The 70,392-nt window shown below is 39.5% G+C and overlaps 13 protein-coding genes across 13 annotated transcripts; 8 read left to right on the top strand and 5 right to left on the bottom strand.

Annotated features, from left to right (window-relative positions):
• Positions 1–15,505: 15,505 nt before the first annotated feature.
• K441DRAFT_630060 (kinase-like protein) lies at positions 15,506–18,227 on the bottom strand. The gene is made up of 6 exons (XM_067646257.1): positions 18,104–18,227; positions 17,606–18,051; positions 17,246–17,554; positions 17,148–17,194; positions 16,778–17,101; positions 15,506–16,727 (listed from the first exon to the last, which is right to left on the bottom strand). The coding sequence occupies exons 1-6, from the start codon at positions 18,168–18,170 to the stop codon at positions 15,674–15,676; spliced, it is 2,247 nt and encodes a 748-aa protein (XP_067507600.1). The 5' UTR covers positions 18,171–18,227; the 3' UTR covers positions 15,506–15,673.
• Positions 18,228–19,511: 1,284 nt separating this feature from the next.
• Positions 19,512–20,261, bottom strand: K441DRAFT_655048 (uncharacterized protein). Its single transcript, XM_067647776.1, has one exon. The coding sequence runs from the start codon at positions 19,967–19,969 to the stop codon at positions 19,757–19,759; it is 213 nt and encodes a 70-aa protein (XP_067507599.1). The 5' UTR covers positions 19,970–20,261; the 3' UTR covers positions 19,512–19,756.
• Positions 20,099–20,602, bottom strand: K441DRAFT_674741 (NAD(P)-binding protein; the record flags this gene model as incomplete). Its single annotated transcript, XM_067650789.1, has 2 exons — positions 20,099–20,518; positions 20,567–20,602. The coding sequence occupies 2 exons, from the start codon at positions 20,600–20,602 to the stop codon at positions 20,099–20,101; spliced, it is 456 nt and encodes a 151-aa protein (XP_067507598.1).
• Positions 20,603–22,311: 1,709 nt separating this feature from the next.
• Positions 22,312–23,446, bottom strand: K441DRAFT_545606 (a-pheromone receptor PreA; the record flags this gene model as incomplete). The annotated part of the gene is made up of 2 exons (XM_067642816.1): positions 22,312–22,829; positions 22,885–23,446. The coding sequence occupies 2 exons, from the start codon at positions 23,444–23,446 to the stop codon at positions 22,312–22,314; spliced, it is 1,080 nt and encodes a 359-aa protein (XP_067507597.1).
• Positions 23,447–24,526: 1,080 nt separating this feature from the next.
• On the top strand, positions 24,527–25,964 carry K441DRAFT_685097 (uncharacterized protein; the record flags this gene model as incomplete). The annotated part of the gene is made up of 2 exons (XM_067651847.1): positions 24,527–24,927; positions 24,983–25,964. The coding sequence occupies 2 exons, from the start codon at positions 24,527–24,529 to the stop codon at positions 25,962–25,964; spliced, it is 1,383 nt and encodes a 460-aa protein (XP_067507596.1).
• A 419-nt stretch (positions 25,965–26,383) lies between these two features.
• Positions 26,384–27,591, top strand: K441DRAFT_545813 (uncharacterized protein; the record flags this gene model as incomplete). Its single annotated transcript, XM_067642833.1, has 4 exons — positions 26,384–26,509; positions 26,573–26,784; positions 26,835–27,018; positions 27,112–27,591. 4 exons carry the CDS (start codon positions 26,384–26,386, stop codon positions 27,589–27,591), a joined length of 1,002 nt encoding a protein of 333 aa, XP_067507595.1.
• Positions 27,592–27,848: 257 nt separating this feature from the next.
• Positions 27,849–29,250, top strand: K441DRAFT_674737 (uncharacterized protein; the record flags this gene model as incomplete). The annotated part of the gene is made up of 8 exons (XM_067650788.1): positions 27,849–28,108; positions 28,150–28,225; positions 28,368–28,424; positions 28,509–28,581; positions 28,769–28,846; positions 28,914–28,942; positions 28,998–29,091; positions 29,141–29,250. The coding sequence occupies 8 exons, from the start codon at positions 27,849–27,851 to the stop codon at positions 29,248–29,250; spliced, it is 777 nt and encodes a 258-aa protein (XP_067507594.1).
• On the bottom strand, positions 28,986–30,656 carry K441DRAFT_343572 (uncharacterized protein). The gene is made up of 3 exons (XM_067641277.1): positions 30,137–30,656; positions 29,181–30,036; positions 28,986–29,124 (listed from the first exon to the last, which is right to left on the bottom strand). Exons 1-2 carry the CDS (start codon positions 30,456–30,458, stop codon positions 29,468–29,470), a joined length of 891 nt encoding a protein of 296 aa, XP_067507593.1. The 5' UTR covers positions 30,459–30,656; the 3' UTR covers positions 28,986–29,124; positions 29,181–29,467.
• Positions 30,657–31,478: 822 nt separating this feature from the next.
• Positions 31,479–32,764, top strand: K441DRAFT_655040 (carbohydrate esterase family 1 protein). The gene is made up of 2 exons (XM_067647775.1): positions 31,479–31,917; positions 32,024–32,764. The coding sequence occupies exons 1-2, from the start codon at positions 31,582–31,584 to the stop codon at positions 32,648–32,650; spliced, it is 963 nt and encodes a 320-aa protein (XP_067507592.1). The 5' UTR covers positions 31,479–31,581; the 3' UTR covers positions 32,651–32,764.
• A 1,239-nt stretch (positions 32,765–34,003) lies between these two features.
• K441DRAFT_513957 (uncharacterized protein) lies at positions 34,004–35,161 on the top strand (the record flags this gene model as incomplete). The annotated part of the gene is made up of 1 exon (XM_067642103.1): positions 34,004–35,161. A coding segment is annotated over one exon (1,158 nt), but the record flags the coding sequence as incomplete, so codon positions are not given.
• A 12,242-nt stretch (positions 35,162–47,403) lies between these two features.
• Positions 47,404–48,051, top strand: K441DRAFT_343370 (uncharacterized protein). Its single transcript, XM_067641276.1, has 2 exons — positions 47,404–47,808; positions 47,855–48,051. Exons 1-2 carry the CDS (start codon positions 47,440–47,442, stop codon positions 47,990–47,992), a joined length of 507 nt encoding a protein of 168 aa, XP_067507590.1. The 5' UTR covers positions 47,404–47,439; the 3' UTR covers positions 47,993–48,051.
• Positions 48,052–49,564: 1,513 nt separating this feature from the next.
• K441DRAFT_604899 (uncharacterized protein) lies at positions 49,565–50,212 on the top strand (the record flags this gene model as incomplete). The annotated part of the gene is made up of 1 exon (XM_067645357.1): positions 49,565–50,212. The coding sequence occupies one exon, from the start codon at positions 49,565–49,567 to the stop codon at positions 50,210–50,212; it is 648 nt and encodes a 215-aa protein (XP_067507589.1).
• A 47-nt stretch (positions 50,213–50,259) lies between these two features.
• On the top strand, positions 50,260–50,996 carry K441DRAFT_546247 (uncharacterized protein; the record flags this gene model as incomplete). The annotated part of the gene is made up of 3 exons (XM_067642848.1): positions 50,260–50,376; positions 50,444–50,602; positions 50,652–50,996. Coding segments are annotated over 3 exons (621 nt in total), but the record flags the coding sequence as incomplete, so codon positions are not given.
• Between the last annotated feature and the right edge of the window lie 19,396 nt (positions 50,997–70,392).

Raw genomic sequence — 70,392 nt, 5'->3', positions numbered from 1 at the left:
CTAATAGATAAGGTTACTCCTTCTATCTATAAGGTAATCCTATTCTCTTAACTACTACTAATAAGATATAGTTTCGCGTTACTCCACTATCTATTAGCGTTTTAAACTACCAATCTTACTATTTAACTTGTAAATTTAGGCGTTGTCCTTAAATTCCTTTAAGGGTCTAAAGCTCTATTACTAGCTTCCTTTAGTCCTATAGGCCTCTACTTTTCCTAACTATTAGCTATTTAATTCTATTATACTTAGCTTACTCTTTAGCTAATACCTAATTCGCTTTTTATCTTCTATATACTATAGATATATATTCTCTAGGCATTCCCACCATTATTATCCGTCTAAGTATTCTTCCATAAGGAATCTTTTTAGTTAAAGTATTAAGTCTCCTAACTCTTAAACTTCTATTAGATACTAGCCGTATATATACTTAGTATTCCTATATTATTACTTATTTAGCGCCTAATATATTCTTATAGGGTATTTCCGATTCTTTTCCTTTAGATTCTTATATATTTTATATATATTATCTATATATATAATCTATAATAGCGTATAGTATACTAGGTGCTTTAGGTTAACTCTTAACTTATTTTTATCCTTAAGTTTAAACCTCTATTGTATTAATCTAAACGTTATAACTTTATTTGCAGGTACTAAGATATATTATTTACTTCTTTAGTCCTTTAATTGTTTTTCTAACTCCTTTAATATTATAATTAAAGCTCCTTTAATATAAGTTATAGCCTTCTCTATAATTAGGTGGTTTTAGATAACTTGCTTATCTAACTATATATAGAAATCTTCCTACTTATTATTATGTCGTTGCCTATACTACTTTTAGTATAGCTATTAGAGTATATACAGCTTATCCGTAAGGAAGTATCTTCTTATTACTGCGTTATAATAGCCCTTTATATATCGTTCTTTAAACCTAATAGGGATCCCTAAATCCTCTTTATTTTCTAGTTTAGTAAGCTACTTAGCTCTTAGTATGCCTGCCCTAAGCCTATTAGTAATTCTTTATACTAGTACTTAGTTCTTTATATATTCTAATATACTAGATCTCTTATCTAGTTTCTATTCTTATTATACGATAATTCTTTACCTAAATTCTTCTATGGTTTCTTTTAGTTTGCGTCTTATAGATAGATCCTTAAAGTCTTCTTACTTCTTAATCTTGGTATTAACTTTTTAATCCTATTACTAAGCCTTACTCGCAATTTCTTTAATAGTCCTTATTCTGTTACTAAAATCTTAGTTTTATAAGATTTTTAGTCCTAAGCTTACTTCTATTTTAAGCTTTACTCCAGCCTTAGTTTAACTAGGCTTACTTAACGTTCTTATTGTTGGTATTACCAGGGATACCTATTGCAATAGGCCGGAATCGTAGTCAAATAGTCTTTGCTGGTTAATACGATAATAGTTAATTTTTATTAATCGAAGCTGTGCGAGGGAAAGGGGCCTAAGGCCCCTTCGCTTGTTATGGCCTAGTACTATACATAAATATTCCGACATAGGCAGTTCTTTCTTTTATAGCCTAAGACCAGAATATATATAAATTATACTAGATAGTACTGGGCAGTATTAGGTAGATTGCTATAGACTGCCGTACATTGCCGTATATTGCCGTACATTGCCGCAAATTGCCTAGGACTGGGTAGGCTTTCCTTCTCTCTTTACCCATCCTTCCATTTGTACCTTAAGGCAGTTAGTATTTAAGAACTTTTCCAATGCCTTATTAGGGTTGGACTTAGTTATAGCATCTACCGGGTTATCTTGGCCGTTAATCCAGCGGATCTCTAGTAGTTTTCTTCGCTCGTACAATTGGCGAAGGGCTATAATGTTAATTATTAGACGCTTCTCCTTAGTGGTTTTAAGCTTAATAAGGCATTCCCAGAGTAAGTAAGAGTTGGTATAGATAATGGTTGGAATTTAGGAAAGACTAAGTTAATCTATAATTATCTTAAGAGTAGTATTAATAATAATCGCTATATCTACTCCTCCTACTATACCGTAGATCTCTAATGCTAGGACGCTCCTAGTTACTTGCTTACTCTTAATTAAGCTATAATAGATTAAGTTTCCCTTAATCTAAAATTCCTCCTCTATTATCTTAGTCTTATTTATAATAATAATTTTATATCTAATTTAGGAACTAAAATCTTTATTATTTACAAATAATCTATTAATAAAGATAAAGAGCTTTACTATAGATAAGTTAAGGGTAATATAGTTAATGCCTTAATCTATATGCTTTATCTGCTATATAAGTCTCTTATTTAAAGCGGTAATATTAGCTTTAGTTGGATTCTGGTGTTGGGCAGCGACTAAGAGGTTAAATACGGCCTCTAGTTAATAAATAGTTGCAATATAAGCTCTACGAGCCCGTTGCTCTCTATAGTTATTCTAAAAGTTAGGAGACTTAGCATTTATAGGCTTAAGCTTCTTTACCTGTTCCTTTTAACGTAATTAGATAGTATTCTTATATTATATTAATACACATCTATTAAAGATTAATGGGGTTTCCGGTGCTAGGGCTTCCTTAGGCTTTATAAGGAATTTAGCTTTACTAAGCTTATTATCCTTTAAGACCGAGAATTCTTCTAATGCTAAGATAAGTGTATTATTAGTTTATATTCCTATAAGACCGAATACCTCCTTAGTTGTAATAAGGAAGTAGGGGTCGTAGGTAGATATAGTTATAGATAGCTTCTCCTTATAATGCTTGTAGTATATAGCCCACTAATAGGTTCTAGCTTTAGGAATCCCATATAATGGCTTTAGAACAACTATAATGGTATTTAGTGGATACATATAGATAATTTCCTTTAGAAGATTTATAAGAATTAGTTATTAAATAAAGGTCGTTAATTAGATATAGGCTTAGGTGATATTACATAGCCATATCTAGATCTTCTTATCTAGAAGTTAAAATAAAGATGGCGCTAGTGCCATAATAACTCGTTGGCTTACTCTTTAGATAGTTGGGGATTGCGTAAGAATTACTTCCTTTCTATTGTCGTTATACGCTTGGATAACAAGTCTGGATTTTTTTATATAGGGTATTCGTAGCTTTACCCTTAACTTTATAAATGATTCTTAAGTTAAAAATCCTAACACTAGCATGCTTAATAGGATCCTATTAAATAAAATTAAAGACTCCTTGTCTAGTTAAGCCATTAACTTCCTGTTTTATTAAAGCTTTAAATAGTGCTCTAGGAGTAGTAATTTTACCCTCTTTCCGTAGCTTTAACGTAAGTACTATATTAGCTTGCTCCTTACTCGTTATAAAAGCCATTAGGGTTATTTAGGTATTAATCTTCTTAATAGTAGTAAGGAAGGCTTAGTTAAAGTTATCTTTATTAGTAAAATAGTGGTGGGTGCTTTAATAGGTAACAATTTCTTTATTGGATATGTCTTTATTATATAATTCCTTTAGTTATCCTTAACTACGTTATATAATTAGTTCTGGGTTAACTAGTTTAGTTTCCTTATTTAGTTCTTTTTCCTTATTAGATTGGTTAACTTAGTCCTCCTATTCTAGAACATTTAGTATCTCCTCTTTTATATAGTATGGTTTAATAATAGTTAATTAGAAGTTGGTTGGTCTATGCGGTATATTAATTATATATATTTTGCCATTAATTACTAATAGTTTATACAGTCCGTTCCAACTGTCCTTTTTATACCATACACGTACTTCTAAGAGAATTAGTAAACTTAGCGTAGATATAGTATTTAGGCCGTTTCTTATAGCAAGCGCATCTTTAACCTGGCGCTCTACTTAGAGACGATAAACTTCCTTAGTAGCTATACGGATTGCTTTAGCTCTTTTAGTAATAGATGGCGATAGAGTATCCATTTTAGTTATTTATAAATATGCCCTAAAGACTAAAAGAGTAGGAACAATTTTATCTGGTCTAGCTAAATTGTTAATAGCCTTTATAGCTATCTGTAAACTTATTTCTTTATTAACCTATTTATCCGCAAGCTCTTCTTAGATAATTTTATAAGCTTGTTATAATAGAGTATAATATCTCTTAATCTTTCCTATACTATTATAGGCTTCTATAGAAACTTCCTTAATCTTAATTACTATTAACTTAGTATATTATCTAAATTTAGTTAATAAGAAGTTCCTTCCTATATTGTAAACTAAGTAATCCAATAGTCCTTAGTAAGTGTTAATCTAGTATATTTATAGTATATTCTAAGCATTCTTTATAGACATGTCCCTTAAGAACTTAGCAGCTTAGAATAATATTAAAGAATCCACTACTTATAGAACTGGCTTGCCATCTAAGTACATAACATTAATAATAACTTTATAATTAAATTTGTAGTTATCCCTTAAGGTAAACTTAAATCTGCTAGGCGATTTTGTATATATCTAGCAATAGTAACAGTATTTTATAAGGTATTTAATAGCCTTAGAATTTACTTTATGTCCAGCTTATTAAAGAACTTTAGTTAGTTATTAAACTAATAGATAACTAAAGCGTTTATGCAATTAACGTAATTTAGCTTTAGTTAGGTAACTCTAGGCAATACTATATTTTAGTTAGTAGAGCAATATCTATAGATGGCCCCATTTTCGTATAACTAGGACGATCTTATTACCTTAAATTAGAATATTTTAAAGATTATCTAGCTTAATACCTATTTTATCTATATCTTAGATATAAAATAAGAACGGTGTATTTGCTGGGATAACGTAAAAGGTAATAATGCCTAGCGGGGTAGGAACTTAGATAGTGCCTTAGGATAATACAGTGCCTTTACTAAATCTAATCTTGTAAGCTCTAGCTGTAGTAGTATTAAGTTAGACACTAGTGTTAAGCTTTTATAATGCCTAGAATTAAGGTTAGCTAGCAGTTAATATACCTACAGCTCCGCTGTCTGGCATAATGCCCTAGAAGACCTCTAACGAATATTAGTCCTTAAACGTAAATACTAAGGTCTCTAGCAACTGTAATAGTGGTACCTTAAAGATATCTTCGCTAGTAACCGCGTGCTAGGTAGACTGGTTGTTTAAGATAGCTACGGTTTAGGTACCGTTAACTTCTCTAAACTCCGTAAAATACATATTATATTCCTTCTTAATCTCTATACTTATTATTATATAGTCTACTTCTCCTGCATTATTATTTAGAAGATCTTTTACTCCTTCCTATATAGTAAGGAAGCTATAATACTAGGCTAATATAACTTCCTACTCTCCTATATATTGGGCATATTATTAATACTTAGTATATACTTATTATCTATCTTCTACTATATACTTGCTTAACTAGCATCTAGGTTTATTATAAATGTAGTATTGCTTATAACGGGGTGGGTAATAGTTATGATATCCGCCACAGTAGTTTTCTCTACTTTGGTATCCTCTGCGTGGGTATAATCTACGCTAGGAGCCTCTTTAGGGTCCTCTATACGTACGGTTAGTCCAATTCTAGTCATACTGCTTGGTATTGCTTTAATTATCTTGCTTCTAAGGAATAGTCTACGTATAGTATTGTCGTGTCTCTTAGGTACGTACTACTATACCTACTACTAATTATAACTAAGCATATACGCCCTTAAATGGAGTGGCCGGGTTATATAATATAAGACTATATTTATTAATACCTTTATAGGCACTAATAACTTAATCCCAAAGACTATATTCTCTTTAGTATTCTTCTAATAATCTACGTTAGATCTTTTAAAGTTTGTTAAAGAGCATTTACAGACACTTAAGTTATAATTTTTCTAAGTTAGTGTTAATGATTCGCTAATATATAGTCTCTCTCCATTCCAATATATACAGTTAACGGTTTTCCTTAGTCTTAAAATATATCTTTACTATTCGTACCATTGTAATAAAGTCATATAATCTTCCCGTGATTTTATTATAGTAAAAATCGCTTACCCGATCCTTAAGCATAATTAGAAATGCTATATAATATTGTTCCTTTAGCACTTTAACTATAATATAGCGATTATAGAATACTTATAACTTGGCATTAAGAATATTATATGCTTCTCCTCTATACTTCTTAGTATTATTAGTGTAAAACTTTATTAAGTCTATAAGTAGTTTAGTTAAAGTAGTCTAGGGTTATTATTGGCTCTATATATTCCATTTAGGGTAGTACTAGTAAGGTGGTTAAGCTTATTTATTACATAGTAGTGCTAGGAGATTTCGTAATATTTAATCATTTGGTGGTATAAGTGGGGTTAGTGGTATAGATATAGCAGGTAATATCTATGTCACAATTGCGGGTAGTTGTAGTGGTGGTGGCAATCTAGATAAGTTCGTTAATGTAGGTAGGTTCTCTAACGGAGGTAGGTTCTATAGCATAGGTATATTTAGCTGTAATAGCGGTAGAGGAGGGTAGGTATGTTAATCTTGTAGGGTATCTCATTAATGCTGCTCTTCTGCTGCTGCTAGTGTAGGAGAAGTAGCTTAAGGTATCGCTGGGGTAGTCTGGGGTATTAATGCTGCCACTAATTTTAGTGCTTGCGATTTATAATTTGTAGGATTCCACTATAAATAAAATTCGCCGCCTTCTTTAAGTTGCTAATTGATTTCTTCTTTAGTCTATTTATAATACTCTTCTTCCTTAATAGCAATTTATAAGTTTATAGGAAGGGTTCTCCTATCTCTGCCTATATAGCATCTATACAATTATAAATAATCTTATAGTATTTAGACTAAATTCTTATGACTAAGATTAAAGATATCCTTTGTCCATTCTTTAAAATCTTCTTAAAAGTATTTCCATAGGATTTGGTCCTTAAACTTCTCGTCTTAGTAGTACTAGATATAGTATATAATATATCTATTCACTGTTTCTATATTAAGGTCGTTTTCGTTTATAAGATTAAATAAGTTTCCCCATTTCTCCTTATTGTAGGTATATTTATCTTATAATAATATATTAATTTAGGAATTAACTAGTTTAAAAGGGGTTAACGTAGTTAAAAGTTAGGTTTGTAGAGGTCGGGTTTATAGGTAGATTAAAGGTAAAATTAAGGTTATTATAATAACGTTCTTAACAGAGACTTAGAGTGTTAGTAGAGGGAGAGGTTCTTAGCTTACCGATTCTACTTAAGTCCTTATAAACGTTATTGTTTTGCGTAATAGACGCGACTTAGAGGGTTAGATAGAGGGAGAGGTTCTTATATTAGCAAAATATTGTCCCTTGTAAATAACCTTAGCTACTAGAAGTTGGCGTCGTTGGTGGGCTATTAAGGGCATTAACTAACTTAATAAACTAGCCTATGTTAAGTTCATTTGACACGCAGCCTACGCGCAGCCTACGTATAGCCTACGTAACCTACGCAACCTACGCAACCTACGCAACCTATATAACTTATAATTTTAGATAATAAAGGCTACTTTAAAGCTGTTTATAAAGCTATTAAGATAAATTGTATACACTTCTTTATATAATCTATTATGTCTATATTTACTACCTATCTGCATTATCTACCTATCTATATTACCTACCTGTTTATATCTGCCTATAGTGTCTAATTTAATTTAGGGGAGAGGTCGGCCCGATTAAAGGCTCTAATTGATTTGAATCGTTCTTTATAGCCGTTCGCTAGCTATATATTTAAACAGTAGTTATTTAGGGTGCCTCCCTAGGAGGCCTTAATTTGATTTAATTCGGTAATAGGCTCTAGATTAATTTAATTGATCAATTAAATCGTTCGTGGTGTTCGCTAGCTAGTTATTTAAACGGTCGTCGTCTAGTTCTAGTAACGGTCGTCTACTAGTTTTGGCGACGGTTATCTAGTTTTAGCGACGGTTATCTAGTTCTAGCAACGGTTATCTAGTTCTGGCGACGGTTATCTAGTTTTAGCAACGGTCGTCTAGTTCTAGCAACGGTTATCTAGTTTTGGCAACGGTTGTCTGGTTCTGGCGACAGTTATCTAGTTCTAGCGACGGTTATCTAGTTCTAGCGACGTTCGTCTAGTTCTAGTAACGGTTATAGTTCTAGTAACGGTTATCTAGTTCTGGCGACGGTCGTCTAGTTTTAGTAATAGTTATAGTTCTAGCGATGGTTATCTAGTTCTAGCGATGGTTGTCTAGTTCTAGCGACGGTCGTCTAGTTTTGGCAACGGTTTTCTTCTATTTGCCTACCTACCTGCCTACCTACTTATCTGCCTATCTACTTATTTATCTACCTACCTACCTATTTACCTATTTGCCTACCTGCTTGCGTTAATATCTAGTTTAATTTAAGGGAGGAGTTGGCCTAATTAAAGGCTCTTATTAATTTAAATCGTTCTTTATAGCCGTTCGCTAGCTATATATTTAAATAGTAGTTATCTAAAGTGCCTCCCTAAGAAGTTTTAATTTAATTTAGTAATGGGCCAATATTAAAGCTCTAGTTTAATTCGATTAATTAATTAATTAAATCGTTTATAGTGTTTGCTAGCTAGTTATTTAAACAGTTGTTATCTAGTTTTAGCGACGGTCATCTGGTCCTGGCGACGGTTGTCTAGTTCTAGCAACGGTTATCTAGTTCTAGCGACGGTCGTCTGGTTTTAGCGACGGTTGTCTAGTTCTAGCGACGGTTGTCTAGTTTTGGCGACGGTCCTCTGCTAGCTGCCGTTCTAATACCTCCTAAGGTAGGAAGGATATAAGGAAGGGTAAAAAATAAGGTGGCTGTAAAGGGGGTAACTTAGTAGAGGTATATGCGGGGACCCGATATAGAGCTTTGTATAGAGCCTCCGTATATAGAGCTTCGCGTAGAGCCTCGTGCAGAGCCTCTATACGTAGAGCTTTATGTAAAGCTTTGTGTAGAGCTTTGTGCAGAGCCTTTGTCGCAAAGCTTTATATAGAGCTTCGTGCAGAGCCTTATACAGAGCCTCTGTCGTAGAGCTTTGTATAGAGCTTTATATAGAGCCTCTTAAGTATATAACTTAAAAATAATATATTATATTACCTTAATTATATATTAAGGAATATATAAGTTAGTTAACTACGTGTTATTTAACTTTTAAATATATTAAGTTGGTTAATTATAGGTTAATTATAGGTTAATTGCGTGTTATTTAACTTTTAAATATGTTAAGTTGGTTAACTGCGTATTATTTAACTTTTGAATGTGTTAAGTTAGTTAACTGCATATTAATTACGCGAAACGCGCTTAATAAAGTCGACTTAAAACCTAGCCTGCGAATATTTTCCCGATGTAGCTCGCTAATTCTATATAAGTCCTTAGAAATCTTGCGTAGCTTCTTTAATACTTGCTAAAGGTATATACTAGCTTCCTCTAGGAGCCTTTAAAGTTACTTTGCCGGTTTCCTCTAGCGCGTTTCTATAAAGGGGTAGGGATATAATCCTAATATTTATAGTTTAGCCTCTTCTAGATAAATTCCTTGCTGTTTTATAGTTAATAATTAACAACCACTAATTAGTGTTAGTATTACTAGGGATACCTATTATAATAGGCCGGAATTATAGTTAAATAGTCTTTGCTAGTTAATACGATAATAGTTGATTTTTATTAATCGAAGCTATGCGAGGGAAAGGGGCCTAAGGCCCCTTCGCTTCGCTTCGCTTCGCTTGTCGTGGCCTAGTGCCACACGTAAATATTCCGATACTTATCTTATCTTAAGAATCTTAAATCTTACTTATCTTATTTTAAAAATCTTACATCTTTAGGAAACTTCGTCCTAAGCTTATTTATATATTACTAAACTAAGCTATTACTCTACTCTATCGGTTATTATCCATTATAGGTCCTTAAGCTTACTTTATCTTATCTTAAAAATCTTAGTCGTCTCGTATCTTATCTTAAGAGTCTTAAGCTTTTAGCCTTTTGCCTTTATTAAGTGCCAAAATAGTTTACTATCCTACTTCTCTTACGTCTTATAAAGCGATAAATATCGTATCTAGTAGGGTCTTAATCCCTACTAATATTCCCTATTCTATAGTGGAATTATCCTTTACCTCTTATATAATATTTCTAAGGTCTATATATTTCTAATAAACCGCCTTTATTGCCTTATTATTATAAAATGTTTCGCCTATATTAAATTTATTGTCCTTAATATCCAATTTATAAACTAGTCTATTAATTCCTTTATATTAAAGGTACAGAGGCTAACTAAGGTAAGAGGAACCTAAGCCGTAGCATGGTTAACGCTATAGGGGGTAGATACCCTAGGGCTCTAAAAAGGCCTAATAAAGGCAGAAAATACAATAGCAACGCTCTTAAGAATAGGAATAATAGGACTAAAAGACTGGCTCTACTAGGTAGGTATCCTAGTAGGTAGCCTAAGATGTAAATGTAGCTGGCTAAGACAGACACTAAAACACGTAATACTATTATGTCCCTTACGCACTAACTAAGAAGTAATACTCTTAGTAGCTGGCACAGAGAACTATAAGACACTGCTCTTAATATAAAAAGGCCTTAAGGCGGTTACTTAGTGGCTTATTAGCTAAAATATACTAAATTAGTTCTAGGTTATAAAGGAAATAATAATAGAGGGCGGGGGGGCGAGCAACGGGCGCCCCCTAATGACTCTATAGTAGTAGAGTAAAGTATACAATACTAGCGCGTCCGTAGGCTAGTTACGGCAGCAGTGGTTTCTAAGGAGGTTAAAAAGTAAGGTAGTAGAAGCACTATAGGTAACTTATAGGCGCCTCGCAGGCGCCTTATAGGCGAGTCCCAAGACGCAGGGAGATAGATTATGGGGTTTTCTCAAGTTAAGTCTTTCTTAAGTTGAGTTTTCTCCCTATATATAAATAAGGAGTAGTCCGCGTGGGCCTAATAGGGATCTAAATCGGACGTTAAGCAATGAATTATTATTAATTCCTTTATATTTTACTAAATATAGCTCTTATAGCTAATAGCTTACGCCATACTTAGTGTCTATATAAATTTAGTATACGTTATTATAATAAAATATAAAACTTTTAATTAAATATTCTTTTATTCCTTATAGTATATTATCGTCCCTTTATATATATATATTATTTACCAGTTTTATCCCTTTTACTATATAGTAACTCTAACCACTTTTATAGTCTTTAGCGTAATAACCTTATTTTCCGCAATTTATATAAGCTTCTTCTTTAAACCATTTTTCTTATTATAGAGTCCGCCTAAATATCTTCTACTACTAAAATCCCTAGTTTAGCCTTTACTCCTTAGTCCTGTAATTACTAGATCCTTAACCTTTAGGTTTTTATAGTTATTTTTTAAACTATTTCTTCTCTTTAGTACTACTTAGGTTTATTAGCTCTACGCCATACTATAGTTTTTAATTCAGCTTTAGTTATTGCGTACTTTACGTCTTATATAACTATAGAACTCTATCCTAACCTCTTTTAGCCTATTCCCTTTAGTAGATCTAATTATTAATCTTAATCGCTTAATCTATTAGTTCCTATAGGGTATCCACATCTTTTATTAGGATAATTACGTCCTAGACTTTAGCCTTAAGTCCTTATTTATACTATGCTATAAGCGCCTTATTATTCTACTTAACTTATATAGCTAGCGTCTAGAACTATATAGTGTACTTAATTGCTAAGGTCCGTTACGTAATGTCTTAGAGTTTTCTTTCCGCTATAGTTACCGCCTCTAGGTCTCTAAATATTTATATAAGTCGCTCCGTAAACCCTTTTTAGCTTAAGAATATAAATCGCACCTTCTAATTAGTAGTTATTATTCCATTTGCCTGTATTTTTATAAGGTAAGGCTTAAACCACTTAAGTACTCTTCCTAATAGGAATAGTCCCGTATAGGCTATTCGATCTATAGGTGTTAGTAGCTTTACCCCTTTTTACGTAACTTTAAAGTATATTTACGTAAGGAATTCTTTAAGTTTTAATCTTTCTCCTAAGTACCTTTTAATTAATAGTAACTTAATCTTCACTGCTCTAATCCTATTAACCCTTTCTTCCAACGCTATATTATTAGTTATTAACTAGTTAACTATTTCTTATAGTTACCTAACCGTTATAGGTTGTTATAAGTTAGTATCTGCTATACTAGTATTACCTCCTAACCTTAAAGTAGTTGCCGCCGTCAATAGCGTTATAGTGGCTGCTTTTAGTGGTATATTATTTAACTTTTTGTATTTTATACTATAACTAGGTAGTAATTATATAACGGAACTTTATAGCAAGTCCTATAATAGGCTTATTAATAGGCTAGGTGTATAGGTAATATAAATTAAAGTTAACAACGTAATAATAATTAGTGGAGTGGTTACCTAATAGATTAACTTTAATTATATTCTAAGAATTACTATAAGGAAGGAACTATCTAGGTAAGGATTAAAGGTCCTTAAATATATAACCGTACTTCTATAAAATCCTTCTTATATATAATATATATATACTCTATTTACTCTATTATAAATTATATAGATCCTATAGATTCTATAAATTATATCACGTAACCTTAGTTACTATTCCTCGTTATATAGCTCTATTAGCTCTATCCTAGACCATACTTATATTAACTAACTAGCTTCTTCTAACTCTTCCCTAAGTAGTTATAATATTGTACTTAAAGCGTTCGTAATATTTATTGCCAAGTTCCTATAGACCTTATTCTGTAAGTTTTTACTTTTTAAAACGCACCTTTTTATAAACCTTCTTAAGATAAATTAACTAAGTAGACGCCGTAAGACAAGACTTAAGGGCCTATTACTAAGCATTGGCAGCCTCTCGTTTAGCATTATAGGAATAGCGTAACTTCGCTAAAGTAATAGACAGTTTATTATCTAGCCGCGTAGCAGTAAATTAAATATAAAACCCTAAGATAAATTAATTAGGGAACTAGACGACTATTAAGAGTAATAGGTCGCGTATATTTAGTATTAGAGATAAAGCAAACGTTATAGGATAAACAAATATTTACTTTAGTGTACTTTAAGTAAAAAGACGGTTATTATAAAGATAGGTTCGCTAACATAATATAGACTAACCCCTTTTTTAAACAGTAAGAACACGGAGACGGTATAATTTTACTAAGAGATAATATCGCAGCGATAGTGCGAATGCGACGAGCAGTTAAAGAAGAAGAAATTACTTTAGGTATAATAAGCAATAATATTAACCAAATTAATTAAACGGATATTACACCTCTAGTAGACAACTTAGAGATATTAGAAATCTTTAAAAATAAAAATAAAAAGGAGGGAGATAGTATTATAGACGCTTTAAGTACAATATTATAACTACTTAAAGAAGAGTTAGAAAAAGCTAGTTAGTTAATATAAATATAGTCTAAAATAGAGCCAATAGAGCTATATAATAAGAAATAGTAACTAAAGTTATATAACGTAATCTATATAATCTATAAGATCTATATAATCTATAATAGAGTAAATAGAGTATACGTATATTATATATAAGAAGAATTTTATAAAAGTACGGTTGTATATTTAAGGACCCTTAGTCTCTACTTAGATAGTTCCTTCCTTATAGTAATTCTTAGAATATAATTAGAGTTAATTTATTAGGCAACTACTCTACTAGTTATTATTACGTTATTAACTTTAATTTATATTACCTATATACCTAGCCTATTAATAAGCCTATTGTAGTCCCTGCTATAAGGTTCCGTTATATATATAAGGAGGTTTAATACTACGGCCTAGGTCTTTATAAAGCCCTCTTTAAGGAAGGCCGTATTAAGGTCAACTAGGCCTTTTTGTTACCTTTAGTATACTATAGCTAATCTAATACATAGCCCTAGTTAGCTAGGACCTATATTTTAAAGCCCTTAGGCGTAGGCTTTATAGGTATATTTATAATCTTAGGTGCCCTACCTATAAACCTTTAGATAGTTTTATTAACCGCTAAGTAAGGCCTAGGCCTTTAGAATTTATAGTAAAGTACTTAAAGATACTTAAAGAGCTTATCTACGCGGTTAAATATATAGTTAAAGCTATCCTAAGGTATAGGACTATAACAAACATAGCGCTTAATTTGCTTAAATCGGTCCTTTAATATATAGTCGGTTACCTTATACACAGTACCCTTTTTAATAGGGCCCCAATAGTCCTTTACTACTAGCTCTATTATAATTCCTATATAAATTACAACCCTAAAGTACGTATATAGTTCTAGCTTACTTATTAGTTTCTACTTCCTAGGCCTCCCTTTTAGAGCCTTCTCTTTAGGTATAAGATGCGTCGCTATATACTTATTTATCCACTCCACCATCTTATTTATTATTTCTTTAGTAAAGAATAGCTTAAAGATAGCTAGAGGGTTGTGCTAGTTAAGATTAGAGGGTATAAAGGGCTCTCCGGGGTCTATATAGTCGTCTATTTCCATAAAAGTAAAGGGCAGTAACGCCCATAGCTCTAGTAGTAGCTTTTTCAATTTTTTGGTACAAGGATCCTTCCACTTCACATAGTCGATGTTATTAGATATTCGCGGCATTTTATAGCATCAAAAAGTAGTAATTTCACTGCTAAATTCGTCTGTTTATATGCTCTGTTAATGCCTCGCGTACAGCTTAGCATAGAACTAGTGCACGGGCGTGCCAAGGTAGTCTCAGCGTTGCGCCACAACAAGTTAAGGGATAATCACTCTAATTATGGTCCCTTCTAACCTTAAATACACGATTATATACTAGGTTATATAATTAGCAAAAGCAAGAAGTAGGAAATAGTAACCTGTTATACCTATAATTAGTAGTAAAGTTTCTAACAGGGTCTAAACGTAATAGTTATATATATCCCTAAATTAGACATTAGAACCCTATAAGAAATAGAGCTACTTAATATTTTTAAGCCATATACCGTAATATAGAATAGGGTTTGTTAACCTAACTAGTGATATTGAGATTAAATTTGTATGTTACGCCTACAGATCACCACTTATTGAGATTACGGAGGCCTAGGCGCCTCCGGCCGCACCGCTCGCCGTATTCGCATTAGCCCTACTTTTACAGGCGTTAACCCAGCCTTAAATATAACTAAAGTAGACGTGGTATTTAATCTACTAGATTTGTCTTTCATTCCACGGAGCTGTTACAGTTTCATTCTTTAGTTGCTTAAATCTACTCTTGAAATATAGGCTAAGACCTCATTAATTCTATTACCAACCTCGCTAAGTCTGCAGCTGTATTTACCACCAATGTAAACGATAACTATCTATTCCTATATATGGATCCTGTGAAACTCTACAAAGAAATAAGGGTAGAAGGACTATGTACTAATAGTAGTGGGAGCATGGCAGAGAGCTAAAGGATAGATACCGACCGCCCGAAGAGTGATAACCCCGATTAGGAATGGTCTAATTGTTTTGAGACGGCCGGTGGGAGCCGGACTAATAGATGCAACTAACATCTTGAGCTCAATTGTTGCTGCTTCATTAATAAGTAGTTTATAGATTATAGATTTACTCGACCTGATTTTTCGGATAGCGTGCCTGAACTGGCTGGGAACATGACGCTTGTGGGAGTGAATCCTACGGGTTTGGAATGGAAAGACTGTTTCATAGCCTATGAGTAATAGGCCAAAAAAGGTTGGCAAGTAATCTTAGCTTTTATTGTGAGCGGTAGGGTAGCTATGTTCTTTTACGATACTTGGTTTAATTGTACAAGGCAGGTGTCAGGTATGTTAGCAAAATCAACTAAAACTAACAAACGGACAACTATGGTCGTATTCAGTGAAACTTTCTCCGCTTGAAAACTTCTTATGCATACTGCTTTGCAATTACGAACCTTCCAGCGCCGTCTTGTGAGGCCTGGTCATGTACTCCAAATTCAGTCATGTCCTCACGGAACGTAGAAAGACGGCGCTTAGTGCTGCGAACCGGCGTCTCTGGAACAAGAATGGACGCGGAATCATTGGCTACTGTGTCTAAGCTGGGTCCGCATGGCTGCACCACTATTGAGTTAGCATCAACCTTGGGGAATCTATTTTCTAATAGCTTCCGAGGAGTACTGGCATTCGAACGAGATGAACTATGTGCGCCTGGATGGAACAGGGTCAAGTCGGTAATAAGATTGGATATTGCGAGCTGCTCTGGAGATATATCGCCGATTGCACCTCCAATTGGCCTTGGTAGATGGTGGATTGTGCCTGAAGGGCCATGATCACTCAAAGATAGCGCATTAGCTGATGTTTGATGATCCGGAATCTCTAACTCTTCCTGAATTGTAGGAAGTGGGGTATTAGCTCGTTTAGTAGGGGAAACAGTCAGAGCACTCAATATATCTAGAGCAGGAACAGGGCGACGGGGTGGCGCAAAATATCGTGAAACTGCCGAGTTACGAAGAAGACTCCGCGGTAAGCCGTCGCCAGCTAAAGTAGAAGTAATTTCTGGAGTGATTGGTTCCACAACTCTGAAAATTTTCCGACGGGGTCGCCAGTCCTTTGTTGCGCGGTCGTAAAGCGCCTCGAACTCAGCTGCATGGCATTTATTGGTGAACCATGGATGGGCGAGTGCCTGTGTAGCAGACATTCGACGACTCTCATCAAGGACAAGAAGGTTTCTTATAAAGTCCTTAGGCCGGTGTCCAACCGTGAGCCATACGGGATGAAAATCCAGAACACTGAGATCGCATGTCGCGGAAAGGCCTAGGATAACGTCTTGCGGATTGCATTCGTAGTCTACATGTGTGCGGTCGGTGAATATTACATCGCCAGTCAGTAAAGCAGTTGCAATTGAGCCTATGGACCACATATCAACACTTTTGGAGTACCCGTAATCTTTCGGGATTGTCTTATTCCGCTTGTGGACCTCCCTAATTACCTCGACATTAGTTGTGTTAATTACAGAACAAAATATACTCACGGTGCGGCGTATTCCAAAGTGCCAACCATTGAAAACATGCGTCTCTTCGATGCTACTATCTGGTCATCTACTTCGCTAGACTGTGGGATATATCTGGCGTTGCCAAAGTCTGTGAGCACGATTCGGGCCCCGTCATCGAGCGAGGCCATCAGGATATTATCCGGCTTAAGATCACGATGGACAATATCCTGACCATGGAGATACTCGACAGCTTTGAGAACTTGCCTCATGATCACTGCTGCTTTGGCGTCACAGAGGTGACCACCTTTGTATTCGATGTATGAGAAAAGGTCCCCGCCTGTGATGAGCTCTTGGAAGATATATCTTTCTTGAGTCAGAGGGCATCAAAAAGCAGAAATGAAAACCTTACACTGTATTAGAGCTCCAAAATACCTTCTCAATTGCGATTATGTTCGGCTATACGAGGTTAGAATCAAAACAAACGAGACTCTTGAGCCCTAATCTCACATGGCTTAAATTCTTTGCGATTTCAAACTCGCGAAAGCACTTTTTAACCTTTTTGGGCCATCTATCGTGATACCTGAGAGGATGGTCATGGATTCTGGAGCCTTTTTCAAGCTTGCTATAAAAATCGTAGTGTTTTTGTGCGGTGGGTGGCTGCAATCCTTGAGCTTCCAGGTTTGCATATATGTGAGCGAGATCAACTATTTTGCAAGCCAGCTGGCGTTGAGTCTTTCGATGGATCGCTACAAGCACCTTGCCGTAGCCTCCAGAACCAAGAACCCGGTTTCCGATTTCATATCGTGACCTGAAGTACTGTAAATGATCAGTTACGTTACCGGAGGCGCAAACGGCACTTTGACAAACCTGCGCCTCTTGTTCTTGTGTATCGCTCAGTTCCTCCTGCTGTGGTTGGATAATTGAGTGATATATTAACGTGACGCAGTTGGAAATGCGTAGCTGATCTCCATCGTTAAGCAGATATGCACCATTCTTTTGATCTATACGCATACAGTATGAAGATGAAGCCGAGACTCCTGCTTGGTTGGCATGTGGTCTCTTGAGGTACGTCCCATTAGTTGACAGATCTGTAACATAGACGAGAGGTGGTATAGCGGAATCCGCCTGCTCTTCATATAGGATGCAATGAATTCGTAGATGCCTATTCGAAATGATTGGATCCGACCAGCGAAAACGACTGTAAATGTCAATACAGATACGAGGATTTATCAAACTCGCAGTATACCAGTACTCTGGGCTTCTGCCAAGGTAGAACTCTTCATTTCCGTGAATCTTGATATGATGGACATTCCCTATAGCTAGTTAACATCCCAATTGTTGAATTGACTAGGAGACCTTACTCACCTTTCTCACCAGTGCCTGCGCCTTGCACCTCCAGATACGCTACTACCTCACCCTGATTTCGATGCATTATCCATCAGCGGGCATTTGCCCATTCAGATTTTGAAGAAAATACATTCAGCATGGCTGACTGAAAGGACGTTTCTGGCGTTATTTCTCGATCATGATATGATGCTTCTTGGCGTCTAACTTAGGATTAGTTCAATTTTCTAAGCGAGCCTCCGCACAAGTTCTTTGATCTCGACGCTGCAAACTCAACCTTTCATCAACATACGACACTCATCTCGAAAACGATGTAAGTTACTCACAACCGTTTCCCAACTCATGGAATAGGTTCAATAGCATGCTACACTAAGTAATAACTCCAATGCAATTTGAACCATCAATAATAGAAGTTGTTGGCGATAGAGAACTTTCACTTTTCTATATCTGACACTGACACAACCCTGAACCAGTTCATCTAGTTATCGAAGATGAGAGCCAAGTGGAGAAAGAAGCGAGTTCGGCGCCTCAAGCGTAAAAGGAGAAAGACGAGAGCCCGCAGGTATGTTGCTTTCCAGACCTGACTACCCATCGGGTTTTTGATTTTTAACTTAACCAACGTCCTCACAGCAAGTAATCGCCTCAATTCTCGATCACAGCGACCCCTCCGCCACCCTTCATCATCACAAAAATCAACATCTTTTCACATCGGCGTGCAATCTTGCCTGCGAACTTACGATCTCTCTACCTTTTTATGTCTACGTCACGGCATGACTGTCGAGCTTTGTCTGGTGGAGACGGGTCGAGCTGCTCAAAGGTCATTATGCAGAAATGAATTTGCAATGAAACAGGGAGGATACTGGGGAGCTGGTCAATCTCATATCGAGGACATAGGGAGTTACTTGGAATTTTCTGGGCTAGCTCTAACACCGGCTTGCTCTTGGCTTGCCTTTGAGTTACGCCTTCGTTACCAATCTGAGGATGAACTGCATTTCAATTATAAAGCCTGTTATCCGCAATGCCTTTCCTGATATTGTGATGAAATAAACTTAGAAGCTTGATGTTGAACTCCTGCAGGTGATTATCTGTTGCTACCCTGGTACTAACATTCCTTTAGCAGGAATATCGCCCATCACTCGATTCTATTGTGTTGCATCCTCGAGACAACTTGGTCTCTCATAGCCATATGTAGGCCGGGTGTTCAATTTCAAGGTACTAGAGAACCACATCTCCATTCATCAACAAAAGAATATCATCCGGAGCATCCTCATAGGCTCTTCTAACTTGTGTAAAACTGTTGCTTCATTCTAATGGCTTTATTTGTACTTTGGATCTCAATAATATAATCTGATTTATGTGAACAAAGTTTCCAGTATTTTCAGAGTATCATGTGCAACTTCATACGTACAACTCTTGAAAGACGGCCCCCACCCACTCTCCTCACGCCTTCGCACCGACAGTACTTAAAGCACCCCTCAAGACTTCTCCCAAGTCATCCTTCGTAACGCCTAACAGTTCATTATCCGACTCTACTCTCATCACAACAGTCCTTCCGACCCCACCCTCAAAAAGCTGCACCGTCAGGACTCTTAAAAACGCCTCAATAAAGTCACCCTTTGCTAGTTTTTCCTTCGCCTGTGCTAACAGGTCCTTCGTCTCAACACATTTAACCTCTCACGCCTGGCCTATAATTTCCTCGAACGCGGCTAACAGGTCGCGCTGTGTGATTAACAGGGATTGGATTTTTAGGAAGCGGTTCGCTGTCTTGGACGGGTGCAGTAGGATACTGGCGACGGCTTGTCCGACTTTTGCAATCAAGGTCACGGAGACGGGCTCGGTGCCCGCATCGTAGATGGTGGCGACGCGAGTTGGGACCATGAAGCCCATCGTTGGGAAGGTGACGAGGGACTATAGATGTGGCCAGCCACATTCTCTCATCGCTGTCAATACCAAAAACACGCCACAATGATTGTGAAGTTAAAAGAGAAGGAATGCAAAGCGCAGAGCTGTACTCACTCAGTCGAAAAACGGCCCACATGTCACTGCAGACCAGCTGAACTGCGGATTCTTCTCTGCCTTGGCCTTCGCATGCTCTAGGACCCTCGTTTTCGGCTCCAGCATCTGCTTGAGTTCCGGCAGGCAAGGCTGATCTGGATGGTTCTCGAACTCGGAAAGAATGAAGCGCTTCACGCCGACGGCTTCGGCGGCATCGATCAGTGTGAGTTGGTCTAGATAGCCTTCAAAGCCCACCGCGCACACTACGGCATCTTGGCCCGCGAAGGCATCTTTAAGTGCGGGAAGGTCGCTGTAGGACGCTTTCAGGGCTTTGATGCTAGCGTCAAAGGTGGAGGTGCTAGTTGGGCGTGTAAGAATTGTTGTGGTAAGGTCGGCGGCTTGGAGCGCATGGAGGATGCGAGGGCCAAGGTTACCGCTGGCCTATGCAAATGAGAGAGATCGGGATGGAGGGGAGGGGAAAGGACATACGCCGATGAGGGTTACTTTTTGGATGGATGAGGACATTTTGAATGCGGGTGGGTGTATGAGAGTACTAGGGGAACTAGGAAAAATTTACGAGTTGATATAGGGCAAAGATAATAGAACTGAGCAGCTGAATAGTAAAAATACTTTTATGACCGGCTTTAAGGTTTTGAGAAGTTGTAGAACTTGGATTTATAGGAGTTAAGCCTCTCATTACATGCAATTCCTGGTCAACCTCTGCCTTGATAATGTGAGAAAGTTAGCTCGATAATGTCCCCGACAGGAGACACAACTCATAACATGAAGCGAGAATATAAAGTAATTCGGAACTCGGTCTGCTACTGTAACGCGGATCACGAAGCCAACTCGAAGTATCTCGCATACGAAACGATGATATGGGTAACATCTCGGCATCGGTGACAGTAAAGCACCGATTGCGAGATACGACGGTAGGTTTAGAGAGTGATATGAGCAGAACTACCAAAGAAATAAAGTAGCCGGTTGCTTTGCGATGAGGGGAAATCCGAGACCAATCATACTCCTATGACGTATGGATTCCTTCAACATAGCATGCTGCATGTTCTACGGAGGTCCCTAACAAAAGTTCTTGCACCTTCCTAATTAGGAAGTTTTAAAACTGACGTATACGCGAGCATAGGTGCGTATTTTATAGCCCACGTAGCGCATACTAGAGTCTACCTGGCGTATATTAAGGCACGCAAACTTTAAAGATTAATTCACTAGCCTAATACTGTATATAATAATAATAATTTACCAAATTTTTAATTTATACTTAGTAAGATAATGCATAAAAATATAAAAGTAGTAATGAGTATTATTATTCCTAAAACTTCCTAATTGGGAAGGTGCAAGAACTTTTGTTAGGGACCTCCGTAAGTCGTGTCGTTTTGTCTTAGGATTCGGGAAGTTTTAGGCCGATTTCTGCGGTGTCACGTGCATGATTTCTTAGTATCACTCAACTTCAAGAGTAATTATAGCATATTTGATTTACATAGATTATGCTACAAGCAATGAGATATTATTCACAGCTTCAAGACCCAGAGTGACTATGCATATAGCCCACAAAGGTTTTACCCAAGAGGAAGTTATGACCTTAACAAATTCATAGCGAATCAGGTCATACTCTTACGCAGATATGATAATTCTGCAGAGCTTATGACATGACAGCAATACATGAAATAAAAAGATCGATGAGCCAATGATAAGCCCAGCTTCAGGTAGTGGCATAAGGTGCTTCTAAAGAAAAATGGGACCGGAAGCATTTTGAGATATCGTTATCGAACTATGCTCAGATGCTGAGGGCCTCTGCAACGCTCTCGATCGTCTTCTAAATTGCAATCTTACTATCTCGGCTCATCTCGTGCCTAACTCTTACCCTATTCTCATCCTTGCTTTGCTCTGCTTGTGCTCTAGGTGAGGGTTCAGCAGCCCACACGTTGCTGGAGATCATAGGTGTGTTGTTCGTGATGATCGAGCCGATACGAGGCCTAGACTGGGTTGTGGAAGTGGATAGTGAGTCACGATAACCGAACTCAGTTACAACTGGTTTGGAATTGTTGGTCGAGAAAAGCGGAAGCAGTGTTCCGCGAGACTTCGGGCCGAAGAGGCGGTTGAAGAGAGAGCGAGTATTGGTGACTGTTGGGTTGGAAGAGGGTAGGAGTTGATCCGTGGTGGGGATCGGAACACTGCATAATTAGCTGTATCCCAGAGGCAGGTGAGCTGGATAACACTCACAGTGAAGCAGACCTCGTCGTTGTTGGTGATGAAATCGATCCATGCGAGCCTTTTTGGCTGAAAACTCTCTTGGCCTTGTTAGACAAAGACCATCCACTTCCCTTACGCGACCTTTCCGAGTCGTGGCTCTGGTATAATGATGGGAACACCTTCCCCATATTCAGTTTTATAAGCCAATTTCTGTACAATGAGCCTGCATCCGCGCCAGTGCCGAAAGCGAAGAACACCAAGAACCCATCGCCTATCCTGATCCAACGGTCAAAGACAACAACCCCAAAGCTTGGGAGAGTAATTATCTCATTCCAGTTCGGGCCGTGCACGTTGCCCCAAGAATAGGGAGCGGAGACTAACTGGACATTTTTGAACAGGATGTAGAACTGTACCGGCAGAATGATGAGGATCATAATGAAAGACATGGAGAAGAGGCGAAGGAAGCGGGATTTGGTGGTTTTGTGGCATCTGACTATATGGGTAAACTCGGTACGATAGCGATATAATCGGAAGGTAAGTAGGCCTGGAATTGTCAGAATGATTTGATAGGAGTCAGAATTAAAATCAGGGAATATTACCAGAGTAGTATGAACCAACCAGAGAAACTATTGGAGACCACATCATGACCAAAACGACGCTCGGCCAGCTATTGTCAAAAGCGGCATTGCATCCTGATATACCCCAGAGGAAGTAACGGATCGGTTGAACGATGTAGTAGATCAGCATGAGGAGGATTGGGAAGCCAAAGCACCAGAGTATCTCTAACACGGCTTCTCTTATTCTTTGAGCTCTTGACGGAGCCATGACGATATTCTTCGTATCCATGACCCTCGCGAGTTTGCGCATGATGCAAGCCAAAGCACCAGGAAGTGCTACTGTACTGCCGACAAAGAGTCTGACCTCGATATCGCAGAGAACCTGACCTTTCCACCACTCGGGCACGTTGTCGCGTGGCCAGAGGATTGGATTGATGAAATTGGTGAGGTTGAGGAGAATGACCCAGAGTACTAAACTTGTCGCGGCTACATTGCGTTGGAGGAGATGCCAGGTAAAGGGGGGGATTCCAAGGATAACAGTGATGCCTCCGAGAACAGAGAGAATGACAGCTTCTGGGTACAGTGGATATGAGACGGGTTCCATAGTAGTGGCGATAGAAGGCAAGCTTAGTACAACTTGCAGAGTCTGTACAGAGGTTCAGAGAAGTGTAAGAGATTGATAGGCTACAACGAATATCTTCTGGAGTGGATAATCCGTCCGTTGTCCTGCTTGCTAGATGGCAAATGGCTTGAACGGTGCTTGATAGTGAAAGAAATGGCTTCTTGGAATAAGAAGAGTTGAAGATGAACAAAACAGACTGAAGGAAATTTGGGTAGAGGGATTTGGTTGGTTTTGAGCAACGAATGTGGTTGGCTCCTATTCAGTGTTACTCTGAATAGCCTCGATAGTTTCAATTAGATCTCCGCCTGCGAAAAGCGCTATTGAACTTGAAACCACAAGTTTTCACGAACGAGGCCAGGCTAGCAGAAGAGACGAATTAAAATTGCATATATGTTCTAGGTATTAGTAAGTTGAAGAACCATAGAAGTGGATTGATGCCTTTGTACAAGACAATAGTCTGAAACCTGGGAAAAGCGGACTTGACGTTTTTGGGTTTGAATAAGAAAAATCCCAAAACAGGCCATTTTACAATAGATGAAATTGATAGGGGCACTAGACATGTACTCAGGATGACGAAGAACCTAATGAGTCCTTTATATCAGCCTGAAGCCTAGTGTTCAATTATTATAATTACGGAGACTTTGGTGAGTATTGAGGCGCGTAACGCCATTTCTCTTTGCCCCCGTCGCACACGAACCGGAGGATAGGCTCAAACTACAGGATAGTGAGGTTAGTATTATGCTGGTATGCTGCATGGATGAATAGGACGGAGGGGATCAAGGAGTACTAGGGTTGAGAGCTTTGTCCCTATATTTTGGGAAGTACCGCCAATGACGTAAGCTGAAGCGGCAGAGGGACTTAATGGTTGGATAACAGCACCAATAGTTCACACAGCTGTACACCACCTACAGCTGATGAGCTGATACGACCGCGATCATTTCCCACAGCCCCCTCCTATGGGGACCCTCCTCTCTCTATCGATATATGTGAGCGCGTAACCGCTAGCCGGAGCGATCCCGAAGCCGGCATTACCAAGGGCATCGTCACTTCCTCATTGCAGCCATGGCCGACTATGCGGCTGCTGAAAGCCGCACGACGAGCGCGCAGATACACCCTTTACTCCGACAAAGGCTGATCAACCGCGCTTCAACCTTCTCTGAAGGAGCGCATCCTACTCCTCCACTCCCACAAAGACGAAGCTCTGTCTTTTCCGAATTTTCCATTGATGAGACGCGTCACTCGATACGGTCATCTACGGATAATCTCTTAAGACCTGGAGGAAATGATATGGAAAAACTATTATCATCAGAGGCACCATCGCACTGGCATTCTGCGCCGCTGGTTTTCGCAATACTTCCAGCCATTGGAGGGCTGCTATTCCAGAATGGAAGCGCAGTTGTGACGGATATATTGCTTTTGGGCTTGGGGTCAATGTTTCTGAACTGGTGTGTCAGATCGCCCTGGTATGACTACATGCACTTTTCTTGTGGAAGGCTGCGCTGACTGACGGCAAATAAGGGACTGGTACCATTCTGCACAACGAGTACAAGTAATCAAACCTGAATCCGGGCCCTACAACAGCACAATAACTGAGGAAGAAAGTGAGGAGGATGAAGAAGTAGTAGGCAAAGCCAATCCCTCTTCAGAAGCCATACCAACAGAAAATCCTCTGCAGGCCAATGGAAGCGCCGAGAAACCTCGAAATGCCGCGCAAGAAGCTGCGGCGAGTGAACTTGGGCGGGATGAGATATTCGCCTTGATCGCTTGCTTCGTTGGTCCTATTCTTGGTGCATATCTTCTCCATGCCATTCGATCGCAGCTCACGCGACCTTCGGAAGGGTTGGTGTCGAACTACAACCTCACCATCTTCGTTATGGCTGCCGAGCTTCGTCCATTCTCACATCTTATCAAGATGAAGCATGCCAGGATGCTCCACCTGCAACGTATCGTCAGGCCTGATCTCAACTCTTCCGAGAAGTTGGCCAAAACGGACGCGCAAGAACTCTCGAAGCGGCTGGCAGAAGTTGAAGCAGGGCTCGCAGATGGCACGGCAAACAGCGGAATAAAGGACAACAAGGTTCTCGAGATCAGTACGAGTGTGCGGGAAAGCCTTCAGCCCCAACTCGACGCCTTAAACCGTGCTGTTCGACGGTACGAGAAACGATCAGCAGCCCAATCAATACAAACAGAGGCACGTTTTGCCGATCTTGAAGTGAGGCTAAAAGACGCTCTGTCACTGGCAGCAGCAGCTGCTCGAAGTAGTCAAAAGTCAGGCGTTATAGCAGTAGCACTTAATTGGATCAGTTCCGTGCTCATGTTCTGCGTCCAGGCGCTCTGGTCTGTGTGCATATATCCGTTCCAGTTAGGCGCATCGATACTTGTAGTAGTCAAGTCATGGTTCATTTCTCCGAAGCGATCGCCTAGGAAGCGGGACAAAGCAAAAAGCGATGAGCACGGATCGATATCAGGCTCTCGAATGCAATCAAAAAGCGGTCGGTGAACTTATAAAGACTAGCTTCTTACTCCTGGATATTTCTCTTGGGAATCTAGATCGCGGTGAAATGGCTGGATATCGGAACCAGGACCTGGAGGATAAATCTCCTTGACTTTCCAAACACCTCTACTCAGCTATATTTCCTAGGTAATATCACTAACTGATACCCTCTACTCACTCGTGGCTTTTCATTGAGGTTGAATCTTGGATAGATACTTTCCCTTGATGCGGAATCAAGTCCGTTCGTTCCGCGTTCCTCGACCACTGGTATCATGTCGCTTCGTTTTACCCCGCGACTCCACTATTGTTACGGTCTTTGCATCACCAACCTGCATTACTCTTGGGCTTTCCGTTCTACTACTCTGAAACATATACTATTAATTCATTAGAGTATTACCATCCCGTAAGCTGCTACATTTGTCATTATGCCAATGCATTCCGACCTCTACATTGACGTATCTAAATTCGATGCATCAAAAGTCTCCGAAAAGACTGCGAAGCTCAATAATACCCTTATCAAGATTCTGGAGGGTGGGCCTAGATGGTACGAGGTATCCCAGCGCTCAATTAGACTACCTTTGTTTGCGAATTCTCGTTAACTATTTAATGTCTAGGTTGGAGCAGAGAAATACCGAAAGCTGCGCTGGAATGGAGAAACACCTCTTCCCAAACCAGTTGTAATCGAATCCGGAGAAAATTTTACTATACCATCTCGTGAACCTGGAAGAGATATTCCGTGTCGAATGTTCAAGCCTGCAAAGGGTGAGGTAAAGGGTCTCTACATGCACATCCATGGAGGCGGTTGGGTCTTGCAGTCAGAAGCCCAGTAAGCTGACCGAGGAGGACATATCGAAGCACGATACTAACATGTAATAGTCAGGATCCGTTGTTAAAGTACATGGCAGATAATACCGGTCTGGCTGTTTTGTCGATTGGATACAGACTTGCTCCAGAAGACCCGTTCCCGGCTGGCCCGGAAGATTGTTATGACGCCGCGGAATATCTTATTAAGAACGGAAAGGAGAGGTTCGGCGGTGAACTAATGTTCATGGGCGGCGAGGTGAGACTACTTCCTTTCTCTACGCTCTTCACGGGCTCTCCCTAGAGTAGCTGTAATTCATGCATAATAATACTGACGAGAAGCTCTATCCAGTCCGCCGGAGGCCACCTCTCCGCCCTCACAGTAATCTACCTTCTCCCTCGCCACCCCAATTTCTCCTTCCGCGGCCTCCTCCTACACTTCGGAGCTTACGACCTCTCTGGCTTCCTCCCCATGGTAGAACACCATGATCGCGGCCTCGTTATCGATTTCGGTATCATGCAGCGCTACATCGACGTTTTTGTTCCCAACACGACTCCTACGCAGCGACGTGACCCTACCATCTCGCCCTTTTTCGCCGACATTAGAGGCCTCAAGTTGCCTCCAGCGCTCTTCACATGTGGCACCGAGGACCCGCTCCTAGACGACACGGTCATGATGGGCGCAAAGTGGATGATGTGGGGGAACGAGGCTGTGGTACGCATCTACAATGGCGCGCCGCATGGCTATATTATGTTTCCGCCTGGGGCGTGCGATGCAGTTCAGGAGGGATTAGATGCGTCGACGGAGTTTGTCCTGGAGAAGCTCAAGTGAGGCAGGGGATTCAGATAGTTTTGCACCCTGATTCTACACGCTCTATGCGGATTTCAACGGGAATAAATTCATTGGCTATGACTCCTCCTAATGCATTCTTCAAAACTTACCTAATGTGTAATAGTGCGGCACCCCCCGCAGCACCTCCCCAAGCTTACTCTGTACTGCAAGCGAGGCATGGCCTATATATCCCCAAAGACGACCTCAAAAATGGTCGCAATTACTCCTCTTTTGCTTTCAACTACCGCTGAAATACAATGACCTCCCTCGCAGCCTACAGTGTCATCTTTCCGCCTCCGCCACCTAAGCAGCTTCCCGCATCCCCACAATCGCGCGCTGATATCCAGCACGTAGAAGAGCACGGGTACGTGGTTCTGGAGAATTGCTTCTCGCCTCGAGAAGCAGAGGCGGCGAAGGCAGAGATCGAGAGGCTGAGCACGAAGGATGGGAGGACTGTAATGGGGCGGAATGTGTTTGAGGGTGTAAATACGACCAGGATTTATTCGTTGCTGAAAAAGTAAGTTTTGAGATATGGGTCTTGGCCTGGCTGACCGGAAGGCTAGGACAAGGAAAGTCTAATCAGCCTGTGCTAATGGAGAGGGTTTTGGCATTGAATGATTGGTTTCTGGATCCAGTACGTGGAAGGAAAGGAGAGGAAAGGGGGAACAAGTTGATTGGCTAATTTATTGGGGTATAATATCACGCTTTTTCATTCTATTCAGATTAGCCCAGGAGAGAGTGCATAAGTGAGTGAAGTTTACTTCTATCATAAATAGCTCAAGGTTCTGGTGAGGGGGAGGAGGAAAGAGAATAGTATGGATAATTGCTGTCATGTAGGTGGAGAAACTTTATCGTTAGCAACTGTGTTAAAGATAGCTCTGAAACAGTCACACTGATTGACTGGAATTTGTTTTTAGGAGCTGCATCACGATGACGGGTATTGCAATGTACCAAGGCCACGACCTCCATTGAGTACGGCAATCATAATTGGTATGTACTTTTACACTATCTCGATAAAGTTTGATACCTTCCCCTGTCCAGTTCCTCGGCTCGGCTTACCCACTCGACGACTTCACCGCGCAAAACGGCCCCACAAATATAGCACTAGGCTTACACTAATGGCCCACCGGCCGCCTCCCTGACTGCCCTGAAGCTGTACTCACTGCATGTCCTGCAGAGAGCGTGATTTATTTCCTCGGAGCAGCGTGGCATTGTGGGGGAAAGAATGAGGGCAATCCCGAGGAATATCTTAACGGTACAGCATTGCCAACCTTACGGAGGTATCACGATTCTATTCTTCAGTTGATACGTATAAGAGACAGGAAGGAACTGCCCAAAGAGAATTGAGATAGTAAGGTGATAAAAGGCAGCTGATTAAAACATAGATCTGCCTAATTGAAAACTAGATGCTTGTCGTGGAACCACGAAAGTTAGATGAGATTTCGGAGAGCATTGTGAAAACGATGGGCTACAATACGCATCGACCGTTCATCGGCTATGGTAAGTTTTTCAAACTGAGAGCGCTGTGCTAGGCTGATGGAAGTATTAGTGGACAGTATGAACCCGCGGAAGGGGGTTGCCAGACTAACGCATTCAGCTCAGAATCCTGTAGATCAGGACCCGCCGACGTTTGCAACGAAGTGGGGGAGTAAACTGTAAAAGAGAGGGTAGTAATAGAAACATAGGCGTAGGCTAAGATGAAGCCATGATATGACATCCAGCTCAGCCAACTGTGCAATAAATGAAGAGGTTTAGGCATCTAGCGCGGTTTTCCTTAGAGTGCATCGTATAGAACTAGTGACTGAAAATGCAAGGGAATATCTCTTGAATAAAATTAACAATTTTATGATCGTATACTTTATATCCGTACTTCATGTCAATGTAACTCCTCTTCCCATGAAAACCTTCTGGGATAGTGATGCTCGTCTTGTTTCACTCTGCTAGGTTCATCAGGTAGAGCCTCCATCTCATATATGGGCACATGCTCCATCTCCAGTGGTGTGCTAGGTATATGCGCACGCTTCTCATCATCCCTGGAGGTTTCCAATTCAGCCGATATTTCATGTATTCCCTCATGCTCTAGCTCTATGGGACTAGATATTCGCAGCCGCGATACTGGCTTCTTACTACGCCTGCGTTTCAAGAAGACAACAATTGCGAGTACGATTGTTACCAGTCCCCCAATTCCGATGCCTACGCCCACGCCAATAGCAACTCCATTCGGCTGGTTATGGGTTGAGGATCCTGAATTGCTAGTCATAGCGGCTGCTATTGATGTAGTCGTTGAGACGGGGGAATACGGAATCGTTGTCATGATGTCCGCAACGCCAAGTGTGAATATATTGGTTGAATTGCTGCAGCAATCATAGCCGCGCCCGCAACAATATTGGCCTGGGCTGCCCGAACAGCTCTGGAGTCCTTGGCCGGAGTCGATACTGTCGAGCGCTGTTGATTTTGGTCAGCTAAATGTTGCAGTCCATGACGCATCCTAATGTTAAAATTTCGCGAATCAGGTGTTTTGAGAAAATAGAATTGCGGCACCTACGACCAAGACAAAAGTTTGGACACGCTGATGACTTCCACGTTGAATCAGTACAACTGCTTCGGTAGAATTTATAGTGGTAAGTTTTTCGGTTATTTGGCCCGGGAGCGCAGAGACGGTTGCCCAAACAGACAAAACCAGGTCCACAGCATGTGGATACATTAGCGGTAGGGTTGCAGGGAGACCCTTTAGATTCGAGACCACCAGGAAAGTAGCATGTTGTATTAGACGCGATAGAGATATCGGCAAATAAGTAGAGTGCTAGAAACAAGTATAGAAAGTGGGTCTCGGAGAAATGTTGTCGAAAATTACGGATACCGAGCATTTTATCGTCAGAACGTTGGTCAACGTGTTGCTCCGCTGTCCTTCCTAAGACATTCGAGACGCTTGTTCTCAAAGACTGTTGTAAAACACACACGCGCCCTTCATCGAAATGCTGATGAGCGACGCTTCGGTACCGGTCCGGATCCACGCGTTTCGGCTGGAAGGAAAAAGCTGATAATGCAGTGTAGTGGAAGCGCAAAATTCTGTGATAGGAAATCCAGGTCCGATAAATTAGCGACGGGTCCCTCTGCGGTATCCGAGTGAATTAACACGGCTGATCCTGGGATTGCATGGTTAACTTATTATACCAGAGAACAAGGTCGCCTCCGGGAGACTCGAGGAGTTGCTAGGCGGCCATAATATATAAATGCGGCGGCGATCACCTGGGCTGTCAAGGCTTAGCTGGCTAGCGAGCACCATGTCTTCCATTCAGTTTCTGATGTTGCGCTTGCCCCTGTAGACGCCATTAAGGTTGCATAAGCTTGATCATCCCGGCGTCGCCGTCTGTGACGGCATGATGCCGTGATTGATTTCGCGGTCCACCCTAAAGGGACCCATGTGCTAACGTCAGCAATGTGTTCGTTCTCTCTCCTGAGTGCTGTATGGTGCTATTGGCCATTGAGCAAAAGGTCATCGAGGATTTTGTGGGAGGGCTTAACTTACAGTGGTGCTGCGGCTGGGTTGAGCAATGAGCCACGCTTTGTCATCCATATGACTAGTCGGCCTCCAGCGAGTCACAGCCGAAGATGGAAGCAATACAGGTTCAGCTCTCTTGTGCTGATGTGAGAGACATTATGACTACGCATCTCTTCAATTCCGGTGGTTAGCGGAGCCACTTCCGTACGGCCTTTTTGTAGGGGAAAGTTGGCAAAACACGCTAACCACCGGATGCGCTATGATGCTGTATTTTCGCGACAATCGCCAAGTACAAAGAACCGCCATAGTCTCCACTTTTTTATCAGATCGACGTATTAAACTGCGGCGCAGTTCCTTCTAATTCGCTCGTCGATCGATGGGTATGTTGAGCATGCACATCACGCATCAGCATTTAAGAACATTCCTCTTCCTCTATTTGTCAACTTCTAACGCACCATTTTGCTTGCTGAAGATTCTTTTTCTTCAGAATGTGGTCCATACCTTTCATTATTTGTTTGCTTCTGGCTACCACAGGGCAAGCTATCCAATCTCCAATACTAAAGCCAGGTGATGGTTGCGGCAAATCATTGCCCGCGAAAGTTACCCCAGGGGGTGCATCTGCAAACATATCCATCTCCAGTGGTGGCCTGGACCGCAGTTATCTCATTCACGTCCCGCGGAATTATGACATCAACACCCCTGTACCCCTCATCCTTTCTTACCACGGACGCACAAAGAACGCTTCTGAGCAAGAACTACTCTCTCAGTTCTCTAATTCGTCGTATAATCCTAATGCAATCGCCGTGTATCCCCAAGGTGTAGCCGTAAGCAATCTCTTTACTCCATTTCAAGTTAGACCCAAGTTGTGCCTTTTCCGCATGCAACCAACATTTACACTTGATATACGCCCATATCTAACCCAACTCGTAGAACTCAAGAGGTATCCGCCAGTGGTACGGTGACCCCGACGCACCCACCACTATCAATGACATATCCTTCACCTCTGACCTAATCTCCCATCTACTTTCACGCTACTGCCTCGATCCTACTCGAGTCTACGCTGCAGGCAAATCCAATGGTGGCGGCCTTGTCGGCCTGCTTGCCTGCGACCCCACCACTTCCAGCCAAATCGCCGCTTTTGCTCCAGTCTCTGGGGCCTTCTACCTCAACAAAACTACTGGCAAACTCCCACCCTGTAACACTTCTCGCCTACCAATTCCAATTATCGAATTCCACGGATGGAAGGACCACACAATCTACTATCTCGGCGGCCCAGGCAACTCATCCCGTGGAAATACAACCTCGGTTCTCGCATGGGTCGATGGCTGGGCGACCCGCGATAATTTCAGCGTGTCTCAGAATGTAAGCAGTTCTGTGTGCCCGTCTCCCTTTAAGAAGGTAACGAAGTACAACTGGAATGACACGGTTGAGCATTATAATATAAGTAACTTGTTTCATGATTGGCCGAGCACGTATCCGAATGATGATACACACTTGACCACATGTTTTGATGCGACAAGTGTTATCATGGACTTTTTTAGCCGGTGGACTTTGTAGACGGTTTGAAGAAAGGTCAGGAAAGATTATAGTTAACACACACGTATAGAATGTACATGAACTTCCTTAGACTTTTGCAGGCCGTTCAAATAAAATGATATATGCATTGTGGGTTACAACTTTAATCATAAGGAGCATCATGGGTATCCACACGCTTGCGCCCTAAGATCAAGTGGTCCGTGCAGAACACCGAATCAAAACAACGCGTATAGCCTTATTTAATTAATCTGATTGGGTAGTTCTTATCGATAACAGTAGGACGCAAACCAGCGTGTTAAGGGATAGATACGGAGCAGGGCGGGCCTCGGTAAGTAGTTTAGCGCTGTTGCTGCCTCACGAGCACCCCTTTGCACCTCCACCTCCATGTTCTTGCAACAAGTCCTTTTGAGTTCCTGCATCCTAAGAGGTCAACTTCCATCAACTCATCACTACACAGAAAGAACAGCCAACCTTTCAGATCGTTCTGATAAGGCTGCCATGAATAGTAGCCCAACCTTCCTCGCGCTACTGTACGGCAAGGGGGTTCTTCACAGCACTTCAAGACCTGAAGCGCGTACCGTGACAAAGCAGATGAGCAGTCCCTCAGCCTTGCCATACACTGTTGGGATATAACCGCTGTGCCCGAGCCACATTCGAGAAACTGCTTCTTTTACTGGAGGGTTGCAGCTTTGAGGCGCAAAGTGTCTCACCCCCAATGTGACAAGCGGATTTCCCCGTTTGGCGAACCCTCTCATCCCAGCTGTGCAATCCCACCATTCAATGATATCAACTACCGCCAGAATGTAGACACGGCTACGCGGTTGCCATGTATTATAGTAGAGGTTCTCTAGTAGGTTTATTTTGATGAGTATCTCTGCAATCTTATAATACTGTTGACAGCGTTTTCTCGAAGCAGTTGGAAAAGGAGGTATCTCAAACCAACAGCTGATGAACCATATAACGTATATGTCTGGGCACAATACGTCCACTTGCGGCACCTCCTCCTGATATAGGAGCTTCCAGATCTCCAGTTCCAGGCTCATTGGCGCTCCCCGAAGTGTTACAGCCCAGAAGCGCCTAGGTATCAGCTTGTCACATCTTCTAGCACCCCTTCCCGCAACCAAATACCTCAAAACCCTCTTACCTCCAAACTCAAAAAATTTCACATCTAGCATTGACTCCGCATTCCTATTCTTCGAGGCATTTTTCTCTTATTTTTTATTTATTATTTCCCAGCTTGTAGAGTTTATCCGCTTCCGGTTTCCAATGTGGACCGCAAACCGCATTTCGCACAATTCCCCCATACGGTCATCCTCCGTACACTCAGTACACTCCGTGCATTCTATGGCACGCTCCATCTCCATCAGCTCTCAACGCGGTTCCACAGGCTACGATTCCGACCGAAGCAGCGACACAACAGGCGAAGAAGAGTTCGTGATGCAGAATGCCACCGTACCTCCCCTCTGGCAACGGCAGGACCGTTTGTCGCAAAAGCTTGGTAACGCGGTCGCGCACGTAGCTGAAATCCGACCACCACCAGTGCATCATACTCACGCCCACGACCGGGACGATGTCAGCGAAACACACTCACGCAGCTCAACGCTCAATAATGAGCAGGAGTTCGACTGCCCGGAGAAGACACCAACGTCGCTACAGCCTAGGAAGAGTCTTGAAGAAGAGATGGAAGAGTCGGAGCCAGAGCAACAAGAGCCGCCGCGGGTGATTGGACCACTGGAGCAGCAGCTATCCGCCCTGATGTCAAAGCTAGTCTTCATGGAGCGCGAAAACCCCACCATCTCCGTCACACCAGAAGACTACCAAGCACTGCAAGCCAAGGTCAAGGCGCTGGAAGCCGAAAAGGCGACCTGGGCCGAGCGGCACGAAGCGCTGTTCGCGCTGCGCGATGAGGACGTCGCGAACAACATCAAGATCCGCGGCCTGCTGGCCGAGGAGCGTAGGGAGCATGCGTCGATGCGGAAGCTGCGCGACGACGACATCGGCAACGTCATCACACTGCGTGGCAAGCTCGCCGACGCCACGCGGAAGCTGGAGCGGCTGGAGCGGTCCGGCTTGTTGACGCCCACTTCGGGCGGCCGCCCGAAGAGTACCGCGCTCGAGCGACGGGATACCACGGATCTGTTCCAGGCGGCGAAGAATGCGGCGTTGGAGCAGAGGGTGCTGGAGCTGGAGAAGGCGAATCAGGATCTCATGAGCCAGCTTGTGGCGCTCAAGCAGGATGATGTCTCGCGCGTGGCGGCGCACGAGGCGTGGCGAGGCACGGTGAGCGACTTGGAGACCCGGCTGAAGCAGAAAGAGGAGGAGCTTTCTCGCTCGCGGCCTTCAGGTGTTGGTAGCAGCCTAAGCGTGGATTGGAATAGAATCGAAACGATGCATGAGGAGCATACGAGGTTCCGGGAGAAGATGGCGCAGAGGATGCAGCAGCTCAGGTCGGAGAAAGAGATATTGCAGAAGGAGCTGCATAGGAAAGAGGACGAGAACGCGGAGTTAGAGGCAAAGCTGGAGAAGTTGCAACATAGACTCGCTTCCGTGGTTGCTTAATTGGCGTTTGGGTTTATTCGGATAGATAGCTTAGAAATGTATTAGTGCCACTTATCTTTTTCAATGACATATCCCGCGCTGCGAACATGCCTCTCAGTTGAACTCTGTCACGAAATCCGTAAGCTACACGCTCATTAGACCCACATCTTCTCATCACATTATCAGCAAAATATCTCGGAGCTATTCTAAGTAGCATTTGAACCATGTGACGTTGGAGTTTAGTTTGGTAAAAATTTAAATAAAGGAAAGAATTTGTATTAACACCCAAGGAACCACATCGCTAATCATCGTAAAGCCTTTCGATATCTCATGCCCCATGTGTGGATATCCCTTCCGCTGGTGCATCCCGTCCTACCGTTATCGATAAGAGCTAGCCAATAGAATCATAGGATCAAGGTTCAGTGACCATACGCGTATTTTTTGATTCTGGTGTTCGCGCACGGTCCAACTCCCGTAGGACTTCACTGTTGCAAGGGATATGGCATTGCGTTAAAAAGGAGTGGGACGTTAAAATATCGTACTTAGTTATGAGGATCTAACTACATGCGGCCGTCAAACCTCATATTGAACTCGTCAATATTGAGGTTGACGATTCTCGGAGGTGACTTCTTAATCAGGAGTAGTCTGTGGCTATGCACGCCAAAATAGCGTCAATATTGAGACGTATTCTTCTGCGAAAGGTCCCTAATGAATGATTGTCACGGAAACAAACCAAAAAAATAACAAATGGAGTCTGTTTATGTAAGCAGGAAACGCGTGTGGAGGACTCTTCCAGATTCTTCCTCACAGTTTTGCAAGAAGGACAGGCCCAAGATGACAACACGAATTGTAGAAGATAACGTGAGTATAAAGACCAGAAGTTATGGCTCTATCAAGTCGCTAACCCTAGGAAACTCGACAATGCTCGAGAGGCTCACATGCAAGGGATTCAAAGATGAGATTGGTACAGTGAAAGACCTCGGCTTATGGAAATGGAGATGTAGCGAGACACTAAGAGCCGTGTTACGTCATCTATCCGCGAGAGCTTAAACGTCAGGGGAAGGTCGCATAGCCTAGGCAATTCGAAAAGTAAAGTCTAGGGTAGTTCAGGATACCAATCTTCGCCTCTCTCCCAAACGGGGGAAAGGCCATATGTTTCAGGAAATCCTATATTAATGGACTCAAAATTTCGGCTATTACCGATGTCTGAGGGACGGAGGGCATCCGGGGAGGTTGCGGCTTGCTCGGGCCGTGACACGTGATGTTGAACTAACGAGGAACTATCCACGATCGATGTCTCAAGTTCATCAGCATAATTAGCGGTAGACACCGTTACATACAGGTATACGCTCAGCATTAAGGGGAGGGAGAAGCCTCTATAATCTTAACGGTCGATTATCTATATTATACACCCCCCCCCTAACACGCAGTATTCAAGTTAAGAGAGGGAAGATAGAGACGACAGAGGGGGAAGGAGGCTTATCGCGTCAATCGCGTTAGGAACGCGTTAAGACAGCTAAGGCCTTTAAATACAATAGTTACGAGAGCAATATAGAAGATACGGTTCACGTAGCAGCAGTAGCCCCTAGGGCACCACGATCAAAGCGTATAGGGAAAAAACTACGTCTTAAGGATTAGATAGGGTTAACAAGAAACCGCGTAATAGCTAAAAAGAGAGCAGAGTAATCGGTAATAATAGCTACCACAGCAAACTAAGTAATAATTAAGAAGATAAATATAACAAGCATGCAGATTAAGGTGCTAACTAACCTAGTTACGTTATTACTAGGGGTAATAGAGGAATAGAAAGAGGTATAAGCGAACTAAATTAAAGCCCTTACCGAAATATTTATAGAGTAAATTAACGCGCTTAGAGCAGAGGTTATGGAAAAGATGGAGGTAATCTAGACCTAATTATCTAACATTTAAACACTACTGAGCGCGGATCTATTGTACGCGGAGGTTACCTGTACGCCGCTAAATAGTTAACTAAGCAACCTAACGTCCTTCCCGTTAAGGAACACTATGCTATTAACTATTACTAATACGCTATACTGTATAGTTAATATATCTAGAGTTAAAGAAGAAAATAAGAATAAAGCATAACTGGGGGTAATTAGGTAAGTAATTAAAAGTAATATATATATAACAGAAGGCCACAAGAGCTAGTGCTGCGCAGCAGTAATTAAAAACCCTAGGAACCCTATACGCATTAGGATAACTTATAGGAATAAAGTTAAGCTCTAATATATAAAAGAAGCGGCCTAAAAAACCTTAGTATTTAGTGTTTGGGTACTATAAAACCAGCTCTACCTAGTAAAAATTAACAACGCTAACTAAACAGCAGTTCTTAACTAGAAAGGAAAGATTTAAGATAAAGTAGTAGAGGTGCTAGGAAAAGAGAATAATGTATATATAGCCTAAATAGGATAGCTCAGTAAAAAAGACACAGGAAAGGAATATAGATTAATAGTTGTATACGTTACTAAAAGTAGTAAGGCAGTATAGTTGCTGTAGGATTAATACTTTTATATTATAGGGGAATCAGCCTATATTAGAACCTATAAACCTAAAAGCGGTCTAATATAATGCTACTAGTGTTAGACACTAGGATATAAAGCATTCGTATATATAAGACCACAAGTATATGCTAGATGCGCTTAAGAAGGACATTATTATAANAACTNCTAAGGATAGATTNNAAAGTGTATACCTTNCNGAGGACCANATAAATNNTTTAGTAAAAATTGTTAAGTGCTTTATCCTACCCGCTATATATAAGACACTTTAGGTACTTTAACTAAATATCTAAAAGCAAAGTATAGTATAGTAGAGCCTAATAAATAATGAACAACTAAAAGACTTTAGAGTGTTAGTAATATTAGAGCTATATATATAGAAAACGGATAATATAGTTATAATAGTCCCTATAGGACACCCAAATTAAACTAAGGTAATACCTACGGCTTAGTATAAAGAGAGGTGGGCGGTATGGAGTATACTATGGATTTAAAAAGATATCAAGGCTATATAGGTGCTAGTATAATCGGCAGACCTTACCGCGGTGGTACTGCGCCTTCCTAATAGATTAGTACTGGTAGTATTAGTATACGTTAAGGGAAAGAATACAGAAGCACTATAAGATATAACTAGTAAACTATGCTAACTAATCTAAGAAATATAGAATAAGATAGGTATATAAACCGATATAATACTCGCAGGAGACTTTAATTAGCACAATTAGCTATAGGGAGGAAATGACGTCTTACTAGTGAGATAGGGAGAAGCCGACCTAATTATTGATTTTATAGGAGATTACTTCCTATATAGCCTGCTGCCTAGGGGTATAAAAATATAGTAAAATAGCAACTATAAGATAACAATTAACCTAATCCTAGTATTAGATAAGCTAGTATTTATAATAGTAAAGTGCATTATATATAAGATAGAACACAGATCTAATTATAGGGTAATTGAGACGACATTTAATATTACGGTCCCTAAACGCGCTATAAAATAGAGAATGCTTTTTAAGAACGTATTATAGAATGAAATTAGGAATAGGATTGCTACCGCCCTCTGTATTATTCTAGTAGGCGGTAAAATACAGCAGTAAATAGACTGGCTTATAGAGGTAGTACTAGAGGCAGTTTACGTATTAACTCCGAAATCTAGACCGTTACTATATATAAAAAGGTAGTGGATAATAGATCTTATAAAGCTCCGCCGAGTATACACTTACTAAAGGAACTAAATAAAAAACTAATACTAAGCGGGCCAGATAGTACTAGAACTAAAGTAATAAGTAAAGGAGGCCTTAAAGGAATACTATAATGTAATACGGAAATAGAAAAGAACATATTAGAATAACTTCCTGGCCAATAATATAAATATTTAATAAGTAGTAAAATACCTTAACCTAAGCGGTAACTTAGCGTTTAATAAGATACCACTGTTAGTAAGGATAGATAGATTTACTATAAAAGGCAAAGATAAGCAAGCAGTAGAGCTATTAACTACGTTCTTTCCTTTGCTACTAGTAAAAATAGAGAATAAAGGTCTGTGGCCTTAACAAACGCTAATACTAATACCGCGTCTTATAATAGAAGAGGTGGAACGGAAGATATTTATAGTAAAGCCTTAGAAAGCGCTAGGGGACGACGGCCTACTAACAATAGTGTGGAGGTAGATATAGCTGGTAATAAAAAATAGGGTCCTGCTCCTCTTTTAGACCTTACTAGATAAGGGCGACCTTCTTAACCAATAGAGAAATGCTAAGATTATACCGCTTAAGAAGCTAAATAAAGGAGACTATATAAAGGCAAGGGCATAGAGGCCTATCTCTCTACTATCTACGTTAGGTAAGGTGCTAGAGTCTATAGTTACTAAGAGAATATTGCACGCGGTAGAGACCTTTAAACTACTACCTATAAATTACTTTAGGGTAAAGAAGGGGCGCTCCACTAAATAGGCGCTACTACTACTATAAGAATATATCTATAACGCATAAAGGTCTAAGAAGGTACTTAGCCTTATTAGCTTTAATATAAAGGGTATATATAACGGAGTATATAAAGAGAGGCTACTATAGAGGCTTATAGTAAGAGGTATACCACTAGTACTAGTACGGTAGATCAATGCATTCTGCTCTAATTGTATAGCAACTATCTTGGTTAACGGCTATACCTCTAACTAGCAATAGTTACTACAAATAGGACTACTATAAGGATTGCCGCTCTCGCTAATACTATTCCTCTTTTTTAACGCTAATCTAGTCTAGCACTAGCTTAATATAAATAGAGGCTTAATAGCGTTTGTGGATAACTATAATATATAAATTATAGGACCATTAGTAGCAGCAAACTGTAAAGGCATTTAGGCTATTATTAATAGAGTAATAAACTGGGAGAAATAAAGCGGCGTAACGTTTAAAAGTAAAAAGACTATACTAGTATACTTTATAAGAAACGCGGACCGGACTAATACTACCCCATTTATAATTAAAGGAAAAATAGTTATACTAAGGCATATAGCTAAGATCCTAAGGGTAGTTATAGATGCGGAGCTTCGGTATAAGCAATATATCGCAAAAGCAGCCACTAAGGGCCTTATCGCAGCTATAGCACTAAAGAGACTCTGGATGGTATCCCCTTTGACTATAAGATAACTATTTAGGGTAATGGTAGCGCTGGCGGTAGACTACGCCTTAAATATTTAAATATACGCCTATAGGGGTTCCGCTATAGCCGTAATAAATAGGGTATAAAAAATTAGAGCGTAGGCAATTATAGGAACTTTCTGTATAGTAGCTATGGTTATTAGGGAGGCCGAAGTAAGTATACGGTTAGTACGCAAGCGGTATTTAGAGAGGGCTATTAAGTTATAGGTTAACCTTAACACGCTATATAAAACAAACCCGCTCTTAAGGCTCCGCATAAAGATACTTTAGAGGTTTACGTCCCTACTGTAGAAGATAGCCTATATATATTGATATACACCAATAGATAAAATAGAGGTTATTTAGCCCTACATAATACTACTATAGGAGGACCGACTGCCTATAAGTATTAACCTAGATAAAGATAGGGTAACTAAAGCCGCTAACTTTACCTAAGGTATATAGATNGCAACAAGCTNGTCNNGAAGNAGAGGNATAGTNGGGATNGGAGGTGTTNTCTATAATACCCTTAGCAATACGCCAAATAGGGAAGCTGTTATATACTTAATTATACTAGGACTAAGAGCAGAATAGAACCTATATATAGCTAAACTGGCGGCAATATTAATAGCGATAAGGTACTTACTATTAGATCTATAGGAGAGACAGATTACTATATTTACTAATAATTAGGTAGCACTACTAGTAATTAGCTAACCTAAGTAACAATCTAGCCAAATAAGTATTGCACAGATCTATAACACAGCCCGTATATTAAGGTAAAGAAGTAACCGTTTTCTTATTGTATAGGTCCCTTAAGGGGAGTTTAAACTAGGTAAGAAGGCAAAAGTAATAGTATAGTAAGCCACTATATAAGGACGCCTACCGCGAGGATAACAACACTAGGCTAAGGCTATAATAATAAATACCGCAAGAATAAAATAGTAGGGTAGGAAAACACTACCAGAAGAAGTAGGAAGGTATTTAAGAAAAATGGATATAGTACTACTAGGTAAATATACCCGTAGGCTATATAACTCCCTTAAGCAAAAAGAGGTAAATATATTAGCCTAGTTACGGATAGGAATAATATAACTTAATAGGTATCTACACCGCATTAGAGTAGTAGAATTAGATTAATATAATTATAAATAGGTAAGAGAAATAGTTAAATACTTTCTCTTTAGGTATATAAAATAGATATTATATTAAGAGCAAATGCTGTAGTAAACAGATATAAGAAGAGGCAGCTTATCCTTTTATCTTAGGGGGAAGGCGTTAACTAACTCTAGATAGTAGACACTAAATATAGACGCGGTCTAAGTAACAGTAAAATACGCAATAGCTACCAGACGACTTAAGGCAGAATTAAATTAATAACCTATCCACCATAGTTAGAAACTCCCCCCCCTCCTCTACGCTTTAACTAACCCACACTACGCACCCTCGTGCCACCAGCAGATCTCGCTTTAATTGCCAAAGATAGGACACTAAACACTTAAAGGAACAGCCCCCCCAAAACCACCTGCTACTAACCACTTATAAGATCTCGTAGAATAAGGCATAAGTAATACTAGGGAATACTAAATAAGGTATATATACGGGCTTATACAAAAATATAGCGAGACTAAAGGAAGCGTAATTATATAATATAGTACTAGTGCCCTTTAGGCTTAGTGCCTCCGGGCGGAATAAACTTCATCATCATCATCTCAAGTTCATCAGCTACGAGGGGGTCGTATAGCTGAGATAATTGGCTTGGGGTAATGTAAGTGGTGGCTACGTCGTTGCTGATATGACTTCTTGGCCCTATTGACAGATTGTCTTGTTGGGAGGAGTGATCTAGCGGTTGTGTATCGACAGTAGCGTGTGATCGCCTCGAACTAACAAAGGGTTAATATCAAACCAGGTAAATTGGTGGGAACTTTGAGATATGTACCGCTCGATAACTTTGTCAACTTCATCAGGTTCACGTGGGTGCTGGGTCGTGACGTGAGTTTTGAAGTTGTCGCGTCGAGGCCAAGACTTATCGCGCTTTTTACATCCTTTCACAGTGCAAACGTAGCTTTCCCCACTGAATTCGCCATGAACAGAACGTTTGTGTCGCTTTAGATCGTGTGAGTTGCTAAAACCATTGGTCCGTTTACAGCCACTGTAGTTACAGATGTGCTGACTACTCTGCTTTCTAGGTTTTGTTAGTCATCTACAAACAATGGTCTGGTAGAAGAATTGTGAAAACACACCTCGGATTGGAGGAAGACTGAAGGACTTCTTTGGGCCGAGACACACGGCATTGCAGGTCTGGCGTGAAAGACGAACCAGAAATAGTCCTTGAACGGTTTGCTGAAGCAGAGCTGAGCAGGCCACTTTCTATCGGGAGTCCGTGCATACCGGGAAAGTTTTCGATAGAACCGGACAGGAATGGATTTACTTCTTCGGTCGTGAACCCATTATTTGAGAGCCATTGGCGGGCGTCGGTATGGGGAATATCAGTTGTGCGAGTCTGGACATTCGGAGTTCTCTGTTCATGAGCTCCCAACATTAAAGAGTCCGGTAGTGACACTTCAACATTGATGAGATCATTAGGTGCCGACTCCAACGATCCGTGGCTTCCAGCTGCATTGTTTGACTTCTCCTCTTCTAGACCGGAAAAGATGGTAGGAGCCAACTCATGTAAGTGATGTATATAATGTGAGTACAGCAGAGCGAATTCTGATGTCTTATTGCAAATTGGGCAGTTCAACAGTCCATCTTGTACCTGAGATCCATGACTAATAAAAAAATGATGAGCCAAGGCTTGAAAGCCCTCGACGATAGTGTCTTGCTCATAGCACCCTGGAAAGACACAGGGATATGGCTCCCAGAATTGAGTGAAGCGGATCCGTGAGATGTATGCAGTGGTCTCGATGATATTTTTATTCATTGCTTCTTAACGATATATTCATTCATAAGGAGTGATAATAATTAAATATTTTAATAGCCCTTATGAATGAATATTCATAAGATTATAAATATATATAGAGACTTAAAGCTCTCATGGGGTAGTAGGGTGTAGTAAAAGGATACTAAGGTGTAAACACAGGACCAGTTTTACACTGTACGTTCTAATATATACGCAAGAGTCAAATTTTTTAGACTCGCCCACAGATGCTTCCTTTCTATAATATTATTTAACACCCCCCCCCTAATACCAACCACAATTTAGTACCATGCCTCCTTCTCTCTCACAATCCATTGTTATTAACTCTGATAGCAATTCTAACGCCCAATTAGAACTATCTGAGCTTAAAAGCGAGCTCTTTAAAGACCTAAATCCCAACAAAGAATGCGACGCGTCACTCTCTTCCAAGTCCTCCCCCCAATTCTCCCCCCAATCCTTTAAACAGGCCCATAAAAAACGGAAAGTTCGGGCTATAAATACATAGGCTCTCACGCGTAAGCCTGTTGGTAGTAAGCCGCTTATAAATAGTAAAGGAAGGCGATACTGGTACTATAGGCAATATATATTTTGGCGTAATGTAGTCACCATAAATATACGCACTTATCTATTTAACGCCCACGGCGTAGTTATTAAAGAGGAAGACTCAGTTATTAAGCGGGCCACACAGCAGAGTCTTTAGGGCCTGTTCCACAAGCAAGGAGAGCTTTATACGCAGCAGCTTAAAAGGCAGAAGAACACTATACTACAAGAGAGCGTAAATCCAGCCCTAGTACGCGATGCCCTTGCACAGCTAATTATGGTTCAAAATCTACCATATAAGGCAGTAACTTGGCTAGAGCTTTAAGCGCTACTTCTTACAGTAAACTACACCTATAAAGAGGCTCTAATAGACTCCGATACTACGGTACCTAGAATAATTAAGGAGTCCTACGTCCTTAATAAGGAAGTTCTTAAGCAGAAGCTGCAGTCCTCTCTTACATCAATACACCTCTTACTTAACGCCTGGACTTCGCCAAATTAAAAGACTTTTATTGCAATCTATAGTCACTTTATTAACGATATAGGCGTACTTTAGAAGGCTCTACTTACTCTACCTTTCCTTCCTAGTAAACACGGCGGTGACGAGCAGGTAGAAGTCCTCTGGCAAGTCCTTAAGGACTACCAAATACTTAACAAGGTTAGATACTATATAGGCGATAATCACGGCAGTAATAATAAACTTCTTCAAGAGCTATCTAAGAGGCTTCAGAAAGCAGGGATAGAAGCTTAATATAATCCACAGCAACACTATATTCGCTGCTATAGGCACGTACTTAATATAGCCGCACAAGCTTTCTTCTTCTTAGAGGATAAGGAAGCCGTCAATGCTGCCTTTAAGGAGGCTCGCAAGAAGCTTAAGGTAGAGTTAGATCTTAAGGACGATCGGATTAAGGAGCTCCTTACTAAAAGGTTTAAAAAAGGGAAGGCTAGCCAGTTTACTTATTGCCAGATTAGTCCTCTAGGAAAGTTATATAACGTCGTTATACATATTCAAAGCTCTAACGCCCACTATAATTACTTTATCGCAACCGCTCTTTAAGCTATTCCTATAGATAATAACATATAGTAGAACTCGTGGTATTATATAATCTTAGTGGCTCTTAAATTAAAAGACGTAATTGCAAAATATTAAGAGCAGTATATTAAGGAATTTAATAAGAAGGACATCCTTAACGCCGCCGATTGGAGAGCTCTTAAAAATATTAGAGACTTTCTATAGCCCTTCTAGAGAGTTATAAAAGAGACGGAAGGTAACAAGGCTACCCTTAATAAGGTACTTTATACAATGGATTTTATAGTAGAGCACTTCAAATCAGCTCTATATAAGTACGCAGCCAACCTAAAGCTCTGCGACTGTATTCGAACCAGCTGGTACGCCTTTAATAAATACTACCTTAAGACCGACGAAGTCACCGTGTACGGCGCAGCCTTACTATTGGCTCCTCACCGTAGGAAGGCCTACATCGATCGCAACTAGAAAGCTTCTTGGAGGAAGCCCGTAGTTAATGCGGCCCGGAGGCTTTGGGTAAATAAGTATAAGGATAAGTATGCAAGTCAAGCAGAAGAGGAAGATATTGCTCGCGATTAGGAGCCTAACNAGTACNATATATGGAACAGGAAGCAGTNAATCCTTAACGCGATTNAGGATNAATTTAAACACTTTATTAACGCCTCCCCTACNAATCTTCCTGCTGGTACTACTGCCCTTAATTAGTGGCTTAATCCAAGCAATCACGTAGACTACCCATCGCTCTACCGTATGGCAATAGATATCTTATCTATACTACCTATGTCAGCTAAACCAGAGCGAATATTTTCCGGAGCTTAAAGGACAATTACTTAGCAACGGATAAAGCTTGGGCNAGCGAATATTAAGCGATCNGAGTGCTTAAAGTNNTNGGTAAGAGGAGGAGTTNTANAAGGCTGGAGGAGGCAGCTACTNGTGAATATAAGGGGGNGAGGGAAGGGGTAGAGGACTCTATNGAGACGTCGCCTAGATCAATTTAGGTACAACACCATGCCAAGACTGTTGATATTGCCTATATCTACAATATCGCGATTATTCATTCATATCGCGATATTCTAATTGGCTTATGAATTAAATACGATATTAGGCCTATTTATTCATTCATTCATCATCGAGACCACTGGATGTATGAACCCGTTACAAAAGTGGAGTTTGTTGCTGTGTTAACCCTGTCCGTTGGGACAGAACTTCCGAGGCCAGAGTCGTGGGATTTCGATGCATCAGCTCGTGAGATAGAAGCGCTGTCTGGCTGGGATTCAGAATAAAGGATCTCCCGCTCCGGCGCATCGCTTGCTGCCTGGCGACGCTTCAATTGGTCCTCGTAGAACTTCCCCAAGCGGCCTACTACCTTCTTATTCGCCTGAGGAAATTTGGTCTGGACCTTTTCAAAAAATAAGTCAAAAGGGGAACAGCTCGTGGATAAGGTTACAACCGGCACTCGATTCTCGTGAGATGGTTTAATGCCGGAACTGGACATCAGGATTCCAGTGAGACGATCAAGACCATCGAGAATTGTTTTTCTGTCATGTAAGCCATCCTCGGCAGTAAATCCAGCGCTGCATTTTTCGCAATCGCTTCCTTCAATAATATATTGTGCTTCGTCATGCAACGCACTTGCGCCTATTGGTTGTAGTATTCCGTGTCGAGCATTGGGTAAATGAATTACATGATGGATGAGATCTGGCAACAATGGATCAGTTGGTTTCTACCCTCAGTTTCGAGAATCCTCACTCACCTCGAGACAAGATGTTCCCTATTTCTATCAAAGTCCGGAGCGTGACCTTCTTGACATCAAAATTCTGTAGTAGACTACTGTCTACTCCAACCGTGCGTACATTAACGGTTTCGCCCCACAGGCAAAATGTAGCGAAGAGCTTTCGAACAGGCACACCCAGAGAGTTGCTCAAGGCCGAATTCTGCTCGATCTTTTGTAGCAAGGTCTGGTATAGGCCAGCACACAGATCAAAGTATCGTGTAAAGATCCCACCATCATCCGGTCCCCCCTCGATCGGTACAGTTTCCCGCCAGCCACGGATGGCTTCTTCGCTATCATGAGTAACACGTAGTGTGTTCTCCAACATGGGATTCGAGGTGCCACAATCTCGGCTCATGGTCGGCAGCGTGAGCTAATAATCGTACCATTTGAGAGAGTTTACACCTGTTAGAGTAGCCTTCGCTCAATTGGCGATAGATGTTAGCGCCACAGGGCGGGGATATACCAAAAGCAAACAGGTAGAAGTAGTTTTGAATCGTGAGCGATGATATCTATCCTGATTATAGTTTCGAGTTGGTTTTGCAAATTTGGATAAAGCATATCGTGACGGACCTTCGGGTTGGACATGATGATCGAGTTCGCACGACAGCACGCCCCGCCCTGCTAATGGAGGCATTTAAGGCGTGAAAGGGCTATTGCCTTCAAAACCAGGGTTTTGGAGTAATGTATTGGTGGGTATGAAAAGTGAAGTATGCGTTGGCAATTTTGAACAAGGCGTTTTCAGGCGCGGGGTCTGCCCGCACTGCAGCCTTGTTGATAGCTCTTTAAAGTCCTGCACATAGTCAAGAGATAAGAACATTTTTAATATTCCAAATTCTTCTAACATACACCTATGATGAATAGACCTAGAAGGTCTGAGGTCGCGATCGCGACAAGTATCAAGATGATACTGAAAACCTTGGTGGAGATTACCGAAAATCTCCATACCCTGCGGCACCTCTCGAGGGAAATCCACTGGATTGGTTTAGAGTTGGATGTTCAAAGTCTCGCATTTAAGGAAACTTGTCGATTCTTGATGCAGTTGGATGGAGATGAAGGAACCATATTGATGGATTTGGGCAGCAGCCTTTGGTCTGAGGGAAATCTCAACAGCCGGAGCATTCAGTTCTTAGGGCGCAAGAGCAATGAATGCGGCCAACTTTTGATCAACATGCAGGAAGATCTTGTAAAAGTTAAGCGGTCGTCCGCTCATGTGTCAAAGGTTAGTTACTAATTTGGCCACTGGGATGTTACCTAACTGTGTTCAGGGCGAACAGTTGAATGAGATTCCTGGGGATCGACGACATATCGTGGATATCGATTTCAGCAAAAGCATTTGTGAAAAGAGTGTGTCGAGTTTGATGCACCACAACAACCAGCTCTCCGCTTTGCAAGCAGCACTTTAACAGGAGCAACCTGAAGATCTAAATTGCCCTAAACCGACTGAGACAAACATCATTTTGCTAGCAAGGTTTGACACGATTCGCCGTGCAGCCATTAAAGTACACGCAGATCTGTACGAAAGATTTTCCCCAGTCCATCAAAAGTCGCATGTTGCAAAGATCGCTTTAGATGCTGAAGTGAGAGGAGAGTTTGCCCGCCTGAGTTTCATCATGTTATCCAAAGTGACCCATGAAACTTCCGGAGTCGATAAGTTGCCAACATGGGCCTATTTTCAAGCTATTGTACCAGGCAATGATATTTCTAGGTTATCGCCATCTGTTAATTCGTTGTGCGGCTCTATTACCACCAGCCATGCCTCACATCCTGGCAAAGGCCTCTATAAACCTCGAGGGCAGCGTCCAATCCGATCAAATATATCCAAACCTATCGCCCAGTTCAAAAACCTCAAAGCACATAGGAGAGAGAAGTTCGAACTATTATCGGTACCACGGCTTATGAGCATTCCACACATGACTTTCCCTAAGGAGAAGTTGTGTTCGACGGAGGCTACAAGCATGACATGCTTAGAAAAGAGTATAAATTCAAAGGCACAGGTGAACTATTCATGGAAGATGGAGCTCGACCGCTCTTCAGTGGACATGGGAGCTGGGCCTGAGGCGATCGACTACATCACCAAAGTGGCAGTCTACAAGAGCCAGGGTTGTTTTGGATAAATCTTATCGCGATAAGACGGAATGGATATCCTTATCGCGATAAGGATATCCATTGCATTTTATCGCGATAAGTCTTGGCATACCCCAAATAATCTTTCAGTCGCCTTCTTCTTTATTATTATATAAAAATAACTAATTTAAACCTAGTAAATAAAGTTATATTATCCTTTTCTTTTAAATATTAGTAGGTGGCTCTATATATAGCTCTACATCTGGCTTTACGCATGGAAGCTTTGTATACAGAGGCTCCGCACGAAGCTCTGCACAAAGCTCTGTGGAAGCTCTGCACAAAGCTCTGCGGAAAGCTCTGCACAAAGCTCTGCGCAAAGCTCTGCAGAAGCTCTGCGCGAAGCTCTGCGCGAAGCTCTGCACGAAGCTTTGCGCGAAGCTCTGCACGAAGCTCTGCGACGGAGGCTCTGCACGAAGCCCTGTATACAAAAGCTCTGCACGATGGCTCTGCGTACGACGGTTCTGCATACGACGGCTCTACTACGGAGGCTCTATATAAAAGCTTTGTGCAGAGCTTTGTGCAGAGCCTCCGCAGAGCTTCGTGTAGAGCTTCATGCAAAGCTTTATACAGAGCCTCGTGCAAAGCCTTGTGTAAAGCCTTGTGCAAAGCTTCATGCAAAGCCTCTATACGCAAAGCTTTATGAATATCTGCCAAATTCTACCAAATTCTGCTAAGTCCACCGAATTCTGCCAAATTCTGCTTGGTTGGGGTAGAAAAGCCCCGCATAGGGCACTTTTATCCTTATCGATTGTGATATTTTATGCATTTTCTATTGGATAAAGGATATTTTATGCTCGCTTATTCGCATTATCCAAAACAACCCTGACAAGAGCTGTGATCGTTCCACAAAGATGAGGAGTGTATCCCTTGAAGATGTATTACGAAGTTCTTCACAAAATGTAAGTGTTGAGTTCCAGCTTGGAGTTGCTCGTCGACTAGCGATTGCCGTACTTCAGTATCATTCAACGCCCTGGCTGGATAGCGAATGGGGAATTCAGGATGTGTGCTTCTTCAACGCACCGGATTTGTCTTCGGATGACGCGCTTGAGACTCTCCACCTCGAAGTAAAATCAAGACTGTGTGATGCGGAAAAAAGTCAATTTGTTGAGAATGCAGTGGAAGAGAATGATGGGAATGACCAGATATCCATCAGCAACATGACCATATTCAGACTTGGTGTAGCTCTCCTTGAGCTCGCATACTTGACGCCGTTCCGGTGGCTTAGAGAACGAGAGGATATGAGTGACTTGATCGCTGCTCAACGGCTGTCCAGCAGAATGCCTCCTCTTGGACCGACGTATCAACAAATTGTCCAAAGGTGTCTCAAATGGGCACGAAGAAACGATGGGTTACTCCAGGCGAGACTTCAATGGGCTATTTACAGTGATGTGGTTTCCCCACTAGAACACATGTTAAGATGCCTGAAGATCGAGAATAAAGCGCTAGATACTGGAGTCCGTGTTCTTGTGGAGGGAGATGAAACAGTAGATGCAGAGTGAGTTTGCTACGTATCCCGTATATTGCTGTGAAATCTTATCTGGACAGCATTGTTTTTGTTCATGGCCTTAAAGGAGGTTCCATTAAAAATTGGACCCAAGGTGGAATTTGCTGGCCAAGAGATTTGCTCTCGGATAGGATTGACCATTGCGCTAGGATCATGACGGTACGTTGCAATCCCTTACTTTAAGTGAAACTTAGCTCCAGATCTGATGTTTCGATGAATGAAATAGTGGGGTTATGACTCTACCTCATACTCAGCTTCGGACGGCCTGTCATTACTGGCCGAAACACTTCTCAAAGATCTGGAAACCACAAGGCGAACGGGAATTGAAAGAGAAAGGCCACTTCTATTTGTATGCCACAGTTTAGGTGGGCTAGTAGTTAAGCAGGTGATTAGCCTCAAAGAGTACAAATTGATGGAACGGCTAACCTTTGAAGGCCTTAATACGGTCAAAAGAGTACAGTGGGCAGGGTTCAACCTTGGGAAGGATTTATTCTTGCACTGTTGAAGTTATATTCTTCGGCACTCCTCACCGTGGCAGCTTTACCGCTACCATTTCTCAGGTGGTGACTAATATTGCAAATATTTTCTTCAAGCAGTCCCAAGATAATTTGTGGATTCATCAAGATCAGAATGCGCTCGAACGTCAGAGCAAGTCATTTGCTGCAATCTCCACAACTATGACTCTCCTATCCATCTTTGAGGAGCAACCGACAAACCATGAAGGGATCGTGAGTACATTGTTCACAGTGCCAGCCCACGTGCTGCTGACGCTACTATAGCTCGTTCCGGAGTGCTCTGCTCACTTGGAAGGCCTGAATGCAACGATATTTGGTATTCCAGGTGCGTTTTCTATAGTTATTTTGCAATAACAGTGTCTGACTTTACAGAAAATCATGTATACCTATGTAAATTCACAGCTGCGGACTCAATATACTTCGAGAGTATAGTGCACTCTATTTTCAAGTCAATCAGCAGAGCCGTTGAGTTGAAAAGGAAGAAACGGGACGGTTTGTTCCATGCCCCAGACTTGGTCAGTTCTTGCTGATACCCATAGCAATTCTAGGCTCTCTGCGATCAGGAGACTCGAGACTTGGTCGTGAAAATATTCGTTGGGATCGGGACAGCTCCTGCTCATGGATTTTGAAAGACGTCCGGTTCTTGGATTGGCTTCAGCAAGACACGGGGATTCTCCGGATTTCTGGAAAGTCCGGTTTTGGAAAACCAACCTTGATGAACCACATCGTTGAGCATTTGCGAATGAGTAGAGCACTAGAATATTGTCCAATGGTGGGCACGTCCATTTTTCTTGATAAAGGGGGTTCGCGGGGATCGATCATCGGCCTTCTCAAGATGATAATATTGAGAGTATTCGGGGATTTTCCGGACATAATCCCAATCGCTCTCCCAGAGCAATGGGATTCTCTTCACATAAACGTTCCTTGCCATGAGTTCGAATGGCCGGAAGCCATTCTTTGGAATATTTTGCTAGGCATCCTGGATCAGACTGCCGTATCTGTCTATATTTGCTGCTTTATTGATGGTCTTGATGAGTACGACCGTTATGCCCAGGACGTACTTTGTTTGATTCACAGGCTCGCGAATCATAAGGATTTTGGTGTTCGTATGAAGATCTGTGTTTCAAGTTCGCCGCTTTCGATATTTGAATCTCATTTCAAAGGGGTAAGAACTATTAGGCTATACCAGCATACTTGGCCCGATTGTGACAGTGTGTCCAGCAATCAGCTACACTGACAGCGCGCTGCTGATATGCGAATCAAACTTTGGCTTGGCGCTCAGGAAGCGACCCGATTGGACGCGAAGTGGTCAAAGTTCGCTGAACACTCGCTAAGAGCTGACTGTTGGCCACATTGGCCCGATATAACTACCGGTTTACATCGAAGGCAGAATCTTTTCCCATTCGAACGCCAGTTCAGAGGTTTACTTTAATCGCAAAAATCAGCATCTTCTCAAAACCGCTAATAAGGACTTTCTCTAGTTTATGCCAAACTCGGACCATGGATTTGGAAAGAATGTGTTCCACCAGGCTCCTAAAGGAAAGCTCGGCTACCCCCCGAACTCGGCTCCTTACTTAATTCAAGGCTTTCTCTAGTTTACCAAACCCGATCCATGGGTTACATAGGCGGGTTTTGCGGATTTTCTTACATCCTAAGGGGAAGCTCGGACCTTAAGAACTGGCTACCTACTCCCTGAACTTGGTTACCCCCCGAACTTGGCTACTGCCCGGACTTGGGCTTGGCTCCTTAACCCAATCGGCCATCACCACTTTGGAAAGCTATCTACACCCAATGAAATCAAATTGATCATTTACCCCTACGTGCTGTTTATTTGACATAACGTTTTAGCCACCCGGTCGAGCCAGCCACCCGGGCGAGCCAGCTCTTGAGCAGAGCTCTCGTATGCATGGACTCTCACACAGATTTTTCAATTATATTGATAGTATACAAAAAGATTGTTCTGCATTGGTAGTTCCTTCCACACCTTCTTCGCGAAGCCTACAACACCTCGTAGAACCATACGGCGTTCCTGTAACGGGACTAGCCCAGTTACAGTAGGAATGTCTCGGTAAAACACTCGACAGACGAATTCCGACGCTTTGACCAAATTCTGCCGAATTCTGCCAGCTTGAACGACTTCTGCCAAGTTCTGTTAAGATCAATCGAATTCTACCGAAGTCCGTTGAAGACCGCGTGCGCACGTGCGCACGCATCGATCACTAAGACCCCTGACTATTTAATTATAAGATTTTCTTGTTATTCTTTTCTCTTCTTTACACAACGTCTTGTTCTCTATAAGAGTTATACCCCTAGATTTAGATAGAATATAGCCTTTTCGCGCCCTAATATAATATTGCGTTAATATAACCTATTAAATAGCAAACGAACTCGTACCCCCTATATTAATTATAAGCATTATTATAAGGGATACTAGTAGGTATGGATTTGCTTCGCAAATCCTATATCTCCGTCATACTGCGGGGGCTGCTTCGCAGTAGGGAGCTGCATATATTATAGAGGTTTAATAGGTAGAGTCTTATAGGGTTTAGGCGGAATCTATAACGGCTTATATAAATGCCTCTAAGGTAAAGCTTGTAGATTGCTATCTTATAAAGATACTAAGCTAAGGAGAAGGAAAAGGGATAGCTAGGACTAATATAAATAAATATATAGGGCTAGCCGTTAAGGCGCTAGTAGTAGGCAAGCTAACGGTAGAGTAGAACCGTAAATAGCAATATACGGTATATTACGGCAATATGCCGAATATAGCAGAATATTATAGGTGTGGCAGAATATGGCAGAATATTACAGGTGTGGTAGAATATGGTAGAATATAGCAGAACGGCAGATGGCAATATATAGTATATCGCGGCAATATCGCGGTAATATGCCAAATATGGTAGAATATTGCAGGTGTGGCAGAATATAGCAGAACGGCAGATGGTAATATTGTAAGGGATCTTTTGGCCCCTTACTGGCTGCATCGCCTAGGAGCTCTTAGGGGTAGCTAAGGCCTGCACAAGTAACTTTACCTATTAGTTATAATTTTAGGAGATTTAATAACCTATAGAGGAGGGATTATTAATCTTAAAACAGGACCTATTTAAATAACTATTAAAAAAAGATAAATTAAGATATCTTTTAATATCCTACTATTAGGACAGGATAAGGTAGTTATTCGTACTAACTTAATAGCACGAGTGAGTCGTATCCACGGGCACGAAATACATGTAGTATCGTATGCTTGTTTGGATGGTGACTGTCAATTGTATAAAGCAGACTACGTGGTCTATATACTAATGCGCCTCCCCCCTGATTAGTCAGTGCTTTAGAAGTGCACTAGACGCGTAAGCGGGTGGTTGGTGCACCAAACGCGTAAACGCGTACTCGGCGTACCGAACGCGTAAGCACGCGGTTGGTACGACAGGTGCTGTAATTATACAGTAGTATTAGGAATGCCTTAGTTACAGAAATATAATTTAAAGATTAATTGGATTATAGGCTAGGTTAATATTTAAGATACTTAACGCTGTAAAATGCGATAGTAGACTAAGATAGTATAGTACTAAGTTAGAGCGATATATAAAGAGACTAAGCGAGGTTTAAGTTATATACTAAAGAGATACTATAAGTATAGTAAGAAACTATAGAGCCTAGAAAGTAAAAAGCTAGTAGATTATATAGTATAGGATTATAAGATAGAGTTAAAACTAGAAATAAATTTAAGGTTCTTTCTAATCTATAAGCTTACTTAAGAGGAGTTAAAAACACTTAAAGAGTTTATTTAGAAAAACTTATAAAAGGGATATATTAAACTATTATAGTTATTAGTAGGATATTTAGTATTATTCGTACTAAAGAAGAACGGAAAACTTAGACTATATATTAATTATAGACAGTTAAATAGCATTACTAGGAAGGATAGGTATCCTTTACCCTTAATTAGCGAAATTTAAGATTAAATAGGTAATGCGTAAATCTTTATAAAGATTAATCTAAGATGGGCATACTATTAAATTAGAATTAAGAAAGGTAATAAATAGAAGGCAGCTCTTAGGTTAAAGGAAGGACTATATAAACTATTAGTTATATAATTTGGGTTATAATTACCTTATAGAAATATAAATATTTTCTTTAAGGAGCTCTTGCTGCACCCGGCCTAAAAAGACTAAAACCAACCAAAAGAACCCTGAAAAACACTTAGAGAATCCCCCTAAGATGCATGCATCGCAGGGGAGGCACACGTCAAACGACGGTGGCTTGCACTTGTGCGCGACCGCTAGAACTACGCCTAGCAATAGCCCTCCATAACAAAGATGGGCGAATACCACACTATAAAGCGGAAATACCTCTATTAGAAAGGTATCTAATAAAATATAAAGCCTATTAGATATATTTAGTATCTAGAATTATAGGGGAGTAACTATTAGCTATAACGAACTAATATAGCTAGTAAAATGGCTCCGCTAGTCTAGTGAACCTTAGGCGCCCCTCTAGCAAACCCTTAATTAAATCCTCTAACGGCTAAGTAAAATTAAAAATAAGTATAACTCCCCTTTACTGGCGAACCGTACCTAGGCCGCCATAGCTGCGCTTTTACAGCATAGGGAACCCACCCCCCTTAAGTTAATAACTGGGTATATAATTATAATATAACTAAATATAGAATAAGTAGAGGGGTTTAAGGGATAATTAGAAATAGAAGTCCTTATAGAGATACATAAAGAGGTTTATAACGCTATTATAGTCTAATACCTTAAAAGCGGAGATATTAGAGTTACCCTAAAGGACTAATAGGTAAAGGAACGAGCTGTAAGGGTAGGGGATAGGCTAGGAGAATATATTGGTATAAAAGTACTCCGTAAGAATTACCTAGTTAAAGTCCTAGTGGTTCCTATAAGCCTTAGGGTAGAAAAGGGACACTAAGTAGATAATATAGTAATTATATAGGAGATAGTAAGATAAACGGAACGCCTTATACTAGGACTTAAAATTACCTAAATCTAATGGCTTTAATAGGAAAATGCAAACTAAGTATATAATAAAAATAATAAGAGGATATAAGGGTTGCTAGAGACTCGCTAGGGAGACACCAGCCGAATGTATGGCTCCCTTATTATTAGTATATATATACTAAAAATATAAAAACTCCTTATTTAAAAAGGAATAATTATAAATGGCCTTATATATAATATAAGGCTCTATAACTATAGACTACGCCTAAAATAATGCTATCGCTATATATAATAGGGACACACCTAATCTATATACGCAGTATAGGTATGCTGCGGCTACTATATAGGCCCCTATAATATAAGATATTACTTAAATTAAAACTAAATAAAATATATAAACTGCCACTAAAGCATATATAAGGCGTAGGAGAGAGAAAACTGTATTAAATACAAAAGACGGAAGGTAAGAGCTTAATAGCTGCGGGAATAACTATACGCTAGGTTATATAAATAGAAATAATAGGCGATAAGCTAGGGGGACGTAGGTGCCTTCCTAGCGTTTCCTACCTTTAATACTAAAGGGCTAGGCTAGCTATCCTAAGCCTTAACGGGCTAGAAGCGACGTCGCGCGATATTACTAGACTAATTAGGGATATAAGGGTTATAGGGGATATAAGGGAGAGGACGCCCCGTAGGAAGACCCCTATAGACAGTAATAGCAGGCTTAAGACCAGGACAATTAAGAATTAGACTTAATGCGGTAAATATAACATTCGCAGCTAACCTATAAAGGGTATATAGCCAACTAGTAAGAATAGGGGAAGAACCGGTAATAATAATAGATTTAGATATAGAAGCGCTAATAGGAACATAAGATATGGGAATAGAAAGCTCTATATAAAATAAGTAGTAACTAGGGTATAGATACAAGAGATAGAAGCTCTAAATATTCTAAAGAAAGTAGAAATAGAAGAAGTAAGGAATAAAGGAGAGTTAAAAAACCCTCGCTGGGGGTCCGCTACCTATCTATTATATAGTATAACTATAGCAATACAAACTACCGCCTTATAAGGCCCCTACTAGACAGTCTAGACCTAGAGAAATACTATATTCTTACTATATAAGAGCCGTATTATAATACCTTTATATAATTAATATACTGCCCTTAAGAATTCCAGCTCCTATACAAACTAAAAGCAGCTATACGCGTATACTTTATAATTAGTAAGGCTATTAGCCTATTCTTATAGTTATAGCAGGCAGTTAACCTAGATATTATAGTTATAATAATCTAAACATATAGGGGACTGGTATAAATTATTAATATATATAACCCTAGGGTTAAAGGGGTCCTATAAATAGAGAATATTATATTAGTAATAAGCTTACTAGAAACCAAAGGTATAGAGTCTATCCTATTAGGAGATATAAACCTCTACTTCCCGCGGTAGGAGGGTATCTATATTACTGTAGATTAATAGTTAGAGTGCCTACTAAGAGCTATAAATATCTAGGGCCTTAAGCTAGCTACCCCCCTAGGAGTAATTATATGGCAATAAGGCACCGCTAAAAGTATAATTAACCTTATATTTATAGACGAAGGCCTATATTAGAGACTTAAAAGGTATAACCCCAAAGAAGAATAGGCACTTACCCTAAACTATATCCCTATTTAGATATAGCTAGACCTAAATACTAAAGCGCAACTAAATAGAAAAAGATACGTAATAAGGAAGCTTAAGATAAACAGTTTCCTTAATATAGTTAAATAATAACTCTAAGACCTAGAAGAAATCCACCTAATACTAAACGAGCGAGGCTTATTAGCTACCCCTAAGGAAATCAACTAAAGACTAGAAAGGATCTAGGCAGCGATTAAAAATAGGCTAAAAGAGCACTACCTAATCTTAAAACTGGGCCCCTATACGCAACACGTATAGTCTATATAATGCGTAGTTCTAGTTACTAGCTAATAATAAGCAAGAAGGAAATATATAAGTAGCTACAACCCTAAAAATAAGAGACGATATAAAGATATAAGAAACCAGCTAAAGAATACCCTAAAAAAAGAAGCAAGGAATAACTGGAGACGGTTTATAAATAAGTATACTTTTAACCCGAGCCTCCCCTATAATAAGGGCCTTTAGGCTATAGCAAAATAGGTAAAGAAAAAGGCAGGGCGCCTAGTAAAAGACTTATACCTACTACCCCTACGAAGAGCAGGAGAATTATAGGCTATAAACAATAATAATAAGAAGGCAAAGATCCTTATAAAAAGGTTCTTCCCCTAACCGGCTTTAGTAGACCTTAGTAATATTACGGGTAAAACACTAGTAACTCGCCTATGGGTTAACAGCGATATAATAATAGAGGAAATGGCTAGAACTATTAGCCGCCTTTTAAATAATATAGTACTAGGACTAGATGGGATTCTAAATAAGGCCCTAAAAACCTGTAGGCTACTTATAGCACCTTGGCTTATAGATATAGCTAGAGTATACTTTACTATAGGCTACTACCTGCGACTTAGAAGATCTATAATAACGGTTGTCCTATAAAAAAAAGGTAAAGTAGATTACTTAATCCCAAAAAGCTACCGCCCTATTACCTTAGAAAACACCCTTAGTAAGATCTTAGAAAGGGTAATAGTGGAATATATAGCAAATACGGTAAAGGAATATGCCCTACTACTATAAAGCTAAATAGGGGCAAGAAAGAACCGCTTAATACTATTAGCACTTACGCTACTCGCTACCACCATTAAATCTGCATAGGCGATACGAAAGGACTTTATAGTATTAATACTTAGCCTAGATATTAGTAGTGCCTACAACAATATACCCTATAAGCGTCTCCTATATATCCTTAGGGCAAAGGGCTTCTTAGAATAGATTATATAATTTATCTAAGGGTTTATAGGCCAGAAAGAAATATTACTAGTCTTTAGCGGATACTAAAGCCCCTCTATTGCAGTTATAACAGAAATACTATAAGGATTACCCCTCTTGCCTATACTCTTCCTTTTCTTTATAAGCAACCTACTTAACTCTTTTAAGGAAGGGGCGACCTAGGGGATAGGCTTTGTTAATAATATAAACCTAATTATATACGGGCNAACAGCCGNANANAATTGCAGAATACTAGAGAAAGCTTATAACACTTATATAGAATAGGTAAGACGTTATAGAGTCCAATTCTTACTAAAGAAATACCAGCTAATCCATTTTATAAGAAAACGTAACTAATCTGCAGATCTCTAGTATATAATTCGCATCTAAGGTTTTAGGGGTTAACTAGTTTAGGGCCTAAGGGTACTAGGAGTATAGGTAGACAGTAAGCTCTGGTGGAGCGTATATACGGCATAAGCGGCCTATAAAGGCTAAGTATAGTTTATCGCTTTATCTAAGATTATTAATTTTATATAGGGTCTATGCTTTTAGAGGTTACGCCTATTATATATAGCAGTTGTCCGGCTAACTATAACATATAGATCTAATATTTAGGCCATTAGAGAAACTAAAAAGGGCCCCCTAAAATTACTCCTTAAACTACTTTAAAAGGTCCAAATAGCCTGCCTTTAGAGTATTATAGGTGGGTATAAGCGAACGGCCATAGTACTGCTTAAGAAGGAATCTAATATTCCCCCCCTATAGTTATATATTAAAGCCGCTATAATATAAAGAATATAAAATAAATATAACTCTAATATTATAAAGTATATTAAGACACGCCTAAGTAAACTATGGAGGGACCCTAGGGTGCCCCATAGGAGAACAAACTAATAACCCTAAAGTAGGGAAGAGATATTAGAGAAACAGGTAAAGAAAGTAGAAGAAGAATAGTATTACTTTAGGGCCTAGGCCTATATAGAGAAAAAAGGGAGACGCGTAAGAGGTTAGTAAAGATAATAGTAAGATAGAAAAAGGAGTTAAAGTAGAATATATAAGAACGCTAGGAAACTATCTACCGTAATATAATACTGGTTAGACTAACGCTAGAAAGGTAAATAGGAGTTAAAGGTATAAAGGCTGACTTAGGTAAGACGAACCTAAGCTATAGTATAGTTAACGCTATAGGAGGTAAATACCTAAGGGCTCTAAGAAGGCCTAATAAAGGTAGAAAATATAATAGCAACACTTTTAAGAATTGGAATAATAGGACTAAAAGATTAGCTTTACTAGGTGGGTGTCCTAGTAGGTAGCCCGAGATATAAATATAGCTGGCTAAGACAGACACCAAAACACGTAATACTACTATGCCCCTTACGCACTAATTAAGAAATAATGCTTTTAGTAGCTGGCATAGAGAACTATAATACACTACTCTTAATATAAAAAGGCCTTAAGGCGGTTACCTAGTGGCTTATTAGTTAAAATGTGCTAAATTAGTTCTGGGTTGCAAGGGAAATGGTAATAAAAGGCAAGGGGGCGAGCAGTAGGTGCCCCCTAGTAACTCTATAGTAGTAGAGTAAAAGTTTATAATACTAGCGCGTCCGTAAGCTTGTTACGGCAGTAGTGGTTCCTAAGGAGGTTAAATAGTAAGGTAGTAGAGCACTACAGGCAACTCGTAGGCGTTAAGTAGGCGAGTCCTAAAAGGCGGGGAGATGGATTACGGGGTTTTCTTATTTTTCTTAAATAGAGTTTTCTCCCTATATGTAAATAAGAAGTAGTCCGTGTGGGCCTAATAGGGATCTAAATCGGACGTTAAGCAATGAATTATTATTATATAATTTGGGTTAATAAATACACTAGTAACGTTTTAAAAAAGAATTAATAGTGTATTAAGAGAACACCTTAATAAATTTATTATAGTATACTTTAATAATAATATTATCTACTTAATAACGGAGGAAGAATATAGAGAACACATTAAATAGGTCTTAAAGAGACTATAAGAAAAATAGATACTAGTAGTAATTAAGAAATACGAGTTCTTTATAAGGAAGACCAATTTTATTAGATTTATTATTAAACTAAGTTATATTAATATAGACCTAAAGAAAATTAAAGCTTTTGTAAGTTAGTAGGAACTAAAGAATATAATATAGTTAAGGTTATTTTTAGGGGTTTATAACTACTATAGGAGGTTTATAGTATAGTAGTTAAAGAATATTAAACCATTTACTAGGCTTATAAAGAAAGAGGAACTATAGGTATAGAAAGATAAGTAAAAGAAGCTATTTAAGGAACTTAAAGAATTATTTACCTAGGAACTAATCCTTAAGATTTATTAACTAGAATTAAATACGGTTGTAGAAATGGATGTATTTATGAGGTGATAAGCTCCGTACCACTCAGCCACACAAACCTATAAAAGGTAAGCAAGTGACTGGCTTGATGCCAGACACGGCTGTGCGGAACAATATATATAGGCGAGGTGACTTCGTCACCTGACAGTATTAAACTTTATATTAGAAGTATAGAAATATATAGCATCTAGTAGCATACTATAGTTAAAAGATAACACTACTAGAGTTAAACTATAATATCTATAATAAGGAGTTGTTAAGTATAGTTATAGTATTTAAGGAATAGAGAGTATTCTTATAAGGCGTAAAGAAACTATTTATAGTTAAAATAGATTATAAGAACCTAATAGGGTTCCTAATAATAAAAGAACTTAATTAGAGATAGGTTAAATAGGTAGAGATACTTACAGAATACTATTTTAAGATTTAGTATACTAAAGGAACTAAGAATATAAGGGTAGATATACTTAGTAGAAAAGCTAAACTATAGAATAATAAGAAACTATTAGAAGTAATACTACTGTAATAAAGCCTTGTAGGAAATACTACGGTAGACTTATTAATAGGCTAGGTATATAAGTATAGAATAATTAACAATATAAATATAACTAGTGGAGTGGTTACCTAATAGATTAACTCTAATTATATTCTAAGATTTACTACAAAGAAGAGAACTATCTAGGTAGGGACTGTGGTCCTTTAAATACACAACTATACTTTTAAGAAATCCCCTTTATACGTAATATACGCATTATATATATTATATATACGTCTCTCTTATATACCGCGTACACTACGTATAACGTTATATAACCTTAGCTACTATTTCTCATTATATAGTTCTACTAGTGCCATTCTAGACTATGCCTAAATTAACTAACTAGCTTCTTTTAACTCTTCTTTAAGTAGTTATAATATTATACTTAGAGTGTCTATAATACTATCTCCCTCCTTTTTATTTTTATCTTTAAAGATTTTAAATATCTCTAAGTTATTTATTAGAGGTGTAATATCTATCTAATTAATTTAGTTAATATTGTTACTTATTATACCTAAGGCTCCTTCTTCTTTATAGGCGCAACGTCATACTTGTACTATTGCTGCGATATTATCTTTTAGTAAGATTATACCGTTTTTATATTCTTGCTATTTAAAAAAGGGGTTAATTTATATTATATTGGCAAGCCCATTCTCGCGATAACCGTCCTCTTACTTAGAGTGCACTAAAGCGAATATTTATTTATTCTATAACGTTCGCTTTATCTCTAATACTAAATATACGCGTCTTATTACTCTTAATAGTCATCTAGTTCCTTAACTAATTTGCCTTAGGGTCTTATATTTAGTCTACTGCTATATAGCTAAATAGTAAACTGTCTTAAACCCTTATTAAGTTAAAATATTTCTATAATATAGAGCAGAAGGCCCCAAAAGCCTATATTATGGCGTCTACTTAGTTACTCCGTCTTAAGAAGGTTTATAAAAAGGTCTATTTTAAGGAGTAGAAACTTATAAAATAAGGTTTATAAAAACTTAGTAATAAAAAAATAAATTCACTTCTAACTAAAAAGGAAATAAATCTAAGTAGTTTAGTAACTGCTTCTTCTAAGTTCCCCTTAAGTAACTCGTTCTTTAGTAATTCTTTTTTTATTAATACTACCTAACCTAATCTCTTCCAATACTCCTATACCTTTCTCTTAACATTCTTTAAATTCTATAGTGGTTCCTAAGTAGTCTTATTATAGCCTATCTACTTAACCTTATACTATATTTTATTATTAGTGTCCTTATAACTAACGATTTTTAAAACTTACTATTTATCTTCTTCTTATCCTCTATATATGTCTGCTTTATAAACTAGTGGCTTAATATTACTATATACTGGCTCTAGTATTATAATATACTTTATAGGGTAGATCTTTATTTTAGCTAGTAGGTTTAACTTAAATATAACCAGTAAAATCCTTTATATAATTTTAAAGGGTCCTAGTCTAATATAGTCTAACTTTTTACTTAGTTGTTAACACTTAAATTTTTTATATAGTAGCTATACTTTGTCCCCCTCCTTAAGATTTAGTATTACGGCACTGACCTAACGCATACTGTTTTATACTATCTCGTACTATTTCCTACTATTAGCTGGCCCACCACTAGCGACTTGGCGGCCGGCCCTACTATTTATATATAATACCCCCTTTCCACCTTCTTCCCCTCTTTATACCACAACGTAGTTATTTAGTCTACTTTATTGCAGCACTGTAACAGTTTATGGTATCTTTAATTTACGCCCTATTACGATTACTAATTCCTTATACCCTAGCTAATTAACCTCTACCCTAGAGCAATCACGACCTATACGCGCCTTTACTGAAACTAATACGTCCCCAACATAGTTCTAGAACGATCTTTAGTTTTTACCTAGTACCTAGATAGGTAACACTAACGACGCCGAAATGGCTAAAACCTAGAATCCCCGCAACGTTTTTATAGACCTCTTTATAGAGATATACCCTAATATTGCATAGATAATCCGCCGCTCCCTACTATACCCTAAGACCTTTAAGCCTAGCAAAGCTTATCTTACCTTTATTAACTATACTAACGAGTTCCTTAATAACATTAAAGTAGGACTATAGTGTATATATAACACAAACACCGCCAATAAGAAAGCTAACGAAAACCTTAGTGCCCTTATCGCTTTCTAGATAAGAACTATTAACTCCTAGGCAGAGACTATTACCGTTTTAAAATAATTAACCCCTATAATAATGGTAGTAACCTAGCAGAAAAAACGGAGATCTAAAGACCCGCTAATATTTAGCGGAAAAGGCACCCTACTAGAATAATAAGCTAATTTTAAGACCTAGTACATTAAGATTAAGGGAGTCTTTAACCGGGACTAGGACTACTTTAATATAGTTTAGTCCTAAATCCTTTATATCTTAGATATGCTAAAGGATAAAGCCTATAAGTTTATTAAGTAGGGCTTAGAGCTTATACATAAGAACCTAAACAACATATCTGCGTGGAAATGGCCTACTAAGGAAAATATGCTTAAAGGCCTTACTGCCTACTATGAGGTCCTTAATATAACCTAGGTCGCAAAAAACAAGCTTAACTATTTCCCCTAGGGCGAGCGTAATTACTAGTCCTAAAAGGGAGAGCTTAATAAGCTAATAGTCTGCGCTAAGAAGACAGATAAATAAAAGGTAGACCTACTCTAAAAGTTTATCTCTCTAAAGATGGAAGAGCTGGTACTTAGACTTGCCTATAAAATTAATAATAGCGACTATATAGATTAAAGTAAGTAGATGGATATGTTTGCTAAGAACCTCGTAAACTATATATACTAAGCTAACCTTAAAAAGAACGCTAACTACCGCCTACCTGCCTAAGCCCCTGCCCCTATATTAACCCTAACCCTAGTAGTAACTAAAAAACCTATAGACCTTAATAGAATCTTAAATACGGAGCGTAAGCGCCGCGTTAATAATAGACTATACCTTACCTGTAGCCTACCTAGCCACTAAAAGAATGCCTATAACCCTGCTAAGACAGTAAACCTAGTCCTAATACCACCCTATTAAATAACGCGAACTAATAACCGCGGACGTGGCGACCATAAAGTCTATTATAGACGCGGCAACCATAAAGCCTATTATAGCCACAGCGGACAACCCCCCCCTTTAACCCTGCGGCTTAGTTACTCTAAACTATACCCTATATAGGAGCCTAACCCATTAATAACGCCTAGTGTTAGCGACTTTGCGCTAGCAAATATAAACACAGCTACGTTGTTAGTAAGGTATTGTTTTCCTATACCCTAACTAAAACTAAAATTAACACCGCCAGCTAGACAGACACTAGACCGCTCCGCCAAAACAGCTCTATACCCCAGTTGTTAAAAGGCAGACCCTTAGACTAAGTTATATCTAAGGGTCTAAACTATATAAGGAGGAAGACGAGAAAATTAGGTCCCTATTACTAGATTAATTAATCCTTTCTATTAGTAAACTACCACTTAATCTTAAATTAGTAAATAGTAATAAGAAATTAATCCTTATTTAAACCTAACTCTCCTTATTGCGTAACCTATACCCCTAAGTTTATATTAATATAATAAGCTTAGTGGACTCTAGTAGTACTATAATAGCATTTATTAACGCAGAGTCTATTATAAGAAAGTATAATATTATAACTAAGAAGCTACTAGTATCTAGGCTACTGCGCCTTATAGATAGTATTCTAACTTCGCTTATTACGGACTATTTTACTACCTAAATATTAATCGGCCTCTATACTAAAGCTATGCTCTTTTTTATTATTAAACTCTCGCCTACTACCCTAATTATCCTAGGTATGCCCTAGCTTTAAAAGCATAAGCCCTATCCCAGCTTTAGGAAACTTAAGATCCGCTTTAACTTAGACTACTACTTTAGGTACTACCTCCTATAGGGGATAACCGACGTTAATAGGGACGCCCTATATAAATACTTAGCACTACTAAGCCTAGTGTCTAGGACTATATATAAAGCCCTAATAGTAGAAGACGTTCCTAATAAAGGGGAGCCTATATAGCTATAAAGAAACGAGATAGTGGAAGACTGGACTACCTTAATACTTAAGACCAAAACGACGGGCTAGCTAGCCCTGCTAAGACTAAGAAAGAAGGTCCGTTTTGCGCCGCTACTATTAAGAATCCAACCCTAACCTAGGCACTATTTAAACCTTAACCGCCTAGCCTAATACCTAGAACTAAGCCATATACTATATACATATACTATAGCTCGTGTTATAGTAAGGACTGGCTATAGAACTACTAAAACCCGGATAATAGAAACCGCGCCACTGTAACGCCTAACCTTATACCTATCTCCCGCGCGTACCGTATAGGGCCGCCGCCTTATTTCCGCCCCCCTAGGCTAACTAAGCTAAGCTAGCCTAGCTATAGTACTAGAGAACTAGATACGCCCTAACCTAAACGATATTAAATATACTTATACTATTAATTTCACCTAGTTCTATAAATAAAAAGACGTAAAGGTAATAAGGATCTATATAGCGGAGCTAGTAGAACTAGTTAAATAAGATAAGCACCGACAGCTGCTTAAAGAGCTACTTATAGGCCTAATAGAAGTACCGAACCTATTAAAAAGGTCTTTCTACTAGCTAGTAGAAGGCAACTATATAATAAAGAAAGCCCGTAAAGTGCTCTCCCCCTATTTCTATAACTTCCTTAAGATAAATCTAAAAACTAAACCCAAGCTTTTATGTCGGAAGATAGTCGATACCAATATTAAAAAATTCCTAAAAAGTAAACTAGGATTAACCCGCGAAGACATTCTATAACGCCTACTAAAGGAGTTTAGTAAATATATTAAGCACTTCCTCCCTAAAAACGTAGATAAGCTACCCCCTTACTAACTATGGGACTATAAAATTAAGATTACCCCTAAAAACTAGGCCCCGCACTATAAAAATAGACCACTCTTATCTGCTAAACTTAGGTATATAAAGAAGTGGATTAATAAGATACTAGATAAGGGTTTTATCTATAAATTAACCTCACCAGCTACTATACTACTCCTCCTCGCTATTAAGCCCGGCGGTAGTATATAAATCTACTATAACTACTAAGGCCTAAACATAGTTACTATTAAGAATTAATATCTACTACTACTAATCCGTAAGACACTTAACGTACTCTATAGTGCTAAATACTTTACTAAACTTAATATAATTGCTTTGTTTAACTAGATCCGGATTACGGAGGGCTATAAGTAGCTTATAGCATTTATTACCTAGTTCGGACTCTATAAAATACTAGTTATACTATTCGGCCTCTATAACGCACCCGCTATATTCTAAAACTATATTAACTATATTCTATATAACGCCCTTAATAACTACTATACTACCTACCTTAATAACATCCTTATCTTTTTTAAAACACGCGCTAAGTATATTAAGTATATAAATAAAGTTATCTAAAGACTCGGCAATGCTGGACTTTAGATTAATATTAATAAGTTTAAGTTCTACTCTACTAAAACAAAATACCTTGGCTTAATTATCTCGACTAATAGCATAACTATAGACCCTAAGAAGGTATAGGCCTTATAGGAATAAAAGGACCCAATATTAATTAAAGAACTATAATAATTTCTCGGCTTTGCGAACTTCTACTAATAATTTATCTAAGACTACTTTGCTATTACTATACCTATAATAAAACTTCTAAAGAAGGATATTAGATAGCTATAGGGACTAAAATAAGCTAAATCGTTTAAGGCCCTTAAGGGAGCCTTTACTTTAGCACTAGTACTAGCATACTATAACTATATAAAGAAAACAGTGGTAGAGATAGACGTATTAAATTAGGCTTCTGGCGGAGTCCTTTCCTAATACAGCAATAACGGAAAATTAAAACTGGTTGCATTCTTCTCCGCAAAGCACTCTGCGCTAGAGTATAACTATAAGATCTATAATAAAGAACTCTTAGCTATTATTAAGGCTTTAGAGGAATAGCGTCCTAAGCTATAAGGGACTAAGGAGCTGTTTAAAATTATTACCGACTATAAGAACCTATAGATGTTTATAACTACTAAGTAGCTAAACTAGCGCTAAGTCTAGTAGGCAGAGTTCCTTTTATAGTTTAACTTTATAATTATATATAGACCTAGCAGCAAAGCTACGCTCCCTAACGCCCTAAGCTGGCTACTAGGAATAAGGCCTAAGGACGCCAATAATAAACGCCTCCGCCACTAAGCCTAAGTTATTATACCGCCCTAAAAAGTTAACCCTATAATCTTAAAAGAATTACTATATAAGTCCCGTAACTCTAATAACGTAGAGTTTATAGCCGCTCTAGACCCTAAAATAGCCAAAAAGTTACTAGATAAGTTAATTTAGCTAGAATACTAGGAGAATAAACTCGTAAGAGATATAGTGGCAGCCCTATATAATTAAAAAGCTTACTATTAGCTAAAGAAGATTAGGAAATTACTCCGTTGCAATAAGTTAGAATATAGTATTATTAATAAATAGATATACTTCTGCTAATATCTCTTATAAGCTTTGCAGTGTGGGGAATTGAACGAGCGACTTGATTGTAAATCTATGGAAATCAAGTGGTATAAATACATAAAAGTAGACCCCGAACTCCGAAGCCCATGAGTTATTTAAACCATATCCGAGACATGCAAGGGTAGTGCTGACGCAGGTGAAACAGGGTAATATGCAAGGTCCGGTAGTCGGTTACATCTCTTCATCCCTAACGCCCTAGACCTCCGCCTAGAAGTTACCTATCGCTCTTATAGCAGCGGCCCCGCTAGTTACCCTAGCCGGGTTAAAACTCTTAACCTCTTAAACCAAATATACTAGTGGCTAGGAATCTCCTAGTTTATAGCTACCTTCGTTAAAAACTATACCCTATACTTTCGTACTAAAAACCCCTATTCTACCCCGCTCGGTTTTCTAAAGCTACTAAAATTACCCACCCGCCCGTAAACCAATATCTTAATTAACTATATTATAACGCTGCCGGTATACTAACGCTACGGTAAGGTATATAAATATATCCTTATTATTATAGACCGCCTAACTAAAATATAACACCTTGTTTTAGTAATAGGACTCTTAATAGAGGAGCTAGTTAATAGCTTTATTAATAACGTATATAAGCTCCACGGTATACTAAGTACGATTATCTCTAATTATAGCATATAATTTGTTAGCAACTTCTAGCAATAACTAAGTAAACGCCTTAAGATAACCTTGCGATTAAGCTTAACCTAGTACCTAGAAACGGACGGCTAAACTAAAATTATTAACGCTACCGTAAATAAATACCTCTATACTTTTGTTAGCTTTATATAGGATAACTAGGTTAACTACCTGCTACTTATTAAGTTTACTATAAATAACTAAGCCAATAAGAGTATAAGCATCTCCCCGTTTTTTGTAAACTATAGCTTTAACCCTCGCCTTAGAATTAAGCCTACTGACTCTTACCTACTAACACTATTAGTATAAGTAAAGAAGGAGTTCTTCCGCGTAAACTCTGTGGCCAACTATTTTAAGCGGATATTAATATAGCTTAAGGCCCTAGCCTAGATTTTACAGCAACGCTATAAAGATAATACTAATACCTATAGGGATGAGAGCGCGTTATTCTATAAAGGCGATATGGTTATAGTTAGCTTAGAAAATATAAAGATAAACAGACTTAAGAAGAAATAGGACGACAAATAGGACGGCCTATACCCCGTACTCGCAGTATACTAAGGGGTAGTTATAATAGACCTCCTAAACCATATCTAAGTAAACAAATCCTTTTATATATTTAAGGTCCGCCTTTAGGCTACTAAAGAGATCCCTGGCTAAGTAAATATTAATACTATAGAGCGTTATAATATATAAGGACAAGTGGTAAAAAGAGATAATAACGGCAATATAGAAGACAAATAGGAGTTTAAGAAAATCCTTAATATATATAATAAAGACCCCTAGGGCCTAACTTATAAGATTAAATGGAAATATTATAAGAATATAACCTAGTAGCTAAAGGAATGACCTAAAAGGTTGTGAATAAGCTGTATAGCGCTTTTATAAGCAACACCCTAAGAAGCCAGAAACCCCAGACTGGGCATAAGATAAGGAAAAGTCACGCTAAGGTTACAGTCGACCGCCGTATTAAAATTTGTGGTAGTTAAGATGTTATAAAACTTTAACCAGCGGTTAAAGTTGTCTAATTAGCCAAATTCTTGCCAAGAAACGCCACGCGGATTAATTTAGGTAGTGGTATAAAGTTCTACCGACCTTACTTACTAAACTAACTAATTAGGATTTTCCATGCCCGGTATAGAAAATCGCTATTAGCTCGGTTAAGGGCGGTGAGTAGAACTAATATCTTTGCGGTAGAAAATAGACAACCCCGTATACTGCCTATTTTTAAGTTATTTATTTGGTTTAGGGACCAAACCATCTAGGGGAGAGGAGTACTGTCACGGCACTGACCTAACGCATACTGTTTTATACTGTCTCGTACTATTTCCTACTATTAGCTAGCCCACCACTAGCGACTTAGCGGCCGGCCCTACTATTTATATACAATACCCCCTTTCTACCTTCTTCCCCTCTTTATACTATAACGTAGTTATTTAGTCTACTTCATTGCAGCACTGTGACATCTAGTCCCTTAGATCTCTTAGCGTTATAATACTTTTTTATTTTTTAATACCTTCTTTACTAATTCTATAAGGTCTATATAAAGATTTATTAACATCTTTATTCTTTCTTTAGCTATACTACTTGTTTTTTTTGCTTACTATAGTAATAACAATATTCTTAGCTTATATCTATAATTTGCCTTAAATAGTAATATACCTATTCCTTTTTATAGTGTTATATTATATATAAATTATATAACTAGTAATAGTGTTAGACTCACAAGGGG

The sequence above is a fragment of the Cenococcum geophilum genome, assembly GCF_001692895.1.
Source record: "Cenococcum geophilum 1.58 unplaced genomic scaffold K441scaffold_8, whole genome shotgun sequence".
NCBI classification, from domain to species: Eukaryota; Fungi; Ascomycota; class Dothideomycetes; order Gloniales; family Gloniaceae; genus Cenococcum; species Cenococcum geophilum.
Note: the sequence above shows the minus strand (reverse complement) of the source record. Positions and strands in the feature narration are given on the sequence as shown.

What these genes read in the sequence shown, in the direction of transcription:
- K441DRAFT_655048 (XM_067647776.1), bottom strand. Translation starts at nt 19,969, where the DNA reads ATGGGCTTCATGGTCCCAACTCGCGTCGCCACCATCTACGATGCGGGC.
- K441DRAFT_630060 (XM_067646257.1), bottom strand. Translation starts at nt 18,170, where the DNA reads ATGCATCGAAATCAGGGTGAGGTAGTAGCGTATCTGGAGGTGCAAGGC. An exon ending in CGCAGGCACTGGTGAGAAAG is followed by an intron (nt 18,052 to 18,103) that starts GTGAGTAAGGTC and finishes AACTAGCTATAG; the next exon opens with GGAATGTCCATCATATCAAG. An exon ending in CACAAGAACAAGAGGCGCAG is followed by an intron (nt 17,555 to 17,605) that starts GTTTGTCAAAGT and finishes GATCATTTACAG; the next exon opens with TACTTCAGGTCACGATATGA.
- K441DRAFT_655040 (XM_067647775.1), top strand. Translation starts at nt 31,582, where the DNA reads ATGTGGTCCATACCTTTCATTATTTGTTTGCTTCTGGCTACCACAGGG. An exon ending in TGTATCCCCAAGGTGTAGCC is followed by an intron (nt 31,918 to 32,023) that starts GTAAGCAATCTC and finishes CCCAACTCGTAG; the next exon opens with AACTCAAGAGGTATCCGCCA.
- K441DRAFT_343572 (XM_067641277.1), bottom strand. Translation starts at nt 30,458, where the DNA reads ATGCTCGGTATCCGTAATTTTCGACAACATTTCTCCGAGACCCACTTT. An exon ending in TCCAAACTTTTGTCTTGGTC is followed by an intron (nt 30,037 to 30,136) that starts GTAGGTGCCGCA and finishes CAAAATCAACAG; the next exon opens with CGCTCGACAGTATCGACTCC.
- K441DRAFT_343370 (XM_067641276.1), top strand. Translation starts at nt 47,440, where the DNA reads ATGATGAATAGACCTAGAAGGTCTGAGGTCGCGATCGCGACAAGTATC. An exon ending in CGTCCGCTCATGTGTCAAAG is followed by an intron (nt 47,809 to 47,854) that starts GTTAGTTACTAA and finishes AACTGTGTTCAG; the next exon opens with GGCGAACAGTTGAATGAGAT.